The sequence below is a fragment of the Anomalospiza imberbis genome, chromosome 5 (genome assembly GCF_031753505.1).
Source record: "Anomalospiza imberbis isolate Cuckoo-Finch-1a 21T00152 chromosome 5, ASM3175350v1, whole genome shotgun sequence".
Classification (NCBI taxonomy): domain Eukaryota; kingdom Metazoa; phylum Chordata; class Aves; order Passeriformes; family Viduidae; genus Anomalospiza; species Anomalospiza imberbis.
In genome coordinates, this window is record NC_089685.1 from 45,409,502 (window position 1) to 45,480,971 (window position 71,470).

General features: G+C 38.5%; 3 protein-coding genes across 5 annotated transcripts; 2 read left to right on the top strand and 1 right to left on the bottom strand.

Moving 5' to 3' along the window:
- Nucleotides 1-1,939: 1,939 nt before the first annotated feature.
- On the top strand, nucleotides 1,940-10,707 carry FAM118A (family with sequence similarity 118 member A). Of its 2 annotated transcripts, XM_068190446.1 has the most exons (7): nucleotides 1,940-2,116; nucleotides 3,307-3,559; nucleotides 4,561-4,782; nucleotides 5,383-5,511; nucleotides 6,283-6,568; nucleotides 9,074-9,106; nucleotides 10,485-10,707. In XM_068190446.1, the coding sequence occupies exons 1-7, from the start codon at nucleotides 2,070-2,072 to the stop codon at nucleotides 10,580-10,582; spliced, it is 1,068 nt and encodes a 355-aa protein (XP_068046547.1). In that variant the 5' UTR covers nucleotides 1,940-2,069; the 3' UTR covers nucleotides 10,583-10,707. The 2 variants fall into 2 exon arrangements, with proteins under 2 accessions (XP_068046547.1, XP_068046546.1); XM_068190445.1 differs by lacking the exon at nucleotides 1,940-2,116 and having other exon boundaries at nucleotides 3,146-3,559.
- Nucleotides 10,708-12,101: 1,394 nt separating this feature from the next.
- SMC1B (structural maintenance of chromosomes 1B) lies at nucleotides 12,102-42,816 on the bottom strand. 2 transcript variants are annotated; one of them, XM_068190447.1, is made up of 25 exons: nucleotides 42,656-42,816; nucleotides 40,654-40,846; nucleotides 40,013-40,121; nucleotides 39,076-39,279; nucleotides 38,444-38,682; nucleotides 37,706-37,964; nucleotides 36,615-36,755; nucleotides 34,766-34,848; nucleotides 34,057-34,264; nucleotides 31,638-31,823; nucleotides 29,866-30,045; nucleotides 28,738-28,884; nucleotides 28,016-28,153; nucleotides 27,406-27,522; nucleotides 24,807-24,913; nucleotides 23,898-24,039; nucleotides 22,975-23,120; nucleotides 21,719-21,872; nucleotides 20,229-20,327; nucleotides 19,180-19,336; nucleotides 18,262-18,416; nucleotides 16,752-16,903; nucleotides 16,279-16,348; nucleotides 13,568-13,678; nucleotides 12,102-13,327 (listed from the first exon to the last, which is right to left on the bottom strand). In XM_068190447.1, the coding sequence occupies exons 1-25, from the start codon at nucleotides 42,762-42,764 to the stop codon at nucleotides 13,217-13,219; spliced, it is 3,717 nt and encodes a 1,238-aa protein (XP_068046548.1). In that variant the 5' UTR covers nucleotides 42,765-42,816; the 3' UTR covers nucleotides 12,102-13,216. The 2 variants fall into 2 exon arrangements, with proteins under 2 accessions (XP_068046548.1, XP_068046549.1); XM_068190448.1 differs by lacking the exon at nucleotides 29,866-30,045.
- A 191-nt stretch (nucleotides 42,817-43,007) lies between these two features.
- On the top strand, nucleotides 43,008-56,694 carry RIBC2 (RIB43A domain with coiled-coils 2). The gene is made up of 7 exons (XM_068190449.1): nucleotides 43,008-43,232; nucleotides 46,583-46,664; nucleotides 48,068-48,412; nucleotides 48,993-49,111; nucleotides 53,703-53,930; nucleotides 55,280-55,446; nucleotides 56,550-56,694. Exons 1-7 carry the CDS (start codon nucleotides 43,116-43,118, stop codon nucleotides 56,629-56,631), a joined length of 1,140 nt encoding a protein of 379 aa, XP_068046550.1. The 5' UTR covers nucleotides 43,008-43,115; the 3' UTR covers nucleotides 56,632-56,694.
- The last annotated feature ends 14,776 nt before the right edge of the window (nucleotides 56,695-71,470 follow it).

The following is a 71,470-nucleotide window of genomic DNA, read 5'->3' on the forward strand; positions in this document are numbered from 1 at the left end:
CGGGACGGGGCATTGCTTTTCCCGCGGCTGCCTGTGGGTTGAACGTTTTAGGCTGTTTTCAGATATGAAAGTGGCTGGAAACACTCGCTTCGTCGAGTCAGCCCGGTGACCTGGAGTTTCAGTCGGCGAATAGAGCTCCTATTTCACCGATAAAACCGGAGTGTGTTGAGCAGGAAAGATGTGAGATTAGAAGTTTTTCTGATGTCCCCTCGTTGTGTTGGGAGTAAGGACCCAGCTCCCATCCCGGCTGCCAGGCATCCCTGGATCACGGTGGGCTCCCACTTCCAGCCTGGCCTGGGGAACTCTTGTTGGAAAGCAGCTGTGCACACCTGCGGTCAGCCCCCGAGGATGCTCCGGAGCTGCTCGCAGCGCCCGGTCCACGGGGAGACCCGACCTCCATCCCCCATCGCAGCCCCCTCTCTGTGAGGAGCAGGCATCCCGCTGCCCTGCAGGGCTGCGCCTTCCAGGAGCAACTTTAGGAACTAAAAGGAAGCAGCGAGGTCTGAAATGCTGGTATTGACAGCAGGTCAAACATCTCAGCCGTGGTGAGATGTTTTTATTAAATGTGGGGAGTTGTAATTCATAATGCTTTCTTGAATGGGGCTATAAAATAAGAACTATCTTTTCACAGGGGTAAATTGCTCTTCCTTCCTGTGTTTTTACATTGTGCACTCATAATGTTCCCATGTGTGAAGGGGACACGTTGTAGGGTTGATTATGGTGATGCTGGGGTGGTGGCCTTGATGATCCAGGTTTCTGCCAGCCTTGATGGTCTTGTGTGATTTTGAAGTGCTTTGCCCTAGACAGATTATTGTCCTGATTTTTGGATATGCTAATGGTAACAGTGGGGCACCTGCATAGGATACTGTTGGTCACGGAAGTGAGAAAATAAATATTACAACAAGAAAAGATTTTTCCACCTTAAAAGACACCCTGGCTGCATTTCCTGAAGTCATCTGTGGTTTTGTGTTTTTTTTTTTTTTTATTTTTTGTTTGGGTTGGTTTGGTTTGGTTGGTTGGCTGGTTTTTTTTTTAGGGGGGATTGTTTTGGCTTTTTTTTTTTTTTTTTTTTGGATTGGGGTTGGAGTTGGTTGGTTGGGGTTTTTTTGTGGGTTTTAATTTTTTTGGGGGGTCGGGCTTGGGGTGGTTTACTTTTCTTTTTTTGTTTGTTGGTTTTTTTGTTGGTTTGGTTTGGGTTTTATTGTTAGTCAAATCATCTCCAAACTTGGAGCTTCTTGCTTCCAAATTACCTTCCAGCACATGAATGTGAGAGCTGGCAACTACCTTAGGAGCTCTAGGCTCTGGCACAATGTTTATTTGAGGGATTAGGGACTGCAGTTTGCCATCACCATCACCAAAAACTGTGTCTCAAAGCCAAACAAAAATTACAGCCTCATAAAAAAATAAACCCATGTAATGAAATTTGGGGGTTTCTAAGTAATGATCCCATAGCCAGTTCTCCTGCCAAGACAGAGTCTTTCTTGTACTTCAGACATAAGACATAATAGATGATACAGAAATAAGTTATTTTCTTCTCAGCAAGTATTTTAAATAAAATCTCTCATACCCTGCAGTCTGGTCATGTAGCCAGGTGGCTCTCAGAGGGCTTTTTGTGAGCAGGTGTGATGTGGAAGTCTGGTTTTCCACAAACTGGATTGAATAAACTGATTATTATGAAAAAAAATAAAATCAAGAAACTCATTAATTGACTTGAAATGACTTGTAGTTTTAGTGAGTGCGATAAATTTTATCCTGAATTTAGGCACAAGTGGTTTTTAGCTGCATGAACAGCTGCATCTCTATTATCTCTGTCCTATGGCATTTGGAAGCTTAACTGGAGTGTGCTGGGTTTGCACACTTGTCCTTTGGCAGGTTTGTTTCCATCAGTGCCTTTCTTCACTGGGATGAATGACACATGGATGAGTGACACATGGAGCCTTGGTATTAAAACAGTTGGTAGGAATAGAAGGAAAAAATCAACAGTAATACATCTGATTTTGGTTTTGGCTTTTTCCTAGGATAGAAGCATTAAGAATTATTTTGCCTTTTGTTTTATTCAGGGCTCAGAGATGGATTCACCAGAAGGGGCCACCATTAGAAGTGAGCAGAAATTCAGGTAACTTGTATTAGAGTTGATACAAAGCTGTCTCTTAATGAAAATCTGAAACCACAGTGGACATAAACTACTGAATATTGAATACAAGAGCAACATCATGCCAGAAAACTTGAAATTGTCCCAGAAGCTAGTTTCTTCACTGACCCAGTACTTCGTGCTTACTCACGTTGTTTATGAGGAGGAAACAATTTGGGCTAAATGTAGCAGGGAGGCATGGGGCCATCAAACATATTTTATTTGTAGGCACTAGCTGGCAGCCATACCTACATGTTTATTGCTTTGCCTGAGGCCATTTCAAGTTGAACATTATAGTTTGACCTACATAGTTTGATATGATTGTGAAATAAGATGTGTTAATCATCTTTATTACCATGTTACCAGGAACTGAAAATCTGTAAAAGTAGTTTGGAAAGTCAGAGGAGTTGAGTTTCTGTACTACTCAAATCTTTGTTTGTATAGAGTGATTTTGCTATATGGTTTTTGCATTTTCACTTATTCGCTGAGTAATCATAAAAGACAGATTTTCCTCACATTCCTCTGTGCTGGTTTATGCAGAGACTATGGATGTAACACCAACAGAGGGATCTGTGGGTAGAAATGTCAAAACAGTGAGTTGGATGAACCCTTGATCTGAACCAGCATGACTGCTATGTTCACATATCCTACAGTGATCATAAGTGAGAATAAAATATTCCACTTTTTCCCAGAAAAAGACAAAAGTTTGTTTTCTTGGAATAATGGGACTTGTCCCTTTGAAATAGTTCTACTTCCTTTCTATCACATATGTATTCAGTCATTGGACAATCTTTTGCCTACTTTTTCTAAAATTTCATTGGAAATGGTGTTTGGCTTGCCCAGTGGCCTGGAAATTGGCAATTGTTGATTTGGATCTCAGAGATAGTAGTGATTTGAAGTTGGCTTTTTTTGGCTGGCATTAACCATGCACATTTATTTGTCTGAAATGGCAAAAAGGTGTGAAGGCTATTGTTGGTTTAGGGGAAGCCATGAGCTTCTGTGGCTTCTATCTCATCCTGTTGTGTAGGAATGGAGAACTGTGTTCCTGCTGGTTTGTTGGTGTTTTGCAGAAACTTTAATGGCTCAGGTGAGCTTCTGGAGTCAGACTCTGAGCTCTTCAGGCAAGCCAGGAAATGTGCTGTGAACAATGAACGATTTTGTTTTCTGTGTTTAAGAAAATTCTTAAAAAGTCTCGTAAGAAAGCAGCCTCGAAACCTTCTCCTGGTAATTGGGACAGGGGTGAGTGCTGCAGTAGCCCCAGGAATCCCAGCACTCTGCTCCTGGAGAAGTTGCATTGAGGCTGTCCTTGGAGCAGCTGAGCAGCTGGAGGTGCTGCACCCAGGGGATGTCACTGAATTCCGTAAGAAAATGATCAAAGAGAGAGACCTGCTTGTGGTTGCGCATGATCTCATCAGGAAGATGTCACTAGTGAGTATGTTTATAACCTCTGTTAATTTCTAAGCCTACTATGTACTTTTGTTGTGTTATAAGGGAGCATTACTTCCAAAATTGATTTTTTAATGGTGAAAATGGAAATTTTGTGAGTAATCATACAAGCGCATTGTACATTTTGGGGAGACTAAAAAATCCCCAAGTTTTAGTATAAGTTAGCATTCATCAGATTTAAAGCAAACAAGAGTCCTGACTATTAAATATTTGCCATAATGTTTTTGAGATTGAAAGAGGATCTATCGCTATAACTGGAGAGAGCCTGTAAGTACAGGTAGGCCTTGAGCCTGCTTAGGCCTTGGGGCCACCCATTGTGAATCACCAGTGCAGATCATGCTTCCCTACAACAGCCCATGCATGCCCAGTCTCAGTCTTCCATCTGAGTTTCCAGAGGTTTTCAAACGGTGTTAAGACCTTTGCCAAGTCTTCCTTCTAGTTTAAATAATCTGGGTGACAGACATAGTGCTAAGTGTAGGCTGGGGTGAGCCTCCCAATAGCTCCAGTGTGACAATAAGTCTGCACGTGTTCATAGCAGATTTAATCATTAATAAAGTTTTCTCAACCAGGAATGAAAACACAGAAGCTGCTCCCCACCTCCCCCCACCAATCCCTCTTAATACTATATCCCAGGGATATCCAGGATATACTGAATAGCTGAATACTGATAAAATACTGGTGTGTGTGAATCCAGGGTAAGCTAATATAAGTGTTGTTCTATTGTACTTGTATTACAAGCTCTCTTGAGAAATCCTTGTTTGTTGTCCAAACAGACAATTGTTTGGAGCTACACTAAGTAGAGGCAAGAACATTGGAACAAACTGAGATTTGTTTTGGGTGGTTTTGGTTGGTTTTGGTACTGTTCAAGGCCTCTTTTACAGGAATGCTTTGGCATTAAGGAGCCAGATGGTGTGGATGCCTGTGGGAGGCAGTTGTAACGGAGCACATGGGCCTGATGGAGTGTTCCTCTCCTCTTTCCTCAGCGTACCGGGGACACGAAGCCCAACTTCTTCCAGGATTGCTTAATGGAGGTGTTTGATAGTTTAGAACAACACATTCAGAACCCTGTGGTCCTGCAATCCATCCTGAGGCTCATGGAGAGAGGCACAGCAGTTCTGACTACAAACTATGATAATCTGCTTGAAATATTTGGTCAGCAACAGGGTAAACCTATGGAATCTTTAGACCTTAAAGATAAGGATAAGGTACGATGAGAGCAGTAAAATTATTAGACTTAATTTATGACAACTTGGCACATAAGCTGCACTGAAAGATGTTTTCCTGTTTAAATTAACAACTAAAAGTTGTTAATTGTTAAAGCATGTCTATAAGTTGCAGCAGATGCCCAGACATTTCTTTTACTTATCTCTTTCTTCTGAATAATCTGGTAACAGTTACCAAGGAGAATTTCAGTGATGTGTTTGTCAACCAGTTCCCTGCCATTTACTGAAAAAACCCGCAAATTATTTAACTTATGTAAAGTCATTGTTAAAATTCCAAATAGAATTTCACCTTGCTGGTAGTTAATTTGCTGTTCATACCTTTTCTGCCAGTGCTGCTGGAACTTGCTTCTTTGTTGACTGGCTGTTTAACCCAAAAAGCCAGAGACAGTTGCAGTATCAGCCATCACCTCTTTGTTACGATTTAAAGTGAGCTGTGTAATTAGTAATTGCCATCTCTTGCTGTAGGAAAGGGCAAAAGGAGTTCTTTCTGCTTTGTAAGTCAGTTTCAGCTGTATAGTTTTGCAGATTCATGGTGCGTGTGGTATATTATAACAAAAGGATGTATCTTGCATGATGCTTTAGGTTCTTCAGTGGGCAAGGGGCCATATAAAATACGGAGTTCTTCATATTCACGGCTTATATACGGATCCCTGTGGAATGGTGCTTGATCCCTCGGGATATAAAGATGTTACTCAAGATCCTGAAGTCATGGTTTGTGTGATCTTTTAAAATTTTGACTATGTTTTGCCAAACAGTTTTCTTGTAATCACTGCAGACAAGATATCTAAGGCTCTGTGGGATCATATAAATTAAATACTTGGGGACCAGAGGAACTATTCAGAATTATTCAGGAAGATGGCTCTGTTGCAAGGGCATTCTGTGACCTTGGGTACAGTGACTGTGTAAATCACAACCAAACCCCTCAGCTGGATGTCACAGTTTGTATTTATCTCTGGAAAGAACAGGAACCTCAAAACACTGGACACCAGGACAAGGACTCATCATCACATGATTGCTAGGTTTTCTTAGGTGTTTAAACTGGTACCAGGATCCTGGATTAATGTTGTCTTAGCTGTCATAGAAGTCAAACATTTGGTCAGGAATATTCATTTTCCATATTTAGAGGTTGACCTAACAGGAACGCAATATTCTCTCTCTCTAATTCTTTCAGTTTAAATTCCCTTGCTGGCAACACTTACATGCCTGTTTAAATTCCATGGAGTGGCTTGGGTTGGAAAGGGCCTTAAAGATCATCTTATTCCAACTCCCAGATTTGTGTGATAATTTTTCCCTTTTTTTTGTGTTGGAACAATGTGTTTGAAATGTCAGTTTGGCCTGGTCCTAAAACATTTGCTTTTTTCAGGTCATTAGTGAGGTTCTGCTCTGCTGGTCCTTTTCTGGCTGATGTATTTTAAAAGTTCTGACCTTGGCTTTTGTCTGCTGAGGTAAATGTGGCTCTTCTTTCTTTCTGTTCCTTCACAGGAGGTTCTTCAGAACTTGTACCAAACCAAGTCTTTTTTGTTTTTGGGTTGTGGAGAGACTCTGCGTGACCAGATATTCCAAGCTCTTTTTCTTTACACAGTAAAGAACAAAGTGGATCTAGAACATTACATGTTGGTGCTTAAAGAAAATGAAGACCACTTTTTTAAGCTCCAGGCAGATATGCTGCTGCATGGAATAAAAGTGGTGTCCTATGGGGACTGCTTCCAACAATTCCCAGAGTATGTCCAGGATCTGACTGCTCAAATCTGCAAACAGAGAAGCCCAGGTAATGTGGCCTCTTCAACACCACAATCTGGAGCATGTACTGGGCACTTTGCCCTGCCTGAACGCTGCAGTTGATCCAAGGCACTGACCTCGTGTGCAGCTTTGTTGCTTGTGAGGGACATGCAGAGTTGGAGCAAGTGGCCAAACTGTAACTAGATGTTTTTTTGAAATCTGTGGATTTTGGAGGGCTGTGGATTCTTGCAAATTTAATCTTGAATTCTGGATTTGTCTCTTTGTTAGTATTTGGTAAAGATGTTTATTTAACATATATTTATGATGTGAACTACATCAGCTTATTGAGTATCATTGTCAGAAATCTGACTTGTCAGGAAAAGAGACTAAGAAAATTGAAGGGATTAGCTGGTGGGATAAGCTGGTTGAGCCACAATATCTGACTGAGCATAGAAAGGGAAATTAAATCAGTGCATCCAATAAGTGTTTGGTTTAGTACACTTAGGGTTGTGAAGAGAATGAAGAGAAAACAACTGTATGTCTAAGGAAAGAGATTTCTTTTATGTTTTCCAAACAAGGACAGTTCTGTTTTGGTTTATCCAGAGAACAGAGGAAAATAACTAAATGACCTTGGGAAGAATTGCTATTTGACAGCTCTTCTATTTATCATTTCAGTGAAACTGTTTTGTCTAAAATTAGTCCCAGGCGGTCCATAGGAGGAACCTTTCCCTGAAAAGTGCATGTCCAAATTAATATCCTGGTTTTTTTGACTTGATGAATATTCCAATTAGGCTGCATTATGTTTTTCTTTCCATGAAGGCTAGGAAAAAATACTTATCACACCACTGAGATTTCAGGAAGTTTGTCTGCAGCCTGATTTGCATCAGACTTGCAAGAAGAGGGACCTTACTCAGATTTGAAAACTTTGTAATCCCATTTACAAGTCAAGATCCCAAACAAAACCATTTTCAGGTGTGCAGAACTGCTCTGTACATCACCAAACTGTCAGGATTTAGTTTTTTGTGCCTATTTACAAACTCTCTTCTAAAATGTAGCAGGGGGAGTTTGTTAAAAGGGTTATCTTAAAGAAATGAGAAATGCAAAACCATGGTAAGCCTGATGCAGACTGGGGACTACAGGCCCCTGGACACTCACTGGAAAAGGAAAACAGCAAACCACAAGCAGTCCAGGGATCCTGGAATGCCTTGAGGACCACTTCCTAGGAGAGGTGAAAGAGAGCCCAACAGAGGAGAGGCTCAGCTGGACCTGAGGTCAGGGTTGGTAGTAGCCTGGGCTAGAGTAATCATGTCCTGGTGGAATTCTCAATCTGCTAAACCATGAATGAAGTTGCTTAGCCATATGATTTGAAAAACTGTGTCAACTGGGGAAGTTCCCACTGACTGGAAAAGAGGAAACATAACCCCTACTTTTAAAAAAGGGAAAAAAGGAAGACTTGGGAGATGTGGGTAAAAAATGGGCTGGATGATCACACTCAGGGCTGTGGTCAGTGGTTTTATGTGTGGATAGAAACTGATGGAAGCTGTGTCTTCCAGGAGTCTGTGTTAGGACCAAGACCATGTAATAGCTTTGATGGGGATGTAGACAGTGAGCTTGAATGTGTCCTCAACAGATGACAGCAAACTGTGGTTGTAGGGAAGGAGTCACATCCAGAGAGACCTGGATAGGCTGGGGAAGTAGGGCTGTGCAATCACCAAGTTCAGCAAGGCCAAGGTTCTGCAGCTGGGTCAGGGCAACCGGAAACAGAAATCCAGCCAGGGGATGAGCAGATGGAGAGCCCTGGGAGAAGGACTTGGGGGTGCTGGTGGTGAGAGCTGGACTCCCCCAGCCATGTGCGCTGGGACCCAGAACCCCCCTGTGCTGGGCTGAGCCCCCAGCATGGGCAGCAGGGGAGGGGGGATTCTGCTTCTCTGCCCTGCTCAGGTGAGACACCACCTGCAGAGCTGCCTTGAGCCTGCGGGTCCCCAACATCAGAAGGACATGGAGCTGCTGGAAGTGGGTCCAGAGGTGGGCAACAAAGATTATCAGGGACTGGAGTAACTTTTCTTTGGATACAGGCGGTGAGAACTGGGGGTTCTGGAGAAGAGAAGACTATTGGGAGATCTTATGGCAGCTTTCCAGTGCCTAAAGGGGCTCCCAGAGAGCTGGAGAGGGACTTTTGGACAAGGTCACATAGGGATCAGGCAAGGGTGAATGGCTTCAGACTGAAAGGGCATAGATTTAATTAGATTTGAAGAGGACATGGTTTTGTGATCAGAACGGTGGGACCCTGGCATAAGTTGCCCAGAGAAGTTGTGGCTGCCCCATCCCTGGAAGTGTTCAAGGCCAGGCTGGATGGGTCTTAGAGTAGCCTGGGATAGTGGAAGGTGTCCCAGCTTCTGGCAGGAGGGTGGAACTGGATGAGCTTTAACATCCCTTCCAACTGAGACCATTCTGGGATTCTAAATACAACCTTGCTGGTTTGGGATGGTGCATAAAAGTATAAAAAGTTCCTGGATGCTCATGTGTGTTGCTGATGTGTCTTACACTTCTCTAGATGCTGATCGGGTGGACAGCACAACGCTGTTGGGTAAGTAACATTTTTATTTTCACAGAAAGTTCCATAATCCTACCAATACAAGAAAGATATCCCTCATATTTCCAAAGTAATTAAGTAATTACTGTGCAGAGCTCTGATTTAGCTCTGAAAGTTTGCTGAATGCTCTTTTTTACTCTGTGGTTTTCTTTCTGCCTAGCAGCAGGTAACTGATGGCCTTTTCAGGTCTATCAAATGACAAATTATAGTATTACCTCAGAGTACTCTGGTGAATGCTAGTAACTTTTCATATACATTTTCTGGAGCTTTTATATGCTAACATCAATGAGGTTTTCGGCTTAAGATTTCCAAATACAGGTTTCTGTTCCAAAAGCCTTCTTTAAGGGGGTCAGGAAGAGTGAATCTTAAGGGTGTGGTACTGAAGGTGATTTTACAGCTGAGCTGTTCAGGTTGCTTTGTGATATTTCTGTGAATAACCCAAGCATTCAAAGTGAATAACCCATACATTCCAATTGATGAAAAAGATATAGTGAAACAACTTAAAAAGATTACACTGCTGAGAGATTTGTGCTGCTGCAGCCAACATCAAACTTGTATAGAAGTACCATTCAGTAGTGCATGTAAAGGCCTTTGGCAGTGCAGGAGGTGAAAACCCTGCTCTTATCCAATCAAATAGCACACAAGCTCCAAGACACTTGTGTGCAGGTGTAAAGCTGGAGATTAGTTTTGTAATTCCAATGGGATTTTAAACTTACCTTTCTCTCAACTAAGTTCATAAATCCCAATTTCAATAAAGTACAATTAGGCAGAACAGAAACCAAAACCTTGAGTACAATTTATTCCAGTCCCTCTTAACAGTCCTCCTTTACTAATTTGTTTACTTGTAGTTCAGAATACAGACCAAGTAAAAAACCCAAGAGGATTATTGTGTGTAATACCCCACAACCTTCTGCTTTTGAAGGAATTTCTATTCCGTTCACATTACTCTCCAGTTACACTGTTTATGTACTTCCAGCTGCAGCTTACACCAAGGATTTTTGTTGCAGACTTCAGGAATGGTTCAAGTTGGGACCACTGGGGTAGTCTATTTCAACCCTCTAGCTCAAGCTGGGGCCTCTGAATAAGGGATCCAGACTCATGTGTGAACTTCACCCATGTTAAATTAGTTTTGGCAAAAGGCAGCTGAATCCTGAGCTGAGTCCCTGTTGTGTCAGTACTAAAGATCAGTTTTGGGGGAGAGCTTGAGCCCAGATGTTTAGCAGGGTTAATGTTACATGTAATTCAGAATCCAAATATGAGAACCTCGGGGGACCAGGATTGTGTTTATCTTGCTAGCTGGTGCTTAGAATAAAAAGTACACCAAGCACATTGATGTAGCAATAATAATGTGTTTTCTTTCCCCTCACCCCAGGAACATCATGTGTGGACTGTGCTAAAAGGAAGTTAGGAGAAAGTGGCACTGATTCTGCCAAGAGGATCAAGCAGTCAGATATACCCACTCTTGAATGAAAAAAACCCAAACACCCAAGGCCCACCCCAGAAGCTTTTTAACAGCAGGTATTTTACATCTGCTGCATGGAAAGTTTTGAGCTGGTATTGTCATGATTTTGAGTGGAATAAAATTGTACATACTAGCCTTCTGTTTTCTAAAGCCATAAATGTGTAGTGTGTAAAGCTTGAGAGTCCAAGGAGTCACTCCCCTGGCACTGCCAGACCACTCAGGCAGGATCTGCAGGGTCACACAGAAGCAGATGCAACTTCTCTTTGCATCTGTGTGAAGCCACTTGGACCAAACTCTTCCCCAGGTGAAGCTGCCCGACATTTGAATCTGTCAAAAGTGCCTTTGAAATACAGGGGTTTCAGGTCTTCCATCAGCTGAACTGCAGGTGAGTTTCTGGATTCTTTAGGGGTCTTTCAGGCTTCAGTCTCTGATCCCCAAGACCTGAAGAACAGTGCTGTTCCACATGTATGGAACCCACAGCATGATGACCCACCTGCTTTCCACTTTAGGCATGAGGATTTGTTTTTCCTTTTGTCCAGTAAGGCACAAGATCACCTGGGAAGGAAAGGCTGGAACAGTGTTGTATCTGCAGGGCTGGCACTCCCTGACCTCTCTGCAGTGGGTTCCTGTGGAAATGTTTTAAATATTGCTTCATCACAGACTGTGCTGTCTGCTGCCTTGGACAGCAGGTAATTCCTAGTGTGTAAGTTTGCCTTTGGTTAAACTGCTCTAAGGGTGAAGGTGAGGCCCAGCAGTACTTGGTATTTTCCCTACCTGCATCATGTTGGCATCAAGACAGAATTCTCACTGCAGCTGCCAGCATTGGAAAGCACATGTAGTTTTCCAGTCAGCTGGCTGTCACCTCAGTGGCTGCAGGAAGGCAAGTCCAGGGCTGTTCTTTGTGCTGATGGTGTACCATCACAGGTGTACCTGACAGGGCTGAAGGACTGCTCCTGTCATGTGTCCCTGTGGCTGTTGTCTTAGGATTTCTGTTATGCCTTCTGAGAGCAGGTCAGGTTGTATTGGGGTTTTACAGGAGGGCAAGGGGTGGGTCTGGAGACCTTTCTCTCTGAACTGTGGTTTGGCAGCTCTTTACTCTCTTGTTACACAACCACCTTCTGCAGATGTTGTAAAGTGCTGCTTTGGAAAGTTACTAGTCAGGCTCTTGTGGATCCTGATGATCAGCTCAGTTGTTTCAAGACGAGCAAAACCCATCACTTGCATGGAGGTATTTATGACCCTCATTACTACCACTATTTAAACCCTAAAGTCATGCAACTCCTTATTACATGCTTCAAGTTGGGTCCACAATAGGAAATCCCATCCCTCCCCTTGGTAGGGATCAGTTTACACCCAGCACTGGTGATTCTTCCCTTGTAGATACTGCTGAAATGTAGCTTGTCCAGCAGCCTCCTGTCTTGAGGGCCATCTATTGTATCCTCAAAAGCAGAAGATGGAGGGGTTGTTTTATCTCCTAATATGTGTGTTTCCAGATTCTGAAATAAGGCACTGATGCTGACTCATGTCTCAGAGTAAATTATTTTATTCAATGAAGTGTAGCAATAACACAAGTATTTGATGAACATCTATATTCCTGTGAAACACGTTACACTCCTGCTCAGACAATCTTCCTCCCTGAGGCAGGATCCTCACAGGCCCAGCACAAGCCCAGGGCTCACAGCAAAGGTAGGTATATGTAAGCAACCAACAGGACAAAAGGAACCTGCTCTGTGAACGTATGATAAAATTATTAACAGCCACAAACCAAGGGAAGCTCTTCAGGACACACAGAGGTGGAACATAAGCCAGATAAAGTGATTCCATCTTTCAGTTTTCTTTACCCAACTTCATCAACTTTAGATGAAAAATTCATTAACTTCCATCTGCTTAGATGAAAAATGGCTAGCAAAGTAACTTCAGTGTACTGGGACAGCTACATAATAACATTACATTTTAATATATTTCTATATGTATAGATATATATTTCATTTGCCTCTATGGCATGGTTCATTCTTTCCACTTCTGTACGAGGTGAAATAGCTCAGAGGTGAAATATTTCAAGGTTATGTAACAGCTCTAGAGCTGCATCCCATGTTTTTGTACAGTTAACTAATACTTGTGTAAGGTTGCATTGGAGAACTGAAGTATTTCTGATTGTCACAGGAGTGATAATGAACAAGATAAGGAACACATGCCAGTACCTTACTGTTTTAGAAAAGAGGAAATAATCCTGTTCTGAAGGCAAATAGATGCAGCTACAACACAAAAGGTCCTGACTGGAGCAGTGAGCACCTGAACAGCATGCTGGCACTATGGACTTTTCCTAAGAAAAACAAGAGGCTTGTTCTTTGGGATACTCTACTTACAGAAATGAACCTGCAGCACTTCTTACAGCCAGAATATTTGGAATTAAAGCTTTGGGTACCAGTGTGCACACCTCAGAAATAGCCTTGGACTCTCACTCCTTAACAAAACTGCATCAAGGAGTAGCAGTTGATTCCCTTAATATTTTGCAAAACTGCTTCACATGAAAAGTGAACATTACCCTGTCAACCTCTAACAGCCACATTCAAACTCAGGCTTGTAACAGTCAGCTGTGAACCCAGTTCCTGTTGTCACCTGGCGCTAATACCATCCATGCACTATTCGAAGAGAGAACCATGGCTGGGCTTCTCTGCTGTGTCCTGCTCTTCCCCCTCTGGGTACTCGGTAAGATCCAGGGTCAGGACTTGGCTGAACATAATCTCATTGTGCTGAGAAGAGGGAGGATCAGACCATGTAACACACTTCTGGTATGTGAAATAAGCATTTCATAATTATGAGATGAAATCATGAGCTCGAGTTCCCCAGAGGATGTTCCCCAAAGCTGGTACCTGCACAGCAGGACACACCCAGCCACCAACTGTGTGCCTGGTTCACTGGAGCAACACTTCAGGTGTGACCCAGCACTTCAACAACCCCATATGCATTATTTACCCACAATTAGTTGTTACCTCAGGACAAACTCCAATCAGTGCATCTGCCTTGCAATAAAACTCTTCCTTCAGGGAAATAACTATCATTTGGACCTGTTCATGTGCCTGTTCTCTAATGAAACTTGAGACCTTTGGAAAGAAACCAAGTATTTCAGTTAGTTCTGGCAACCTGAAACAATGCAATTGTTAGGGAATGGTGAAGGAAGAACTGAACTGTGCTAGCTGCAGAATTCCATCATGATTGCTAAAATGAGAAATAAACCAGTTTTAAAAACCAGATATTTTGCATGGTTTTAAGACAACCCCTCGGGTGTGTTGCTTTCTGAAAGCATTTAAGAAAATAATGGTTCATTCTAGTGAATAAAGCTATAAAAAGACACCAGTGCCCATGAATAACAATTTTATTTTATACAACTAGAAAGGAAGGTGGAAATCCCTAAATAACTTTTTTTAAACGTGTGAAAAGTTTGCTACTGGCTGTATAATCATCTTAAATTAGTTCACTGCAGACAGCAGCAAGTTTCTCAATGATAAGGCAACTTAAAGGTACAAAATTTAAGTTATTAACTGGTGAGATTGCAATTTCCCCTAATATAAATTAAATGCTGCATAAAGGAAAACCAGTATCTTTTTAATGAGCCCTCTGCCTGCACACTTCTATCTACATGACATGGAAATTTTTTTACTGGAAGAACTGTTAGTAAGTTACAGGAAGAACTCTTGTTAGTAAGTTACAAACTTCACAGTAATTTCAGAGTATAGTTCCCATTACTGAGAGATCTGCTTTAATACATCATCAATATGAAAGAATGGAAAGAAACCGATTAATTTCTTAGGACAAAAAATAGATACCAGTGAGTACCAGCAACAACTTTCACAGATCAGTTTTGCTCACTTGCAGTATTTAATTTTAGCTGTGTTTGGATTGAGTAATCCAGGTGCATAGAGGCAAAATCACCTCTTTGTTTCCAGTGTTTTGACAAGAATGGTGCCCAGCACATCCTTCGGCATAAAGCCAGGCAGAATGAGCCTCCTCAGAAAGGCAAAGTGCAGCAAAGTGCCTAGTGCACTCTATTAATCATTATCAGCTCTGTTAATGCATCATAGGTAGCCTATATGGAAAGCTGGCAACATCCCAGAAGTCCTCGCCTTCATGCAATGTGTACAGGACTGGGGCAAGTCTAACTGCAACTGAAACTTATTTGGATCAATAAAGTCATCCAGGTAACAACCGGGTAAGGGTCTGTGGCCAGCTCCAGACAGAGCCAGGAAACACACCAGCCAGCCACCCCAGACAGCTGCAGAGATGGACAGTGCTCATCCTGACACACCACAGCTTCCACAAAAAGCAGAAATGTGAAGTTCAGAAGTAAATGGTGTAACAGCAAAAGAACGCCTGGAGTCAGCCTGCACTTCTCCAAGTCACCAGCCTTGAGACATCTGAGCCCAGAAAGAGTAACACACAGAAAACACAATACTTGTATTCAGCCAGAATACATCTTAGAGTGGTCCCAATGAGACTTATAAGCAGAGCAGTATCTGATAGAAACTCAGCTCACAGAGGTGCTGTGTGATGTATAATCTTATTTTTAATCATGTCACTGAGAGCCAAACCCTAAAACTTCCTTAGGGATCTTCATTATAGCCCCACTACATCCCATCTGATGTTGCTGAAACACACTGCAGCAAGCTAAAACAACTTCAGGACCTGGGTAACTCTTGTGGACTTGTAGCCGAAGGATTATTTAGGGAATTAAATAGGTTCAGAAACCTCTCACAGTGAGTCAGTAATCTCCAAGAAGGAATTGAATTCTATCTGGCAGGCACAAGTGGTAGAGCTTTTCAGCTGTCTATTCCAGAGGTACCCTCCAAGCAAACTCTGGAGTACTTGGCACATCACACTTAATGCCATCAGGAGAAAAGCCAAAATATTTGGTGTTTAAACAACTGCTTTTGTTTGTTAGGCTCTACCAAGACTGACGTTAGCAGTAATGTTAGTAGAAATACTGTTCTGAAAAAGAATGCTTCCACAGAAGAAAATCTAGGCATATGTGGTGAGCTTTAGGATTCCTCCCTAGAAAAGGGAGGAATCCTCCCTTACTGTTCTGAGCCTCCCCCTCCCAGGGGCTGCCATCCACAGCTGCAATCTCTGCTATTTATGCTCCAGCCTCAGTTCTTGTTACATTGAACAGTTACTGGCAAAAAGGGAAAGAGAAATTAAGAGGGCAGGAAGGTGTTTTAATCAAGAAAAGTCATGTGACTAAAATGATTGGAGCAGCAGCTTAATTGGTGCCAATGCAAAAATAGTTACTAAGCTAATTACATTTAACACTCCAGTGGCAGAATGACTTGGTTTCCACATACAGACACACTCCTTGCTACTTCTTGGAGCCAAGGGAACTCCAAGGCCTTACCAATTCCAAGCAGGACAATTCCCAGGTGCCCTCCAGGTCACACTGTGCCACAAGGAGTTACACAACACACCTGCACACCTTCACACTCCTCACCACCTCCTCTCACCTTCACAATTTAGAGACCAATCAAACACACTTGGATTAAGGAATTTAAATTTTTCCTGTATCTCAGACTCATTACTTCAGCCCTAAATCCAATCTAATTTAAAACTGATTCAGTCAGGCTAAACAGTCTCTGTATTCCAACACCCTGCAATGGAAGTAGCCACCCTTTTACAAAAGGTACCAGATATTGTGGGTAAAAGAGCAACTTACTTTATCAATGTTTGTGTTGTCCAGTGCAGCATCTATCTCATCCAAAATAAAAAACGGAGCTGGACGAAAGCTGTAGAAGACAAGACAGTATTTTGCAGTGAGATACCAAAATGTTAATCAACATTCTAATTACTTACTTAATCCATAAATAAAGTTGATAGTATTTTGCAATATTATTCTTATTTTATTGTAATTAAATAATTGCATATCATTTAATATTCAATATTAAATAATAGACAAGAAATTAACAGTTAATATTTTTAATTAACATGAAATTCTAGATTAAATATATAAAGTCAAGACAGATAAAGAATAAAGACTTCAGCAATGCTTGAACACTCCATTAGCAGAATTAACATGTGTATAAGCATAAGATTGTCTCTTTCTATCACCTACTTAGCCACATACTTGGAGAGTACCCTAACACTTTTTTTTTTTTTCTCCCCTGGATAGTCCCAGAACAGTTCTTTTACCTGTGTACAGCAAACACAAGAGCCAGGGCTGCCACTGTTTTTTCCCCTCCTGACAAACTGTCCATTGGCATAAAGCGCTTGCCCGGAGCCACGCAGTGAAAGCCAATGCCTTCCAGATAGGGCTCCTCAGGATTTTCCGGACTAAGGAAGGCCTAGAAACAAATACATTTAATTGTTAATACTGAGATTTGTCAAATTATTTATATGGGTATTTTTTAGGTTTAAATACTGCCTGAACTAGTGAGGAAACCAGTGAGTTTGCTTCCCTTTTAGGGAAGATGTTCATCCATTCTGCGAGCAGCAGTATCCAGTTCCTGGAGAATATGGTTTTGTTAACAAACTGGGAACCAAGAGGCTCAGTAACAAAACCAGTATGGAAATGGTGCCACATATTTGTTATTTCCAGACTTTCAACTACTAAACAAACTTGATTTTATCACTTTTATGTAACTCCTTTGATTTTTTTAAATTATTAAAATGTTAGACTTCAAAAGCAGATTTCTTTTTTTTGGCCTAGACAACAATGTATTTGCAAAATTGCCTTTTCTTGGTGAACCTAGCTTTAAGCTGGACAAAGACTGCTTTGTACTTAAGTCTTTTTCTGTACTTTGTATCTTGGTTCCCAGGGACAAAATTTAAAAGCATTATTTTAAAGGAACCACCATTTTCCCTGACCACTAAAGGTATGATGGGTAAGATCCTTGCTAGATGGTTTCTTTTTCTCATCAATAGAAGAGACAAAATATTACTGACTCTTCCCCTCTGCACAAGTGGAGACAGGTAAGAGAAACTTCCTTACTTAACCCTCATTTCAAATGTCTCCTCTCAGATCACAGGTATCATGGAAGAAAATCAAACCAGCTCACAACATGCTGAAGAAAAACAAAATCTTAAGACAGACAAGAGTTCAATCCTTTAAACTTTTATGGAAGTCTATGGAATTTGACATAACCAAAGCATTTGGGAGCTCCCTCTCGACTTTCGGTATTAACACAGGAACAGTAACAATGATAATTGTGAGAGAATTTTTCTACATATTTCTTAAAAGTTATAAACATATTATGTCTGTTTATGTTTTCTAAATATTTAAGTGGGGAAGAAGGTGCTTCATGACCTTGTACAAAACACTAGCACTGATTTATGATTTTCAGTTGTCTGTACTAATGATTATTATTACTGTAACTTGATGTGTAAACCAATGTTATTTTTAACTGAAGTACTCAATTACATTTCACACTTGTGTTCTGATAATTTACAAGTCTGCTAAAAGCAAAGAGTTAAACTAAGCCAAGCTGAAAAGTCCCCAGTTTTGCTCACAGATTACCTCTCTCCGTCTAATGTCAAGCATACTTAGGCTTATTGCCTATTCCTTCTTGACCCTAAACTTCTGTAGTCTTTATTTCCGTGATTTTCTTCTTGAGGTCTGAGACTGTCTTTGGAAACCACAATTGTTACTTTATTCCAGGTAACAAAGCATCCTTTAAGGCACACCCCCTGCGCAAACACACACCTGAGCACTGCTGTTCCTGCAAAGCTTCTTGTAGATCCTGTCAATGGCTATGGAGGCATGCTCAAAGCACTGGCTAAATAGGTCATATCTTCTTTTTTTCACCTCTTCAAATTCCTGCTTGCATGTTCTGGCCTCCTTTCTGCTGGTCTCAAAAGCTATGGAAAAAAAATAAAATCACAGGAATTACTCCTTAAGAAGTCTTTGAGCAAATACACGTAACAAATATATACTGGCTACTATGAACAGCATCAAAGAAAATACTTATTGCAGAAAAAGGAACATACCAATATAGTGTGAGTTTCCTTCCAGATTTCCAATGCAAGACCCACAAACCAGCAAAGTTGTGATGTATTCAATCTGCTCTGTGCCACATTTGTCTGGAGCAAGGAACAATATTCTTCTCCTAATTCCTTCTGGGAACCAGGCAGGCCTAAGCAGCACCAGTACTGACCTGGTACAACTCTAGAACCCCTTACATTTCTTACACTGTTAATATCTTCAAAACTCTCTGGAGATACTAATCATTTGGCAGAAATGCTCATGTGTGAGTTTTGGACAACATAAACAGTTCCTTCTGTTGGCCTTCCTTTTCTTACATTTATGTAAGAAAAATTTAAGCAATTTTAACATTAAAATTAGTACTTATCAGAAAGCAAGTAAAATCACTTTATGATGTCATGTGGGGAACAAATATCTTCCCAATCATTCAAACTGTATTTCAACAAACTACTCCACACTCAAATGTATGTTAATGAATTATTTACATATAATTAAAAAGATAACTGAGGATAAACAGTTGAGCACAAAAAAATACCTTAATATCTGAAATGGGCAAAGCCAGCAAGACCAACCCCAAGAAGAGGAATTTCAATTAGGGGGGAATCATAAAAGAGACCGACATGAAAGACTCAGTGTTACCGTCTATCGATTCTTGGAACTTGTCCCGAGCTATCAGTAACTTCTCTCCTGCTCTCAGGTTTGGAGCAGCTGTCTTCATTAATGTGACCTCTTTAGATTTGATTTCCTGCTGCATTTGCTTCACATGACCCTCTATATCTTTATCAGATTCTAGTTCCTAAAGAATAAAAACCAACAGAGCAATCGAATTTGCTATTAGGCCAAGACATTTCAATATATACAGCAAGCACTCATGGTTCCTGAAACAATTACCCCACTCATTAACAGCTTTAACTTGAAACACAACTAAAAATGCCACACAGGTCTTATTTCTTGCAATGAGTCTACCAGGCCTTCCCCAAGATTTTAAAAAACAGGAAGCCAATTATTTTCCCTCGATTCCCTTTTTAAAATAGAACACAGGAGCAGGATTAGTGCTTCACTCCTTGATTTTTAAAAAGGAGCTTCTCAGTGAATTCTTTGAGATAAGTTCTACTGATGTTCTTCTGATAAGTTCTTCTTCATCCTTTGTTCTGTGCTTAGCCCCTGACATTTAACTATTTTCCTCAAGATTAAAAAGGAAAAAAAAATTACAAAACCTGCTGAGAAAATGTGACCTAATGGGCTGTTAGACAGGGAAGGACGGGAAGCCTCAGCCTCTGCAAATACCACAAATAGCAGGCAAACAATCTCCCTCAGCCACTCTTGGGTTCTGTATTTTGAGCCTTAACATACAAAGTTGCAACTTCAAGGCGGAATATAAAGAAGGAAAATGGAAAAAAAAAAATCAAGGCTGTATTAAGTCTCTCAATTCCATTTTTGTGGTTCAGATAAGCTATAAGTTAAAGCCTGTTATATGGGAAACTGACCTATCTAGAAATCCCACACATCAATGCTACATCATGAGTACAAAACCAGAGCATACATACACATGCACTTCAGCTTGGCAGTGGTTAAAGACACTTGGTAGTGTGAAGGGTGAAGAACAAAATAAACAAAAAATAAAATACCTTTTACAAAAATAAAAATCAGACACTCCATCTCTAATAATTTCAGACAGAAAAGATTACCATTAAGTCAATGTCTAGGGTGCTGTAGTCTATCTGAATTCCTTCTTCCCTTTCATAGATGCCTGATAGAGTCTGGGTGCCTTCTATTTCAGTTCCTAGCTGCAAGATGAAGTACATTCCAGTTCAGAAATACAACAGTTAACTTTGAAACCGTAAAACTAATTCATTAAAAGGTTTTAAAAATTAAGAGACAGTGGTAACATGGTACGAGGTATATGTAATCCATGGGTCTTCCCCTGGCCCAAATGGAATGAACATTTAAGATCTCATGAGCCTAATTAACACACACCTGTGAAATAAAGATGAAAACATCTACTAAACTCAGCTTGAAGCTATGTTAAAAGCAGCAGCAACCTGTTTATTACATATTTACAACACTGTACATACTGTAAATCTCCTGATTGGAAAGATGTACACTCGCTAATACCTCAATCCCTTCCAAGGGAAGGCTGAAGTGTGTAAGCTGAGGCATTTCTTCCACTCAAACTCAAAAGAATGAAGGAGCTTCAGTTCTGTATGGCACAAGCAGAGAATCTTGTACTCCCTGTTGCCTGAATTTCAAACAGCCATTTTCCCTCAAATGAAACATGTGCTATCTCTCATTATTAGACCCCTTTCCCACGAAGATTTTTTCTCTGAACAAAATCTTGCTGGTCTTTGCTGTGAGGCTAATTAAGAATCCACATTGTTATGCCTTCTGCTCCCCTCCTTGGTTTCCTCTCCTCCTTATTCAGAAACAGTGAGACCTGAGTTCCTACATCCTCGGATCATTGGCAGCTCTTGCTCTTCCCCTTCACAAACTGCCCACCCCACTGCCAGCATTTTGTCCACTGTCCAGTTCACACCTATCCTCCAGCAAAAATACTTTTCTAAGGAATGGGTTCAACAAGACTCCTTCCAAATTCACAAATTTGTTTTACAAGTTCTTCAAAACCCACAGATCATTTCTTTTGTAATAGAGCAGAAAGTTTATTTCTCCTCACAAAAGGCATGTTGGAAAAAGAGGGAAGATGGAGACAAGTAATAAGGGCAGTCATCAGACAGAAGCAATGTTTCTATTTTAGCCTATCCCTGATTTCTGTGAATATCTACATCTACTGAACACAAAAGGATGATTTAATATACAGCATTTGTATTATGGGTGATAGACCAAATATGATCTCAACCCTTGCACATGCCATATTTATTTACATTTCTAAACTGACCCGTGTATCCTCTTATTTATCTTCATACCAATTTTCTTGTACAAGATTTTACATATTTCATGAGACTATGTTTCAAGCACAAGCAAAAATACCTGCAAACAGTATTTCTGTCTACAAAAATAAAAATAAATCCTTCTTTTGAATGAAAGAGACCTGATCACATAAAGAGAGTGTATTGGTTTGATCATCACTATGTAAGAGAAACAGTCCTGTAAGGAAACAAAAATTAAATTTATGAATAAGTGCTCCTCCATGATATCTGTCTTCTGTAAACACTTTAAGTACCTCTACTTCACTGATGTCATCCAGTGATCCAGACAGTAACTCGATTTTCAAGTCCTGCACCTTGCATTCAAGCAGGAGATTATGTCTCCTTAATCTCATCTCTTCCAGTGAGGTTTCTAGAGCTGTAGCTTCCCTCTGCAACTTTGTGGCTTCTCTACATACATAAAAGGCACAAAACAACTCAAGAGTGGAAACATCACTGTTAATAACATGCATAAAAAACAGCATGATAAATACAGCATAGAAAACAGATTCCAAGCACCAAGAGGGCTGTTTCCTCTTCAATAGCCCCCATCAAACATAAAGGAAAATGGTACTTCTGCCATCTCCTCCATTTCCTGAATTACTCCAGAGGGAGCCTCAGTCTCAGTACACTGCCAAATTCACTTAAAAGCACATTCAAATACCCATCTTTCCTAATTACAGACTACCTCTGTTCTGTTCAGCTCTAGTGAACATGTATGGACATTTGATCCTTTAACATGTAACCAAGTATCTTTTATCATTACTCTCCCTGAAACAGCTTGATTCTTTGCAACCAATTCCTCTGGTAGCATCAAGTTACCATCAGAAGAAACACTTAAAATTATACACAACATAAATTATTAGGCATACAGTCATGAGTTTATAGAAAATTCCCCAAATTTACAGAGCCATACCATGCCAATGTGATGGGGTTTTTAAACATACCAATGACTTCCATTTAAGGGACATCAATAATAAGAAAGCACAACAGAAATGAAGTATAAACTGTCCACAAAGGAGTTGATTTAATATAAAAATAGGAGAAAAAATGACCTAAAGTTTGTATTAGTTTAAGTTATCCAACATATGAAAAGTCTGGAAAAATAACAATGAAATTGGAAAATAAAAACGTTCCCATTAATCAGACCACTGTACGACTCAAAATAAACTGCAAAACTATGAGGGAACGTCACCTGCCACCAACAAAACTCTAAGCTACTACATATTCACAACAAGAGATGAGAGATCTGTGGTCAGAAGTCACAGTGAGACCTAAGACTAGGTAGATAGTAAAATAATTCTGTATGGTTTATGGGATGGCCCTCTTGAAATATTCTCCTTCACACACTGAATTAGAAACACTGTTAAACTAAGGCACACTGTAGATGAAAATCACTATGCCTCTAATACATCTTTCACAAGAAAACAAAACAAGATAAATCCAAACATGTAATCAGTAAATCTTTTCTAAATATTATCCCTTTATTCATCTTCCCAGGAGTAGGAGTTACCTATTAAGAGTTAACATCATCTTTCTGCACTCTTCAACTTCATTTTGGCTTTTTGTAAGCTCAGATTTATGAGCACTTAGTCTATCCTTAAGGTGTTGCTGCTCCTCCAGAAGTTCATTAACTTTTTTTAGAAGCTTTTCTTCATCCTGCATAGAAATATTTAGATTTTAAACTTCCCAAGGATCTAGATCCGGAATCTCTACTACACAGAAAAAAGGAGTTAAATTCTCAACCTGTTACATTCAAATGTGTTACAGTGATGATCTGAAAGGCACTGGGCAGGGGGGCGTTTCCCCCCAGCTTGTAACAGTATTATACATTTCACTTTTTGTTTTTTGTTCAAAGCATATATCTTCTCCTTCCCTTTTCTGTGAACAAGCACAAGCATGTTTCTTTAACAAGCACCATCAGCACAGTACAGGGTAAAGAACACTGTGAAGGAGGAACCCATCCATATTACTTCAACTAAAAATCTATATTGGTTTCATAGCATTATTTCAAATGTATTAGTGGCTGCAGAGTAGCTTAAAGATGTAAAGCACCAGAGTTGCTTGATCTTATTTGTAAAATCTTTTCTGAATCTGAGCCACATACTGCTGGTTTTCTATAGTTGTATGCTGCCTTTTCATATCAATAGAACACATTAACTGAACAAAGTATAAAATAATACTGTACAGACAGTAATCCAAAACTTAACTTTTAGTAAGCTTATTTTTAATAATAAATAAGCATCCAAAAATGGAAGTTTATTCCAAGGTTAAAATGCAATATGCATCTGCATTTTTCTAAACAATTACAAAGTCAACCCTGAATTAACCCCTTGAAAAATTAATCCACAGCATCAACTACATTTATTCAAAACTGGAACTGAAAGGAAAGAATGTATTGAATTACAAAGACAGAGGAACTGTTTTTATTATTACCTTCTGTAGGTTGATAATCTCAGCTTCATCTTTATGAATTGTCTCCCTCAACTTGCTGACTGAATTTGTTAATTTTTGTACATGATCACAATTATACTCCAGCTGAATGTTCAGTCGTGTCCTCTGATTTTCAAACTCCAGTCTAGTCAAGGTACAGGATTTAAAACCATTTCTTACAAAGCAGGCTATTAACTGTGATTGGACTCTATTTAGATACTACTATTGTATCTTCTACGTGAACACAAAAATCTGCATTACATTGATTCTACTACACCACATCCTGTGAATATATGGGAAATCACAAAAATATAGTGATACTGATTAAACAAATACAATATAGAAAATAACCATATCATTATGGAAAGTGACACTTGATCTTCAACCATCAGTTCATTTTAACATTCTACTTCTAAGATAGAAATCTGTGGTGCAATGACACGTGTCTATGAGAGAAACACTAGCTGAGGTTGACTGTGAAAAACTCAAGAATCTGTCTTCCTTACAAGAGTATGATCCTACACCAAACACCTGCATCTTACACCCAGTTTTCCTTAAGATTTTTTCACACGCGAGTGACTGTTCATACTATTCTCAGTCTGGGACAGTGCCATTTCACGATGTGGTATTAAAAAACTATCTTTTATTTTTTTACAATAGTGCTACCAAAACAATAAATGTTACCTTTCAAATTTGTTGCAAGCTGTCGCCGACTCTAACAAACCCAAACCATAGCAGTGATCTAACTAATCCTTGTCTAACTGATCTACAGCAGTGGCCTAACTAACAGCAACAAGGAGAACCTTCTACATTCTCCTGTGACTTTGTGTTATTTCCTGTGAGGGAGTTTCTCCAGTACCAGTGTGCCCAATCTAATACCAAACTGGTTTACATTTCAGTGACATAAACCACCTTCTCTTATCAATTTCCTCTTGTTGTCTCACATGCTCTTGTTCATACACACGAATATTTTCTATACCAATTTCTTCACAGAATTCCCAGAAAACAACATCTTCAACCTTTGAAAACAGAAATGGAACAAAAAATGATTATACTATTTTGCAACTCACAGATGTAAAATATTCAATCACTTCATGCTACAGACTAGATTTTTAAGGTACTTCAAGAAAATAGCTAACAACTATTGAGGAGTAATTTGTACTTGAAAATTTCAAATAACAGTTTCACGCCAAATGCCAGACATAAGGCATATGTGCCTGTGATCTACCCAGTGTAAGTCCAATCTAAGCTCTTCTTGACAGCACCTGGTTATTCCAAAGACAGAAGTCATCACAGTGTAATCAGCTTCCCTGGTTTTGCCTGTTCCCAGACAGCTGAGGAAGAGAGAGCTAGACAGCACACTAATCAGATACACTAGACTTCTTGGAGTTGTTGTTCAGCTCTTTATTTGAATCCTTTCAAGAGATCCATAAATATAAATTATTATGCTCTGTTTATAGAAAAGTCATAGCAAAAACTCTGCCATGGAATAGCTCATTTCCTAATTATACAGTGTACATACACTAACAAAAGCATTAGTCAAAACCAATTCTAAATATTTTAAAAAATTTAGGCAGGCAAATACTAGGTACAGTGTGTATGGCTGGACTGAAGAAGAAATAGCAACAGTCCATTCCTATAACTTCCTATTTAAAAGGAAAACCAATGGACTGAACAAAATTTTAATAGAACTTTACAGGTCAAAGCCTGGTATTATTTATATTGTTTTAGTATTCAGGATTTTTTAGCCAGGTATCAAATACTACATCAAACCAAGTTATACTATCCAAGTTACACTACTCTTTGTAAACTGATGATTGGTTCCAAATGATAGCCTCTACATTTTTGTTTTTTCAGAAGAACCAAAAGAAAAGTTCTTGTATCTGGAATTCTTACATGGTTAACCATCAATGACTTCCTCAGTGTTTGCAGATGACAGGCATCTGCACTCCCTCATGCCTGTACCCCAAGCAAGACAGAGAACAGGCAGCAATTTTGGCTTGTTCTTACATGTAGAATTCCAGTCATGGATTAATCCCAGACTGACTGATGAGAATGGGTCAGAAGCCAGGAACTAAATTATAGATGTACAATGCAGCCTGAGTTACTGCAGCCAGTGATGAGGAATGTCTCCTTCTCCAACAATATACATTTACACCAGCACCTAAGTCCTGGGCTGTGTATTTTCCAGATAAAATTGCAGTACCATTTTTCCACAGCTTATACCAGATTTCTTTATTTGACAAGAGTAGGAACAAAGGCAGCTTCAAAACACAGGTAGGGATGAGATGCCTATTTCCCCAAGAGGTCAATTACTGCCTATTCTAGCAGAGCACAGCAGGAAACCCCTCTTGGCATCACATTAGGCTTTACTAACATTCCCTTCACTGAATGCCTTTAGTCTCTTCATGACAACCCTGCTCTACAATCTGTCCACTGTCTGTATGAACTGTTCTGAAACTGGAAGATTAATAAAATTAGTAAACAGGGAAACCGAGGGATGAGAGGGCCAAAGTGTCTACACAAAAAAAACAGCTGAGAAACCTAAGCGGTGGATCACATATCATAGAGAACTTTTCCTGTTGCTGATTGGAAGCAGACAGGAGCAGATTCTAAAGACAAAAGCTGTTTAGTACCGTAACGGATAATCAATTTGGTCAGACAGGGATAGAACAGGAGCTCCATATTCTCCATCACCAACACCTCAAAAGAGAGGGTGAGCACAGAACACTTAAGTTATATCACAGGCTAGCTTCATCTTCCATGAACTGGACTTGAATATAGGTATACAGTGGTCTTTAAAAAACCAACTAAATAGCAAAACAACCCCCAAAAACCTGCAAAAACCCCGAAAGAATCTTCTTCCCACCCAGAAAAAAAAAAAAAAAACCACAACCAAACAACAAAATCACAAAAAGAAAACCTCTACAGAAACAAACAAACCCCCCAAAACAGTGATATAGGAACTTGCTGATAATCATCACACACCCCTCAGCCACTCTTCCAGGGTAATCAGAGCTCAGAGAAAAATCAAGAACACATACTGGCTACTTCCCAAGAGAAAGGAACCTTCAGACTATGCTATTTTTCATCTACTTTCCAAGCAGACAGGCCATCCCCCAGACATGTCACCTGCAGAGTTCAGAACAAAGCCCTCTTGCAGTGCTGAGTACTGTTTTCAGTTCTAGAAAGCTATATACATTACGCAAAGCTTCATCTACTTGAGACATAGATGGATTTGGTTGGTTGGATTTGTGTTCAACACTTGACAGTAACAGAATTTTAAGGAAACTGATTTGCAAAGCCATGACTAATATACACTAACATTGTCTGTTCACAGCTACCTTGGTAAGAAAGGTAGAGGATGTGGAGAGATTACTGGAATAACGTACAAGCCTTGTTGACAAAGCAGTTTATGAAGTAAAAAGTTGTCCAGTTCTAAACATCACTAAAACTTAAGCTTCTGTACCCTAATAACATAAGCTCTCAAAGCTCTGACAGAAGGCATTACCTTGTTAATTTTTTTCTGAAACTCTTCTATTTTTAGTTTTCTTTGTACTACTCCTTCATTCAGCATATCATGCTGAGCCTCAATATTTACCAGTTCACTTTCCAGTTTTGATTTTTCCTAGATAGAAAGGAAAAATATGGTAATCTTTCTCAATAGGATAATCAACTTCCTAAATTAAGAAATTAAGGGACAGCTCTGTTCCAGGTTAACTGTTTTTTTTCTAATTAAAAACATTAAATATTTTCTTCTCAAATGGCACTTAACCACTATTACTGCCAATTTGCATTTAACAATTATAGTTTTAACAAGTGGAAAAGAAAACTAAGTACCACAAAGTGCACTTCGACTTACAGACTTCTGAAGGTTACTAGATGATAAACCAAGCTTACCAGAAACCCAAGTTTTAAACCACAATAGAAAAAGCCTCATGTAAAGTACTCTGCAATCTTTGTTTTTTATATGTTATCAATTCCTCAATTGTAACTGCTGCATGTAAAACTTTAATTGAATTTAAAAAACTATGTAAGGAAGTAGCATTACTTGACCAGTATTTGCAGTTTAAAACAATACAATTATTAAATATGACAATTATAAAGACTTAATATTATACCATGAAGAGATTAGCAAGATGTTTCTTTTTAATAAGATCTAATTCACTCTGTGAATACTTAAGTCGTGTCTGAGTTCCTTGCCACTGAGCACGCAATTGCTTCAAGTCAGCCTCCTTCCGTCTGATCCTCATTAAGTCCTGGGAGAGTGTTTTTGGAGAAAAAGCTTTTTAAATAAGAGATGAACTATTTGAAAAATAATTGGTTTTTTTAGATGTTAAAGCTAGCCTCACTGACGTAGGCCTCATTCAAGGTACAGGCTGATAGCACAGGTCATATTCAATATTAATATCGTAATGGATTCAGTTCTCCCAAGAAAGTATCCACTTGCAGATTATATTACAACTCCCCCTCTTAAAAAAAGCCAATACTAAAGGTATGACAAATAATTTTACACTGGCAGGTTTTGGTTCATGCCAACATTCCATGTTTACACAACCACATTGTCATTTTCATTACAAGCCTTCAGGTACTCTTAACATTTTCCTGGAGGGAGCCTGGACCAACAGTATTGTCCTGTATTTCTGCCTGTGAGCTGAGAACCACATCTAAGAACTGAGATGCAGAGTTCATTATTAACTAGAAGAGGATGAACAGCTATTATGTCCTGTCTGCAGCTTCTAGAAGCTTTGCAAATTATACTTGTAGAAAATCACCTTCCCAGAGCTCAATTAAGTTAGACACAGCATGACTTCTGCAATTAAGTGATTTTTAAGAGACCTACCTTTAACTCATTAATCAAGCTATCTCTTCTTTCTTTCATTTTACTAATTTCTTTCTCATCCCAACATCTAGCTTTAAATCTTAAATCACTTGATCCTCCAGAAATCACTCCAGATTTCAAAAATAAAGTTCCATCAAGAGACACTGTCTGGAAAAAATAAGTTATATCCTAACAAATATGAAAAAAATCCAGCCAAAATATCCCATGCACTAGTGCCCAAGATATGGTAGTTAAACAAGTAACAACCTCATTTGAGTTGGACTCAAGTTTTTCTTTTCTCTTCCAAACCTGCTAACTTGAAGCATTTGAAGCAAAGAGAAAGTCTGTTCCTTCTTAGGAGTAATCACATTTTGGTATTATTACAGCTGATCAGAAAATAAAATGAAATTGCATCATTTCCTTGCATATAGCCACTTGTGTATACACTTGCACTTAAAAGGCATAGAACAGACACCTTTTAAACTTGGTAGAACAGACCAAGCAACATGGTAACAGAGTAAAGGCAAACAGCTTGTTTGTGAAGTGTAAGTTTTTGTAAAGAACATGGGTATTTCTGTTACTTTATTTCAAGTAAAAATGACTTCACACTCACCTTCAACTTAAAGCTCTCAATCAAATTTTAGAAGGTTTATTACATGAATAAAATACTGCCAGCAGCAATAGAGACAGGAATAAGAAGAAAGAACTGCAGGAAGTGACAGAGAAGCTTACAGTCCTTAAGATAATCCATATCTACAACCAAGATATTCTGGCAGATATTTTAAAGAATTTTGAAAGCATTTCTTCAAAGAAAATCTTGCAAGATAAAGTCTGTGTTTTTAAATCAGACAGTTTTAGAAGCATGATTATTCATCCCTCCTACTCCTCATAACAAGGACCATAACAAGACCTGTATTTGGACACTAACTATCCTTTCATTTGCCTTTTCCCAGGAAAACCCTTCAACTTACTATGAGGGGAAAAAACAGCCAAGGGAAGTAGATAATGATTGTTTCTGTGGGATTAGACAGCAGAGTACCCACTCTGTGTTTATCTGCAATACTCCAGCATGTTTACAGAAGAATTATTTAATGGCATCAAACACATAACTGCAATGAAAAATGTCTGCAACAAACTTTGGCTTCTTACTTTCAACCTTACTGGTCCATCAAATGCAATGTGTTTTGCTTCCTTAACTGTTTCACAGATCAAAGCATTCCCACTCACAAACTGAATCACCCTTTTCAGTGGAGCGAATTGTGTTTGTACAACATCCACCATCATTTTAGCCTCTTTTATCTCCCTTAGCTTCTCGTTAATTGGTTTAACCTGTAAAGCAAACAAGCAGTGTTTAGAATCCATGTTAAAGCAAAGCATGTCCAAATCTGAGCAGTCTGGGGACAGGACATACAGATCAATGCAACAGGGAGCTCAACCACTGCAAGACCAGAAACAGACCTGAGGTTTATGTTCTATGTACACCACTGTCCTTCAATCTGCATAACCTATTGCATTACTATTTATGATGGCATTAAGATACAATTGTATAACCTGTGCAATCAAATCAAAGGACACCAATGCATGGAGAATAAGCAAGAGAGTTCAAGATGTGCATGCAGTTGCAGGGCTACCACCTTGCTCAGAGAAGCTGTGGCTGCCCCATCCTTGCAAGTTTTCAAGGCCAGGGGGTAGGAACAACCTGGTCTAGTGGAAGGTGTCCTTGCCCATGGCAAGGGTGGAACTGGATGAGCTTTAAGATCCATTCTAAACCAAGCCAGTCTGTGATTATATGATTTTTGGGGTAAAGGAGACATGGTCAGATAGTTCCTATAGCTGGAGCAGTGCTATAGAGGAATACAGGCTCTATAGGAAGGACAGATGGGGTGAGGATGAGGAGGTGATAAAGCATATAGAATAGATTGAGGTACTGAATTCTTTTCACTTCAGTCTTTACTTGCAAGACTAGCCTCTGGGAATACAGGCAGGAGCCCAAGGGGGAACCTAGAACAAGGAAGACGTATTCTTGCAAGAAGAGGATCAGGTCAGGCAACCTTAAGCAAACTGCATGCATGTAAATGTGCGGGCCCTGGTGTGATGCAACCAGCAGAGCTGAATGATGCCATTACAAGGCCACGTTCAACGTACCTTTGAATAATCGTGGCAACTGAAAGAGTTTCCTAAGGATTAGGGAAAAACAAACGTCACTCCTGTGCCCAAAGAGGGGCAAGGAGGAAGACCCAAGGTACTACAGGACAGTCAGCCTCATGTTGATAGTAGAAAAGGTGATAGAGCAACTTATCCTAGAAACTAGTTCCGGGTGCACCAACACAAAATCTTGAAGAAGTAGTCAGCATGGATTCACCAAGTCAGTCATGCATGATCAACAGCAGCCTGACACAATTAAAACTACTGGCCTGATAGACCAGGGGGGAACAGTCAGTAGTATCTACCTAGACTACTGAGAAGCTTTTAACACTGCCTCTCCTAAGATCATCATGGAGAGGGTCTGGATGAACAGCGAGGTGAATGAAAACTGTCTGAACAGACAACCCCAGGGTGGTGTCTGGTAGTACAAACTCCAGTTAGAGGCCAGTAGATAGCCATGCCAATACTGGGACTGATCCTGTTTAATGTCTTCATTAATTATCTGGATGATAGGGAAGAATGTACCCTCAGCATTTGCTGATCACAAACAACAAAGGAATGGCTTCCTTTGGGAAGAAAGGAATGGCTGATATGCCAGATGGTCATGCTGCCATCCAGAGGGACCTCAGCAGGCTGGCAAAGCAGGCCAACACAAAATTCACTTCCCACGTCCTGTGCCTTGACACTTCAGCTCATTCTAGATAAACTTAAATGAGCCACTATCAAGACTTACAAGTGTATTAGCTTGCTGATGACAGAAGGAAAAACATACTTACATCAAGGTAATCCAAAGCAAGAAAAGTTTCAGGTTCAGCTCGTTCTTGTTTTAGGAACCGAATGCAATCTCTTGCTATTTTTTCAGTGGCAACAACAATAGCAGTCATGTGTTTGCTGAATACCTTGGTAACAGCAAGCTGGTATTTTTTATGAATAGGATGACACAGGTCAAGCAATCTTCCAAACTGAAGAATAAAATACAGAAAAATATTGGTATTTTGGATATCAAAAATGTTTTTGCATTCAAGATATATTTTCCTCTTACCGCTTCACTTTTACGTATCTACCAGCTCTACCAGCTGCACTCTCTCACAACAGCTGTACATCAGAAAAACCAGAAATCTTAGCAGTCATCAACCCAATTTATAAAGTATGGATTCAGAATCTAAAAGGATTTCATTTTTTCTCTAAGCTTACAGGTACATATCAATGTTTTACTGAGAATCTCTTTCATACACTTCTAGAAGCATAACAGAATGACAAAGTTAGCTAAGCATGCTTTTTGGACAGTAAAAATGTATCTAACACTAATTAAGTGGCACCTACTAAGTGTTAGTGGTATCTAACACTAAGTAAGTAACCTGCGAAATGGCAGCAAGAGGTACCATTCCAGTTCCAACCCAAAAATGAAGAAACATGAAAAAAAAACTACTTTATTTGTACTGCATAGCCTAAATAATCAAGCCTCTTTTGCCATGTGTTGAAGTAACACCTGTAGAGAGAAAATTGTATTCGTTGTTGCTCCCTAAAGACTTCTATTTCTTTTCTGTAATTATAGGCAGAGTTGAGCTTTTTCTGAATGACCAAACCTACCAATGCACATTCTGGACATAATTACCTCTTTGAATTCATGCAAAAACAATTTTCCTGCTTCTTGACATGTAGCAATCCATCTCTTCCTGCATATCTATGGTTTTATTCTTATAATTTTTAGTACCTGCAGTGTTCACCCACCATTATAAGCATGTTTTAACAGAACAAAATCTGTAAGATGGATGTAGGAACAGAACATTTAGAAGCTCTCTGCCATTTTTGCCCATGAAATCCAGAAGACCAATACAAAGATTTCCTTCAGTTCTGCCAGTAGACAAAATGTGTCTTGACCCTTTTTTCCTAAACCTGTGATTTAGGTTGTGTTCACTCATCTGTAATTAGTACACCTGAGCATTAAGCAGCAGTTCAGAAACAACTATGTTGCCTCAGTATGCTGGTGTCAGGAAAACTACTGTGGGAACAAGGGTGACTGAAGCAGGCAGCACTAAGCCTTCCTGTAACAGGATAGTTTATGTAACAAATTTGACTTCTCATTTCTGTTAGAAGCCATCCCATCTCTATGTACTCTTAAATTTGCAGTTCCTACAGGAAATTCACAGAATATTCCTCAAAGCCCACTTTCCCTTAGCTAATAAGGCATCACCATCTGATCCAGTTCTTTTCAAACAGGGATATAAAACAACGAGTAAGCAAAAAGAGATAAGCCAATCAAGCCTTGTATTTCTTTGCACCACCTTGCTAACTTGGATGAAAAAAATTCTGAAGAGTAGCTGTAAAGCAAATTTCTTACTCTTTGGAGAAAACAATAGGATCAGATGCTTGCCATATTCTGAGGAGGTTCTTGCAGAAGACAAAGAAACTAAACAATTGAAAACATTTTTACTTTTTATGTTCTAAAGGGAACACTGGAAAGTCGAGTAAACATTAAAAAACACTAAAAAAAAAAGATTGCCAGCTTGTATATCTCAAATAACTATGTATATCAACAGGGCCTGATTACACCGAGTCATATTCTGAAGCCAACTATTTAATTGATTATATTTATTAAAAATTCTCTATTTGAAATGGCTTTCAGTGTTGGAATATATCTTTTAAATGCCACTAAAAAGACATAAAGATGCTTAATAAGGTAGTTAATGTCTGCTAACAATTCAGAATCAATAGACAAAACCCTTAATGGCATTACTGAAGTGTAATTTAAGGAATATATGTAAAATAACCTAACTTATAAGCAAAGACAGACCATTTGATAATATAAAAATTGTCTTTCAGAAGCAGCATTTGTTCTGGAATAAATGGTCTCATGGCTAATCTTCCCATTCATTTGTTCAAAACAAAGTCAAAAAGTACGACAGAAGAAAACAAAACTGAATAAGGAAAAAATGAATTAATTTAACACCACTAAATCACAATAATCAAAATTACTATTTGACACAAGCAGTAATTCCTTTACTTTTGGAACCCATGAAAAATAATGACAGTCTAAGCTAGAATTCTTCCAGTAATACTATACACTCAAGCAAGAATGAAATTTAAAAAGTTATTCCAGACTGTACAATTTACTCCAGCTGCTTACTCAGTCTGTTGCAGAACTTTTAAGTCTTAACTCTAAAATAAAGCATTTAAATGAGGCCATTCCATTACCACAGAATCTGGATATAGCCTTTTTAGACTTTCCAGGATCTCTGCTCTCATCTGCTCACGCCTTCCTTCATGGTAATCAATTTTGGCATTCTGCAGTTCACCAACTATTTTGTTCAAGTCTTTGTTCACTTCAGCCATTCGCATTGTTGCATTCTCAATTTCTTCAGCCAGCATTTCCTCCTGCTGTTTTTTTTCTGTTAGTGATCCACTTTGAACAGAAGCAAAAATAAAAAACAACTCACAATTTCATTTATACACACTTTCAGTATAAATTAACGTCATTCTGCAGTCACCTAACTTCCCAAGCAGTAAATATCAGGCAGAAGACAAGACCTAGGAGGCAAGAACGGAGCTGTGCTAATACATAATGTAAATATTAATGCTTTCTTGAGCAGCACAACTACAAATTTCTCCTGTTTTCTTGCTCAGAATTTGTCCAGTAATAGCTCCATACCCACAGTAACATAACTTGTGAGCAACTAGAATTATAGAACCAATTTAAACAAAATACAGATTAGTCATCATATTTCCTACTTTATTTTGATAGCTAAAGTGACTGAAATATTAAATAAAATTAGTAGGAATTAGTAAGAATTCTAGTTATTATTAAAATTTCAAAGAAAATAATTAGAAAGAAGTAGAAACCTGCTATGTTTCAAAAATGATTAATACCCAAGAAATCCAGTTAGCTTTTAATTTTTATACATACATGCATATTTTAGCATATTCTTCCAACTTCTCTATGCGTTTTTCATGCTCTTCCACCTGTTCCACAGTCTGTTTAATGATTTCCTATGCAGTCAAAATAGAATGTGTTAAAAATAAATGAGAGCAAAATGACAGCTTTAAGATATACAGCTCGACATTCAGAACAAGTACTGAGGTAGATATTTTCTTCTTTATTGCTATTTCATGGTGAAGTAACAGCATCCCTTTTGCAACAGTAGGTGCCAAGCCACATCTGAACAAATAACATAGGGAAATTATTTTACCAAGGCCATTATAGGATTTCCCATGTTCAGCTACAATTTAGGGAAAGCCTCTTCAGCACAGAGAATCATGACTCCAACAAAAAAATAAAACTTTAAACAAAGCACCAGGAAATTTTAAGTCTTGAAGCAGAAGAGGTGCTACTCTTGGCCCTCCATCAATAGCTTTTTCCAAAGAAGTTGACATTGACAAAAAACATTGTAGTAAAAAAACTCTACCAATGGTAAAACAAGAATTTTCAATTACTCGAATTTATTAAAAACACATTAACTGAAGCAACTGGAGAGGATAAAAACATACTGCTACCTACACAGTTTATTAAGCCTTAATTTAACCCCTGAACTCCTTATGATCTTTCAACTAGTTCTAGGGATGGAGAGTTAAATCTCTTCTTGTACCCACTACAATATTTGCATATACATATTTCATGCACTCTTAAGTAATCCTTATTTCTTTCTCAACAACACAATGGGACTTGCTCAGTTTAAGAAGCACAGGCAATGGAATTCATTTCTAGATACTAGCTACATTTTCCTGATAACTACTAATTGAAAAAGAAATAGTATTTTATGAAGAAAAAATGGATGTACAAATATTAGCTCAGCTATTATGGTAAGGATAACTTTACATCTTCATAAATATGGAGTAAAATACAGCCTTTTCCATAGAAACAAGCTTATATGTTCAAGAATGAGGTGTATGGAACTTTATCACTTGTAAAGCCTCACATGATGCATTTTTAAGCTTTCTGAACAGCAGTCTCCCTCAATCTTGACTCTGTAACTAAATGCCAAAGAAATGCATGTTGCCTTTCTAACTTCTTAGTAGGTGACAAAAACACAAGTTAGCAGAGTTCGAAAAAAAATACAGCCAGAAAACCCAAAACACCTAACAGGACAAGATTTCCAGCAAAAAAGAAATGCTATATAGCATTCTGCCCTTTTTACTTCTATCAGAAGCAAACAGGCATGGTAACCAAGCCAAAGTGAAAAATGCACATATTTTATTCTTACATGTTTGGATCTGCAATGATAAAAGATTTCAATCAAAACAACTGCAACTATAGTCACACAAAAAAAACGCTGCCTCTGAAGTGCAAGAGAAGAGTGGACACTGGGATTTTTCCAACTACAACGTATTCTTACATACAACTGACCTTAAAACCATTTCAGCAAAGAGGTTGCTGTGATCAAAATACAACTCTGCAGGGTTTGAGTGTCATACACATATACAACTGCAGTGGGACACCTCAGAAAGACTACACTTACAAAACCAGAGACTGATGACAGTTAAGCCAATGTTCTGAGTACTTGTAAAATATCAGAGCCAAAGCTTTCAAACCCAAATCCTCAGTGTGAGCCCAGGCAAACAAATTCTGAACAAATTTAGAGGCCATTTTGCTAAATCTGCTGCAACACAGAAACTGAGTTAACCTTCCAAAGTACCTCTCTTCTGCTGAGGATTTGATTACATCAAAGCACTGAACATGCTTATACACAGTTATACCAGAGGGAATGGCAGAGAGACATTTTTCTCCTAAAAACCTAATTCTAGTTTGATACAGATACCTCCATTTCATTTTTCTTCCTGCGATTAAGTTTCAGCCTTTCTTGATCTCCTTTATCCTCCCAACGAAATTTTTCTAGCTGCTGGGCTAGTATAGCTACTTTCTTTCTCGCCATTTCCTTTAGCTCTTTGTACCGCTCTAACTGGACAAAAAAGAAATAAAAAAATAAATTCACTCCTTGGAAAGCAAGAAGACTCATGTTGTTACAGCCTTAAGTAACTTTATCCACCTAAATTTTATTAAAACTACCCCATTTTCCACAAGACTCTTCTAGCTCCTGATTGCATTACAACAACCTGTGTTTTTTAGAGTAAAGTCCAATCCAAAGCTTACACCTAACAGTTCTCACCTACAGTCTTTTTTTATCTTTTTTTTTTTACTCTTATTGTTCAGGAAAGCTCATAGTGCTTCCCATTCAGTCTGAAGATTAACACTATGTTTTTGCATAGTCCAAGATTAGTGCAGTATTTTCAGCATTCTCATGTTATTAAAAAATTCATATAGTAAGTGAAATATAAATATTTTAAACAAATTAGCTAAGTGACGACTAACTGACCAAATACCTCTAAAGTGCAGTGCAGGAAGATTCACAAACTAAGGTAACAACCCTGCAGGTTCTACATTAATTGATCAGAAACTATTTTAAAGGCGAGACAGTGGAAAAAACCTATCACATAGTCTTATAAACATTTGTGGCCGTATGGTTGCAAAGACAGCTTCTTTCCAAGTGAATTTACTATCAAGGGATGTAGCCCTTTCCTTCTCAAAGGAGCTACCCCAGTTACAGACCCAGACCCAGACCCAGACAAGATGGTATGTATACTACCAGGTCTTCACTGGTTTTCCCTAATTGATACCTCAGATGAAAAGCCAGTTCTCAAAAATCACTGAGACCCTGACAAACATTTTCTGTCCTACCCTCCCACAGTGTACCATATGTCTAAATAAAACTTAGAATTTTGGTTTTGCTTAAGTTCAAGGGCAAAGAGATCACTAAAAATCACAGGTCATTGGTGAAATAACACTTTCCATGTGATCAGGAGTATTTTTGGACTTCTCTAGTAAACAGTACTTTTGGGCCCCCTCGTTTACCTGACTTTCTCCCAGCTCAATATCTGTTGCTCTCTGCATTCTCTCTGCTTCAGTTTTCTCCTCAAACGCTCTCCACGCCTTCTCAATATCATTCAATTCCATCTCTAGTGCTTTTATGTTCTGTTTTTCCTTATCACAGGCTTTCTCCTTGTCTCTTAGAGATTTTTTAGACATTCCTACTTTCTTGATTTGATAGGATGTATTTTCCTTTGCTTTTATATAGAGGGGTCTCTGCTCAATCAGTGATGCCTCCAGAGTCCTAAAAGACAAAACCAGAAACAAGCCCAAAACAACCAACCCCAACCATCCACCACAAGACACAGCCAAAACTGCAATGCCACAGGAAAGGGGGAGAGAGGGAAGAGACTCCCTCTCCCTCACTGACTGCATATGCAAACAATCAGTTTTAAACTGTAAGGTTGGGGCTTACACTGTGGGTATGCCCACAGAGGATTTTTAAAATATTTTTAATCCAGTGAAAATAGTAATTTAAGAAGTAAAACATAACATCCTAAAATTTAATCGCAAACAAGTATTTATATAATGAAATATATAACTAGGGATGGTATAGGAGGTAAAAGCCATTTCTGGATTTCACTTCAGTGAACTGCTAGGAACTGACTTCCACAGCACTGGACTATCAACCAAATTTTTACTAGGAAATGCACACCTACCAAGCAACTCCCAGTGCAGATAATGCTTTATTCAACTATCACAGATTCTGATTGAAAAACCTACTTCATTTCTTTTTCCATATGCTGTTTGTCCCTGTTTAGTATCCCGAACATTTTTTTCTTGACTTTAAATGAATCTTCTGCTGCAGAAAGAGCCTCTTTCTTCATATAAGCCTCCATATTCTTTTCATCCAAATTGTTTTTCAGAAAGCTAATTTGTTTTTCATTGTGATAAAGCTGAAAAAGCTGCAGCTGTATCCTTTCTTCCTCCAGTTCCTTGATTAACATCTGGTAATGCTCTGCCTACCAACATTAAAATTTAATTTATAGTTTATAAAAACTATTTTCTATCATAAGCAGTCTAATTTCAAGGCCAAAGTGATTAAGATGGCATACAAGTAGCTCTAATTCCAGTAATGGTCACTAATCATAAAAGTCAAAAACTGAAGTCAGTACTTTAATTAATTATACTGGCAAGCCTATATTTCCTTTTATTTAGATTACTTGTATCCCTCTACCTTTTCAAATGATACTAAATTAATATACAGTATGCCATACTGCAAAAAACTAGTAGACTAAAACCAAAAAAAAAGTTTGTGGGTTGGTTTTGTTGGTCTTTTTTAAACTCCACTGAAGTTCACAAGAGATGCAAAATCTGGCAACTTAGCATGAAAAAACTGAATAACTGTAAATTACCTCCTCTTTTTCTATCTTTGCTTGTTTGCGTTCTGCTGCCACACTTTTTTTCTTGTTATAATTAAACTGTGCATCCTGTTCTGCTTGCTGCATTTTCTTTTTCTTTTGTTCATAGTCTTCAGCATATTCCCATGAATTACTAATTTGTTCAAAAAGTTGAGTTCTGTCCTTCGGCTTCTTCATTGCAATTGATTCTACTGTTCCCTAAACCAAAGTTGAAAATAAATAAATGATGTAGCACCATAGATTATTCTGATGCCTTATGAATTTAGGAGAATATAGTACATATTGACCTTTGTATTTATTTATGGTCAACACAGCTGGTGGAAATGCATCTAGATTCAAACCCAAGGAAAAATTTCATGCCAAAATGAGGATCACCTAGTCACTCAGATTTCTACATATGTTTCTGTAAAAGGGAAAAGTCTTTTCTTCCTTAGGAATTTTTGTCAGCAACTGTAAGTAAAATGATTTTGTGAAATGTATTATTCATCAAAAGCTTAAGGCCTGTGTCATTAAATTCCTGGAAACTAATAGCTGAATAGGATTTTCAATCCCTCAACCTTAAAAAAAATCCTTTACATTTTCATGTGTCTTTACTAACAGGAGTATTTTAAGATGAAATTACTTTTTCCTAGCACTCCTGCAATTAAATACAATAAGCATTTATAAAGACCCATACTTTTCTATATATTGTGAATAACAGAAGCACTCTAGTTCCACCAGATTAGCTTCTTTCTTACTAGTGTATGCATTTATATACAAACCCCATTAGGTGCATTTTGTAGTCTTGTAGTTCTTGGTAAGATCAGGAAAAAGCATGTTGCCTTTGTAGTTGGCAAAGGGTGCTCTCATTTCTAGACAATACTTAACTGCATATTCTATGAAATAACCTAAGAACCTTTTGTTTTCTTTTGAAGGCACCTTGAATGCTCACCTGAAAAATAAGGCAATTCCTGGCCTTGACAAGAATGCCTATTTTTTCAAGCTCAGATATGTATGCAGATCGGCTGACAGACTTGTCATTGAAAAGAAACTCAGAACAACTACCTAAAGGAGGAAAGGAAAAAAATTTACTGCTGAAAATGGCTACAACAAAAAAAAAATCCACTGGAAAAGAGTTAAACTAGTGGAATAATTTACCTGAGTAATTTTCTCAAAGAAGACAATAGATTTCAATTACTCCTTTATTCCTTTCAGTAATTTATTTTTTCTGTTTAAAAACTCTAGTTTCCAATTTTAGTACTTTCTGAAGGAACTGACATGGTTATGGTGCTCACGCCTGCAGCAAGGTGTCAGACCCCATTTCTTAGAGCCTACATCACTTACAGATCCCAAGGAACTATCTAGAGACGGATACTGAGCAAAGAACATAAAATAACTTGTTTAATTTTTTACTTAATTAACCCAAGTATATATCTTTTATTTATGTCACTACTAAAATGCTATCTGAAGGACTATACTAATCTGCCCATTCATGAACTAATATTGGGCATCCGAAATTCTGAGATGGGTATTTTTGGTCTCCATTTCTTTATACATCTGACAACAGACACTACATGCAGCAGAATCTACTACCTACCACAGATAACTCTTGAAAATGTTTTTTCTTCCCCATCTTCCTCACAATACACTATCTTCACACTAGCTGTAGAAGAAACAGGTTTTCCAAGATGTGCTCCATGAATAAGTTCTCGAACACTTTTGACTCGCAAATTTGCTGTTTTTTCACACATCACAAAGCTAACAGCATCCATTATGTTAGATTTTCCTTAAAAATTAAAAAACAAAATTAAGACATTTTTGACCTGACATAAATGAAAGCATTTTATTAAGAATTAAAAAATCTGGAGAATTGCCAAATTCTTTAAAACTTCTATTTCTAATTATGTATTTTTTATTCTTTTAGGAAGAAATTCTTCTCTCTGAGGGTGGTGGGATAGTGGCACAGATTGCTTAAAGAAGCTGTGGATGCCCCACTCCTGGAAGTGTTCAAGGCCAAGTTGGATAGGGCTTAGAACAACCTGGCCTAGTGGAAGGTATCCCTGCCCATGACAGGGGGGTTGGAACTAGATGAGATATGAGGCCCCTTCCCACTGAAAGGAAAATCATTCTATGATTTTTTGAGTTTATCAAGGAAAAGCTGTTGCACATAATAAACACATTTTTAAGATGTAACACACTGGCAGCAGAAAATAAGCCTGTCTGTAACAAAAATTATGACAAAACTGGTTTTTTTTTCAGCCTTATTGGAGAAATCTTTTGGTTTTTACACAGGCTTCTCTAGAGGAGAGTGTGCCACATCACCCTCCTTCATTGGCAGTGCGTTTTCTGGAGTAAAGTGAGGGAGGTTTATTGCATGAGCACTCCATCCCCAACTTTTCCTCTGCAACTCCAGTCTCCTGAAGAATACTAGTGCTGTCCCAGATCCATTCACTACAGCAACAAAGCTATCTGGTCATAGTCCTGTGACAAAAACCATCCTAATGGAATCCTCTTTTTGTTTTCTCCCTTTAGTCTTGAGCATTTCTGCTGACAACTTAATTATTTTCAGTCTTCAGCCTTGCTACTTTGATGATATTTTGACTTACTCTCCAAAGTATCAGAAAAGCAAGACCACTAGGAGGAAAACGGAGCAAAAAAATACTCAATTCGGGGATTACATAATATTTACATCTTTATTTTTTTCCCTGGATTCAACTATAAAATGTATTCAGATTTAACTGAAAGAGCACCTGGAAAGAGTATCATAGTGCTGAGACTTTACAATACAGAACAGTGGGAACAGGATGATAAGGAACATGATAACAATGCTAAATATATTCAACTTACATTCATAGGTCTTACTTCAATCATGTAAGTGAGGAAACTACAGGGTCTAAAAATCTGAATTATACACTAAATCATTAACAGACTAGGGAAACAAAAGTGAAATGTTAAACCCATCCTTGTTGCTCTGTTAAGGCAGCCCTCACCTCCTATCCCTTTGATAAACAGACATAGAATCCCTTTTGCTGAATGGAGCTTTCTGAAGCTGAGATCAAATTTTAAGAAGTTCCAGCACCTCAGGATCACGACATGGCACTGTACCTACGAAGTGTCCGCCCCACTTCACAACAGCTGCCATTTTGCAGAGCCGCTCTCACCTTCCTGGAGGAAGCACAGCAAAACCCACAGACTCCCATCAAGAATAAGGTTTCTGCTGGTACAGCCCGGAGTATTAAAATAAAACCAACTTTAAGTGATCTTTGTAAGCGGAGATGGCCAAGACAAGGCATGCCCTTTGCAAACTAGGCTTTCTGCTTAAGCTGGAAAGCACCAAGTCAACACAAAATTAAAATCCCATGAACCCCCTATCACCCCCATAGCCTGCTCCTGCCCTTCCATGCTGGAAAAACCTACACTTCCAGCTAAGAATTACAGAGCAGGTGCTTCCTAGGCTTCATTTAACTGCCACACCTTCAGGGGCACACGAGGAGATTTTCAGCAGGCCCGTGAGGCTAAATTCCACCAAACTGAGCCCTCAATGTTGACAGCTCACGGAGTAGCTGCCCCCTACTCACATACCCACCCACAATACCTGATCCATTGGGCCCGATGATGCAGTTGAACCTCATGAAGGGCCCGATAACCTGCTGCCCCCTCCACGACTTGAAGTCCTTCACCACCAGCAGCTTCAGGTAACCCATCCCCACGGGGAGCTGGGGTCAGAAGCCCCTGAGCTCCACACCTCAAGCCCCTCAAACAGTCGTCGGGAATACTTCACCAGTTGGCCCACCAGCAAAAAAACACCCACACCTCACACCCCTCTCGCACGATTTTATTGCCTCAAAGGGTCTGCTGGCCGCGCCCCGCCCCCGCAGCCTGCGCGCCGCGTGCAGCGCCCCGCCCCGCCCTCGCAGCCTGCGCGCCTCGGGCAGCGGCCCCGCCGCTCCGGTTCCCATCGCGACGGGCCGCCTTGTGTCCCGCCTGGCCAGCGCCGCTGCTCCCGGCAGCCGCTCTCAGTCCAGCCCCGCCGTCCCGCGGTTCTCTCCGGCGCCATGAGCGGGCTGGGGCCGCAGCGGGAACTGGAGGAGGCCACCGCCCTGGAGCGCCGGCGGTGGCGGGAGCTGCTGCGGCGGGATCGCATCTTCGACCCACGGATCCGCACCATAGGGGTGAGGCGGGCAGGACGGGAGGAAAGGTGCCGTGTTCCCCCGTCGTTCCCAGGAGTTTTGAAGAGAACGGAGTAACGTGGGGATCGCGAGGGCGACTCCCAGTGCGAGGCAGGGAGGGAAGGGGCGGCTGAGCCGGTCTGAGCGGTCCAGGAGCCGTACCCCAGTGCCCTCTCCACAGGTGTGTATTTGAGGGGGAGCAAGCAGGAAGAGCGGGCCCAGATGCAACTTTCAGAGTCGCGTTTAAAGTTACTGGTGAAAGAAATCATAGAATATTTAGGGTTGGAAGGGACCTCTGAAGATCATCCACTCCAACCCCCTAGCCACGGCAAGGTCACCCAGAGCGAGTGACACAGGAACGTGTCCAGGTGGGTTTGGAATATTTTCAGGGGGAAAGACTCCATGACCTCCCTGGGCAGCTGTTCAGTGCTCTGCCACCCTCGATGGAAAGAGGTTCTTCCTCCGGTTGAGGCAAAACTTCTTGTGTTTTACGTTATGGCCATTGCTTCTTGTGTGTACCTGTGCCCCACTGCTCTGGATTCAAGGGCCCCCTAACAGCACAGAGAGATCAAGCCCTGTGTTGTATCTCTGTGTAGTACTACTTTGATGGAAGGCAAGAGCTTCCAGAGAGTTCATGAAATGTGGCTGAAACAAGTAATTGGTTTTTAACTCTCTGCACTGTGATACTGCCCTTTTCTGCTTGGACCTTACTAGAATTGATGCTGTGGGAGATGTACTGCTACAAGTGTCCTGCAATTAGTCCGCATTTTGCATCAGACAAAATAGGACAGATCCATCCTTGTTTTTATATATGTAATTAATTGTTGTGTCTGATTTTTCTTGGTGTGGATGTGTGTGAACATGCTTCAGGCTCGTGGATTTTCTCCAGAGTTTACTATGCAGTTTGCATCCTGAACGTCAGGAAATAATGTGCTTTATACCTATTTGACTTTGGATGCAATAGCATTTGAATCTCCCCGTGATATGTCCAAAGGCCCACATTAAGATTTTGTGGGCATGCATGGAGGGAAGAGTGCTGTGAGGTGAGTTCATTGAACTGGTAAAATTGCAACAGATGTCAATTGGATCCTCTTTTTCTTAGGTAAATATGTCTCAAGTCAGTGGAAAAATATCTTCACCTTATCTCTGACAGGGCCATGAATTTATTATTTTCACTCTTATGCAAGAGTCCTTGTATCTGCAGAGCAATTAGCAGTTCCCACTTACTGAACATGACAGGTGTGTCCACCTGGTACAGCATCCCGACACACACCAAAAATTTACTTAAGTACCCAACAATATACTTAAGTGGAAGGAGCTAATAACATTTTTTAGCAGTTGTGGTATGGGTTAAGATACTTGAAATTTCTTCATCAGAAACACATACTTTCTCTATAAATGGCTTTTCAAGAGCCTTAAAAATGAACTGCAAACCATAAATTCTCAGTTAATGAAATAGCTGACAACTAACATATCCTGGTGTGTTTTATTGAGCTGTACTGGAGCACACCATCTGAAGGCTTTACCCAAATACTTTTGTAGAATTGACTTGTTTTGTAGAACTGACTCAGGCAGGTTTTGATAGATCTGTTTACATTACACAAATATCTAAAATGAAGTAGAATTCATCTGGAGAATTTTGATTAACAGCTTATTTTGATTTAACGTCATTCAATGTACCTGAACAATGATGCTGACAGAAGGGACTGTTCTTATGGTTTGAAGTTAGACCAGGTCTGAACCATAAAGAGCCAGGAAATCCATACAGAGATATACTGTATCAGAATTTCTGTGTGGTTTTAAGATTCTTTGTTTCAGTTCTGACCAGTGTGAGTGGCAGTAGCTGAGAAAATTTAAAAATCAAGACAATATTTGACTCAGAAACCAGAAATCCTAAAGCAGGGTTTGAATATTTTAAAAACATGGAGGTAGTTAATATACTGGAAAGCAGAATCGGAACCCAAATTTTATATTTTTCCTTGATTATTACTGGTTTATTATTACTTCGACTTTTGCATCTGTTTTGTCATCTTAGTAATGGAAATGTAAGATGATGCCCTCTTCACTTACAGATTGAAGAATCTATCCTCAGTAAATCACTGATTTTTCTAAAGAATTGAGATGAGTAATCCAAGTGAAAAATTACTTTCAATTTACATGTAAAATTTATACATAAATAGAACTAGTTTGGAAATTAGCTGCCTCAAACTGTTCATAGATTTCTTATTTAAACTCTTAAAAGTGAAACCTGTAGTTTTATGTGACTGGGAATGTCCGTTTTAGTGATGTTTTTGTGTCGAGTGAAAGTTTTTTGATGAGGTCAGAGCCAATAGTGTAACATAAGTCAATACACTGACCTACCTCTATTATTGCCAGAATACTAAGAACTTGTATTGAATTTCTTTTAACAGTATTTCCTGTAGTTATATTGTCAGCTTGGCTTTCCCAATGAGATCTGAAAGAGTTGATATTTAGTGTCCACAACACCTTTGTTTTTGGTGGAGAGAGTTCTTGATGGTTTCACCCTTGCTTACAAATTTACCTCTTTGCTTGATGGCTATTGTCAGTTGTCCTTTACAGCACTAACCAGATTCTTGAAGATTTTTCATTGTATTTTTGACGAAATTTTTAAGGCTGTTAAGTGACTTGTCAGTAAAAAAAAAAAGAAAATAAGTAAAATCCTTGTTTCTGCCTATTAATTTGCCGCCATCTGCCAACAAATGTGGGGGCACATTCTTTTGCCCAAAATTGAGGTGTCTGCTCCCATTTGATGATGTGGCCTATATTGTCCTTTGCTCAGGTCCCACTCAGCATGGATGTGGATGTTCTGTATCATATCTGTCAGCTCATCGCAGATTGTCTGTCCTGTAGTGCATTTTGGCAACCATATGAATCTCTCTGATAAGACAGGACACATTTCCATTCCTTTCTTATAGTGAACACTTTATATTTTTTTCAAATATGAACTATTACACAACAACTTCCTGTCATCTTTACTGTTAAAATACTTACCCCCTTTATAAATGAAAACAGAACAATAAAATAAAATTGCAGCTGTAATGGGTATTCTATGTAATGCAGCTGAAAATATTTATAGATCTAGGTATCATGTAACTGTGGTGTTTTCATCTGATCAAGTGCAAGAACATACCTATCATTATTAAAACAAAGGAAACAAACAGGAATGTTTCTGTTTCTGGATTTTGTTTTACCTATATTAGTAATGTATATATATTCTGTTGTTAGTGGGGTTATATCTATCTTGTACAACTGTGAGTGTAGCTTGACAGTACCTGTTTTAATTGTTCAAACACAGTATCTCCTAAAGAACTGCTTTTTAAAAATTTTAATAGATTGATAAAGATGCATTGGATATGCAGGTCAAGGAGAGGAAAATTCAAGAAGCAGCTGAAAAAGCAGAACATGAAAGATTTGGTATGTTCTTAGATACTGTGATATTTCCGTGAATAGTTAAATGTTTTCATTCATTTCTTGCTTTCTTTTATCTCTTCTATATGTATATTCTCTAAATTCAGTCATCCAATTTATGAGTCCTATTTATGTTTGTACATCTACATTGGCACAGTATGTATTCTTTTTGTTACCTTAAGATTTATATTGACATGATTAAACTGGGATACATTGCCAAATAGGCCAGAATTTTCAGTGTTTTCTTTTAAAAGGTATTGACGAATAGCATCATTTAAAAACCTGAATATACAGCAGGATTTAAAAATAAATAATTACTTACTACTGTCCTTTTCAGTATATTAGTGGCTAATCTGTTTTAGTTGCTTTTTTGTACAGTGGGCTCATCTTCTGTCTAGCCATTCTTCCATAGAATATATAGATTCTGTGGAATCCTCTCTAGATTGTTGCTGCTGGAAGCATGAGTCATGTACAGTAAGGCAATAAGAGGAGTTATTGCTGAGTCAGAAGTTGCAACCACACAAATATTTCATGCTGTGCCCTGACCTGAAACCATTTGTGGTCTTCTGTGCTTGGCACGCTTTCCTGTGCTATCAGATGAAAGGGTCCCACAGCCTGAGCTGTCTGTGTGCCTCAAGAGGAGCTAAAATGGAGCTGCCACTTCCATGCTTCTATTACAGCTGCTTGTGATTTTTCTGGCTAGAAAATACACCTGTCAGGGTCTGATTCTTGGGAAACTACCAGCAGCAATGTGGAATCTGGCAAAAGAGGAAATTATCTTTTCTAGCAAATTATTTTAAATAACTAAAATGGCTAGTTGGGTGGGAGTTCTGTTGTTTGTTTTTCTTAAAAATGCTGGAATTTATTTAATTCCAATTAAATGGGCAGGAGCTCTTAAGCTGCTCAAAACTTAATGCCAGGCAATGATTTTAGTGCTATGGTTAGAAAAATTATTGGAACTATGGAAGAGCTACTTATATTCATTTCAGTTGCAGCCCAGTATTGGTTTGCTTTCGGACAAGCAGCAATGTATTTTAGCTGTAGCTGTAATCTAAGAGCAAATGGGAACAACTGGTTTACTGTACATTGCTTGTGTAGCAGGTTTTCACCAAACAAAACCTCATAGTTCTAGTACTTATTATTGTTTTTATTTCACATGCACATATCTCATTGTAACATTAATAAAATAATTTATACCTAAAAAGCTGAAAATATTTCATAAGTAAATATTACTAACGTTAGAGAGTTTGCTGGGCTGGTACAGATCAAATACTCTCCTAAGGCATAATATTTTGAAGACTTATATTCTGTTTATTCACCTTGAAAATTTTATTTTCACCTTATGTGTGTACTCCAATGACTCATGAACCTCTAGGAGTTGTGGTTTCATTGTGTTCATTTTTGTCTAGTTCATGACATGAAGAAAAATGACAAGCTCATGTGTCTACTAGAAGAACGACAGAAAAATGAAATCAAAGACATGAATAAGGCTCTCACTGAATTTCAGAAGAATTTTCAGAGGCCGGAAACAAGACGTGAATTTGACCTGAATGATCCACAAGCCCTAAAGAAAGACAGACCTGCTCGAGTTTCAGACGATGATCCTCGGTGTAGTATATCTGGCATGCAGAAGTTTATGGGTGAAGACTTAAACTATGATCAGAGGATGAAGTTTCAAAAGGAGCAATTGAGGGAGTGGTCTCTTCAGCAACAGAAAGACTGGAAAAATGCATTAGCTGACCAAAAATTGGCAGGTAACAAAAAAGATAATGTAGTTTTAATCTTCTTTTACTGAAGTTGTGGTGTATCTGATGAAAATATGGTATACCCTATTTTATATTTAACTTGGAAATATTAGACCAGTTAGAAATACTAGACCAAGTTTTACTTTATAAGCTCTAATGTATTCACTGTTTCTCTTAGGAAATCTCTGTTTCATAACATGTGATTGTAATATCACCCAGGTTTCATTTCTGGTTTATGCCTCCAGCTGGTATGCTTACTTCATCAGGCCAAACTATCCAATCTGTACTGTCCTAGAGCAGAAAAAAAAATACCGATTTTTCTTTCTCAGCTTGTCATGACACATTATTTTTTGCTGTTCTTAACATAGTTCTTTCATTTTAACACTAACTGTTTAGACAAGATAGGTTACGTATTAAACTGATTCATAAGTCACCTGAAATCCCAAGATGGACAGCTTTGATGGTAGGATTTGGAAATAGTTATTCAGCCTACTGTATCTGTAGCTCCCCCCTGCTTCTTCCCCTGGTTAATTCATATGGCACATCATGTCCATGAATATTGACTATGTTTTATTTTAATCAAATTTAGATGATCTTTTTGACAAGTTTAGGATTGAACTTGACCGAAAGATTATGGAAGAACAAAGAAAAGAAGAGGAAAGCAGGTGTGCTGTTTGTACAGCTATAAAAAATTTCAATAGAATCCAGGTAAATTAATACTAAGTTGGTTTGTTATTTTTTATAAAATGTGGAGACAGAGAAGGAAAATAAGAATGAATAGTGATGTTTTCACAGGGGTTTCTTATCAGCTCACTTCCAAGACTCTTTCAGCTTGGAACAAAATAAATTTTATGCACTTTGCCAAGTGAACAAAGGATCCAATGATTTAGATGTTTTCTATCTAGTTATCTTCTGCCAAAACTGTCCCTCCTGGTTCTCAGCTTGCTGACTGGTGGGCAGAAATAGATCCCCAGTAATTCAGAGGCTTTGAGCTGGTAAACTGTGGGCAAAAGCCTCCCATACTTCTTTCTTGGTTTATATCAGACCTCCCATACTCTTATTGTGTCTGTCATCTGTCTGCCTTTTTTTTTTTTTTTTTTTTTTTTTTTTACTCATGTGGAAGCATTGCTAACAGTTGCTTTTTGTCCTTATTGTTTACATTAATTCCCCACAACCACAGGTTTTGGCTCTTTGGCTGCTTCATGGGTATTTGTGTACAATGTCTCTTGGTTGTTTACTGGCCTTGCTTTGGAACCTGTCTTAGTACCATTTCCTGCCATGCTGTAGTTCTTCATCTTACCACAGAGGGTTTTTTTCTCTTCAGCTTCCACATACAACTCAAAGGGCTGCATGGATGCTATTAGCTTGGTTAAACTATATATGTTATGACTTAGCTTTAAATGTATTTATCACATCAAAATAAACCACATTAGAATTACCTACATTAAGTACGGTACTTTTTGGTTTAGCTGTATAAGCATGCAAGTCTTTAATGTTGCTTGAGCCTTTTGGGGGGCATTTGTCATATAATTTTGTTTATAGACAGCCCAAGTTAATTGAAAATCGAAATCTAAAAGTACAGGAGCAAGCTGTCCCCATGCACTGAAAGCCAAACCAGTGGTGAACACCAGCCTGGCTGAACAGACAGCTTTGGCTGGAACTCAGTGAGAAAAAAAGGGTTTATTACCTTTGGAATAAGTGACAGGCAGCTCAGAAAGACTGCAGTAATGTTATGAGGTCATGCAGGGAGAAAATTAGAAGGGGCCAAAGCCCAGCTAGAACTTAATCTGGCTACCGCTGTCAAAGACAATAAAAAATGTTTCTAAAAATACATCAGCAGCAAAGAAAGGCAAGGATAATCTCTGTCCTTTGTTTGGGGGGGAAACATAGTGACAGATCATAAGGAAAATACTGAGGTACTTAATATCTTCTCTGCTTCAATCTTCAGCCCCCTGAGCTGGAAGCCAGGGACAGGGACCAGAATGAAGCTCCCATATTCCAGGAGGGAATGGTCAGAGAACTTCTATGCAACTTAGACCCACAAAAGTCCATGGGGCCAGATAGGATCCACCCAAGGGTACTGAGGGGGCTGGTGGCAGTGCTCATGGAGCCACTTCTCATCATTTCCCAGCAGTGCTGGCTCACCAGGGAGGTCCCAGGTAAAGGGAAGTTGGCCAGTGTGACACTCCTGTAGGAAAGGCTGGAAGGAGGATCCAGGGAACTATGGGCCTGTCAGCCTGACCTCGGTGCCGGGAAAGGTCATGGAGCAGATCCTCTCGAGTGCCATCATGCACCACATGCAGGACAACCAGGGCATCAGCCAGGGTTTATGGGTGCTGCTTGACCCACCTGATCTCCTAGGCAGAGCGACCCCCTCAGTGGATGTATCTGCCTGGATTTTAGGAAAGCCTTTGACAATGTTTCTCACAGCATTTTCCTCAGGGACAGGGACATGCACTGTTCACTGGGTAAAAGACTGGCTGGACATCTGGGCCCAGAGAGTGGTGGGGCCACTCTACATCCAGCTGGGGCCAGGCACCAATGGTGTTCCCAAGGCTCAGAGCTGGGGTCAGTTTTTTAACATCTTCAACAGTGAACTGGACAAGGGGATTGAGTCATGTTATAGATGACACCAAGTCTTCTGGAAGGTAGGAAGTCTCTGACGAGGGATCTGAACAGGCTGGAATAATGGGCCCAGCCAGTAGTCTGAGTTTCAACAAGGCCAAGTTCTGGATTTTGCACTTGGGTCGCAACTACCCCTTACAGGTCCAAGCAGGGGACAGTGGCTGGGAAGTGCCTGGCAGGAAAGGCCCTGGGATGCTGGTGACAGTGGCTGAGTATGTACCCACGTAGGCAAGAGGCCAGTAGCACCTGGCATGGATCAGAAATAGTGAAGCCAGCAGGACTTTGACTGGACAAGATAAATCTGATTTGTTTTCGGACTTCAAAATTTTTCTTGTCGTTAATCATGGCATAGTAGTGTGACATGCATGGCTATGCATAGGGCTGGGAGCTTCCTCCAGTACAATTCAGCAGCTTGGAAATTTTATGCTCTCCCACTTAAAGAGAAGTCTGAGTTAAAATGTTGAAGTGCCTTATTTTGATCTTTTGCTAGATCACAGTGGAGTGACATTAAGAAAGTGATCTAAAGAAAAATTGCACATTTTAAGTTTCAAGGCCAGCAATTATGTGAGATCCATTCAAAATTGTTTTCTGTTAAATGTGATTTACTCTGGAGTTTTTTCCAAACTACAAATAATTGCTTGATTCATAGTATTAATAAGAGAAAAGTACATACCCAGATATTCTGGTTCAGTGTTCCAAAACTATTGGATGATTGAATATCTTTGGGCATTTGGGTCTTAAAGTTGTCATGTCATATAGTGCTTTTCAGGTACTTACTGACTCTTCTTGAGAAAAAAAAATCAGGGAAATACATTTTGAATTAAAAAAAATTTCTTTAACCTTCTGGTAAAAGTCATACTCACTAACATCTGAGATGGGAAAGTGGTCTTTAATTTGTACTGTATTATTTAATGTTATGATGATGATGATGATTCCTAAATTTGAAGTTTATGTTTGTCACATGAAACTTGATTTGCTTGAGGTTTTTCATTTGTGTAAAAGTAGGCTTTTTTTTTTCTATAGTTGATATTCCCGTTAGGTCTAGATGTTTCTAAATCCGAGGTTTTTGCCATCATGTAAGCTGAATTGTAGCTTAGCTAATGTACAATTTAAAAAATTAATTTGTCTTTTATTACTTTCTTTGCACATCAAATAGTTCTATTATTTTAATAGAAACCAAAAGGCTGTTTTCAGCCAAGGAATTTTTTAATCTAGGTATGGTACTTAGTTGTTGTTTCTTCTGCCCCATCACTGACATGTGGTTTTGCATGTTTGCTTGGACAAAATGAAGTCACTCTCTGGCAGTCTCCTGGCCTGATGTTTGGGACAACTACTGTTATCCAGACTTGAAGTCTGTAACTACAAATGTAGAGATAATTCCAGTTTAGCAGTCTCCTCTGGTGGCACAGATCACTCTGCTTGCTCAGTTACTAGTCATTTCCTTAATATATGCAGAGGAACAAGTTCTCACACGTGTCTGTAGTCATGTCATTCTCAGTTGTTTATATGTTCTAGTTACTCTGCCTGCACATGTTCAACTTTACCTTATATGGCACAGAAGATTTCACCTGCTCTGACATTCTTCATTGAAAACTCTTCAGTTTTCATTTATCCTCATCTGTTTTGCCAATGTGTATGTACCAACCAGTGAACTGCTGATCAGCAAGGAGAGTATGAGCTGTTCTGCATAAGTGAATATTCTCAAGGCAGTGATTATTTTTTAACTGCTCACCTTGGTCAAAGTGAGACAGAATTACCCACTGATCTGTTGCAGTCAAGATAGACGGGTAAAGAGAGACTGGTCTGGCAGCCTGTGCTCTGTGTGTCCTAGCAAGCAGAAGGTTTCCTCTCTTCTATCCACTGGATGCTGGAACCAGGCATTGTTCCAGATAGTTTAGTTTATGCATTACAGAAGAATGAGACAGTATTAGAAATGAAAGATGCATACCATTATCATTCTACTACAAATTAGTTTACTTATTCTGATTCTTCTTTGAAAGGTAATTATGTTCAGTAAGATCACTGTATTTTATTTCTGGAGTATTGTGAGGGGAAAATTTCCTCTGAATAGGAGACTGTGCCTTGTAATGAACATTAGGAACAGTGATTTCCATAGAAAATGCATACTGTGATCTCCAGTATTTCAGATACATTCATGTTATATGATTGAGGTTTGCATTTTGTATCAGCAAAAAGAATCAAGGCTACATCTTCAGACTTTAATTGGACATCCCCTGTCTGTCTGTTTTGAGGGCTTACCCATGCTCTTCACCTAAATTCAGTATGTAATATATAAATCAAGGCTAGTGATTTGAGATCATAAATTTTTATTGTAAATTTCTTCCGAAATATGTCTATCTGTCAAATATGTACTGGTTATTTACTTGGGGATAAATGTGGAATTATTTTTTTATTTAATTCTGTGTTTTCTTATAAAACAAAGTTATTTTTCCCCAGTTTACTTGCTATATGTGATATGACAACATTAAAGAACTGTTTGATATTAGGCTTTTGATCTTGGCCAATAAGACAGTGATCACTTTTTGTAAGTGATGCTTTTGACAATTGTATGCAGGTTGGAAAGACATCTGTTATGATGTGTTAACGTTTTTTCATCCCTTAGTTCATATTTTTCTTGGAAAAAACATCACTTCTGTCTTTCCACTGAATTTAGGCTGCTGAACTTGATCATAAAAAGGAATTGGAAAAGGCTCAAAAAATAAAAGATGACATGGATGAAATTACCTGTCTCCTTCAAGGAGACTTCCTTTCTGAAAACCCTGACCAAGCAATCGGTCCCTGGGGTAAACATAATATGCTCGTGAATCGATGGAAAGGAATGAATCAGGAGCAGCTGATGGCAATTCGTGAATTTCAAAAGGAACAAGCTCTGGAGAAACAGGTATTTAAGCTTGCATGCATTTTCATACATTTTTTATTCTCTTTGTTGTAATAATACTATAGACAATGTTTGTAGAATAAAAATACCATTGTTTGCCATGGACATGCCAATGTGAGACTGTATTTTCCATTGATCTGCATTTTACCCAAACTTTAATCAGTCTAGCTGAACATAGTACCTCTGAAGCACCTGGGAGATGACATGGAGTAGGCTGGAGCCCTGGAGTTGGACTGGGGGGAAGGTTGCTGAGGAGCCCAGGGCCAAGGGGCTCTTAGGGCATGGTCCATGATGGTCCAGCTGAACAGCAAAGTCCTGCCCAGCCTGAAACCCAGGCTTCTTGGTGCAATTCAGGATCTGAGAGTGCACAAGCTGCCTGCAAGGAGTGGGCTGCTCCATAGGAATAGATCTGGGAGCTGAAGGTGAAAGCAGGGTAGGCCAAAGCAGTATTCTCATGCTCAAGGGTGCCCAAGCAAGGCAAATAGAGCAGGTCCAGTGACCTTGCTAATGTATATTTCAGAGGCCTAAAAGTTCATGAATGTAAGAATGTGATGGAGTTTCATTTCTACCATTCCACACATGAGCCATGCTATGAAATAGAATTTCAATGGTAATAGTTGCTGCTCCAGAGGTGTATAGAAGAAGGCAGTTAAAATGAAGGGTCCTATGAAGTCAAGAGTGTCCAGGCTTAGATATTGTGAAGTAGGAAGTGATTTGCCTCCCTTGTGCAGAGGCTGCATTTATGACAGCTAAGGAATAGTGTTTGATTTTATCTTTTAGTCCTTACAATACCGTAGGCTTTACTATATCTTACCTAGTACTGTTATTAAAGCTGAAGGTAGAATTGTCATTTTCCTGTCTCTCCTATTACTCTGAAATTAACCCATTCAAGTCATTAGGCTGGCTGAAAATTGAAGAAAAGTAAATTTTTTGCAGGCCTGATTTTTTACTTCTGTTCAGTGGGGTGTCAGGCAAGAAGTGAGGCAGAGGAAAAAAGTTTCTACTCATGTGGTCTTCATGGCTCCCCTATTATATTGAGTTAGCCATATTATAAGCCATACTGATGTCTATGCACCTCTTGCTTCAAGAATTTTCACCTCTTGCTAACAATAATTCAAAAAAAGTCTGTTGCTGCTCTGGGTTTTTACAGAGAGAAAAGGATAGCTCTTTCATTGGCCGTATCTTCCTTCTGCCTGGTTTAGAAATCCTTGCTCCCTTCTCCCCATTTCAAATGCTACCTCTAGTGCTCAATAAAAGCAAGCAAGTTTGTTTGGATGAACTCACCCATGAGACTTTATATACACAGTTCCATCTTTGAAAGAGAAAATGAAGCATTTTTATCACTCCTGTAGAGGGTAAGAGAGCAGGAACGCCGAAGAGATGCTGAATGGGACAGGCAACGTCTACAGGCTGCAAGAGCCCAGTTGCTTTGGGAGCGGCACCAGCAGCGGCAGAATCAGGTACAGCGCCGAGATTTAGATGTCGTGAATGCAGAGCTCTCTCAGGAGCAAAAAGCGAAGTAAGTACCAAACCAGCGTTGTTCAAATAAAAAAAGCTCTTTATCATTATTAACCCAATAGCTTGGCTTTCAAAGAGCTCTTTTTCCTTGTTCTGTTTGTAACTTTTTTAATGCACTTGTTACAAGTTCATGCTTTTTAAAAAATTGACAATTCGCCTGAAGTGTGTTTTCCAGTATTATTTCATCTATCTTAAGAGAGTAGGTTTTGAGTGTTACTGACTGACATGAATGAATGAGGATCTGGAATTCTTAAAAGCATTTCACTGACAACAGATTGTTTATATAGATGGCAAAATAGTGAATAAATATAATTAGCTATGCAGAAAATTATCAGGTGAAAAACCATTACATGATTCTCTAATTTATCTTAGTTTTCTGAAACAAAAAAGGATGAACTGCTGGTAAGCATACCAGTTTCTGATAGCTCAGGGTTAAGCTAGCAACACAAACAGCATTTCCATTATGTATAACAAAACTAGATGATTCTTTAAGTAACGACTGGATGTGTCTTGATGGGCAGTTCTTGTGTCTGCTCTTATGGGAAAGGAGAAAGATAATACATGCAGGAAAAGAAGAACAAACATAATGATTTGGTATTTTATTTTTCCAGTTCTTTTTTTTTTTTTTTTTTGACATGAATACAGAAGCACAGAGTTGGAAGGGATTTAGAAGGATTATCAAGTCCAGCTCTTAGATGAATGGCCCATATGGGAATTGAACCCTTGACCTTTGCATTATTAGCATCATGCTCTGACCAACTGAGCCAGTCTCAGGTTCATGTATACCTTTTGCAAATGAATTTCCAATACATGATGCCTTCTTATTATGAAAATAAAAATTTGGAATTGTGTTAATTCAGATTTTTTTTACTCTTGAGCTTTCTGGAGGGATATTTCAGGAAGAAAAAACTTTAGTTTGCTATATTGAGATGTGGCATATATTTTGCAGAAAAAGTTCTAGTTACATTAAATTCCATATCTAATAATTTATGAACATTTGTGGGTGTTAATGCATTACATCTTTTTTAGATTTTTCAGGCTACTTCTGAATAATAGCAAGAAAACATTTACTAATGGCTTTTAAAATTTTTTATTTATTTCTAGGAACATTTATCTTAAAGAGCAAGAGTATTCAAATATTCCAATGGATGAGTTTTATGCACAGTTTAATACAACCACCCGGTGATGATCTGGATAAATCAACCTGAATTATATAGAAGTATGTAGACACATTAAAATTTTCAGCTGAGTTTCCTGCCCTGTTCAAACACTGCATTCAAACTAAAGGACAGTCTGCTAGTCCATATCTGTTCTAAGAAAAGGAAAACACTGTAATAATTTTTAAACATGATTGTTGTTCTGAAAGGATTAGTAGATTCAGTAGTAGGTTGTTTGACTCTTGTGTCTCAGGCTTAGCTGTAATATTTACATTATTCATGCCTGTAGGAATCAATTTCTGGAAAGAAATCTGAGTTTTAACTACAGTGATGCTCTATGCAACTTGGCCAGAGGGGAATGCTGCCTCCCATAGACCACAAGAGATGCACTTCTCTGGGAGGGAAGAAAGATGACCTAGGCAGAAAATTTTGTGTTGGTTTGTTTGTGGTTTGGTTTAGGGTTTTTTGTTTTGGATTTTCTTAAAGCAAAAAAAAAAACAAACAAACAAACAAACAAAAAAAAAAACAGCCAGAAAGGCAAGAAAAAATGAAGAAATGTTGTTTACGTTGGTCAGAAACATTGTGAATAGTGGGAATAAGGAGAAAGGAGTTTAATAGTCATCGAGGTGATTAGTGCACTGTGGCATGGCACTGAAACAGAATGTGTGTTAGTGTGGAAAAGCAGGAGGGAAAAGTATTCCTACATACACCCTGACACTTTGGAAATAATAGAGGAGGTTTCAGGTAATGTGCTACTGAAGGAGAGTGGGGACAATTCACAAGTGTGACAGAAGAGGGGTGAAAAAGCAGGTGTGCACCAAACAAAGTCAAGGAGAAAAATCTCAGCTTATGCAGGGTAATTAATGGAAGCTGTGTACTTCCTGTCTTCATGGTGACAGTATTGACTTAGCAATTAAAGAGCCAGTCACTGACATTTGAAAATGGGCGACCACAACACAGGGGAAGAAAATATGGAGAAGCAATGTAGGATACTAACTGCATAAGGGAAATGGATCAGGGAGCTACCAAGGAGATTAAATCCAGAAGAGAAAGAGCTGAAATGGAAAGGGCTGCAAAAAGGGTTAGAAGACTAACCTCGGAGTCAGCAGATCTGAAAGAGGAGAAAAAATTAGTCAGATGAGAGATTCAGATAAGAATCCAAGACCTCTAATACTGTGAACCTTAAATAAAAATAGAGCCCATAGATCTTGAACTGTAATTTGCCAGCATATGGGACACAAATCTGAGGTAAAAACATCCTGATGCTGTTGGCTTGGAATCCACTGATTGTTCTTTGTCTCAGCAATAATGGTAATGTTTGGTAATGAACTTTGTGGTGAAACAGGTTGAAGATTCCTCCACCAAGCAAAGGAGGAAAGATGCTTAGAAAAACCTGAGGGCTGAGATAAACTCAAAGGAGTTACTCTTATCTCTGTGAAGATAATGAAGAATGCATGGTTCTTGAGATATTAGTAGGAAGAATTTAAAGATGCTTGAAGGAAGCATTTCTTGAAAGGGGACTTTTTAAACAGGTCTGTTTGCTCAGCTGAAGTAGTGCCCTGTGGGATCACACTGATAAAATCTTGCTGCCTGATTCAAAACACTGATTAAAGAGGAGTTTGGAAAAGGGCCATCATGTTAATGCCTTTAGATAGAGAGGTGAAAGAAAATCAAGGAGAACACTCAAATGGTTAAAGAAATGCCATTCAGCATGATTATCTTGAGCAAAAAGATATTGTCCCAATTTTAGTACTTCGATACAATTGGAATTAATTGTAGTATAGATAGAAGCTAAGTAGAAAAGCAGTGTGGCTGAAATACAGGAACTGAGGAAAGTTGGAAAATGGAGTTGAGAGTGGATCACACTTGCACTGTTAATAATGAGCTGGTCTACAAAGAAGTAAGAAGGAATGGTATTCAAGAGATTTCAGTGGGATAGCATTTGGAGATCCATTTGTCAGACTGAGATTCACATATGGCTGGATCTCTTTGGAGTATTACCCAATAGTGTATTAATTTGACAACCTCAGGAGTGCAGGTATGTGTCTTAGAATAGACAGGCCATCAAATGGGATGGGTGGATTAATATGCCATCTCTAGTAGTTCTCATATCACTAAAGTTGGTTTGATCAATGTTGAGTATCTCAGACTCTGACTTTATCTTTTTTACCTAGAATTTTAGTTACCAGACAGAAAAAATGAATAAAGCATGTGCTCAGAAGTTCATGAAGTTGTCTTCATTTGTCCAACTTGTGTGACTAGATGCTTGCAGACTTCACAGCAGGTCTACAGTTTAACTAAATTATGTTGGACATTATTAGATGATGTTTGCATTTCCTTCAGGAAGGACTATGTGTTTAAAGCCATTTTGCATTACCTATTAATTTGCTTGGAAACATTTTACATAAAGTCAGAGAAGGATAGGTTTCTCAGTTGTACTCCAAAAAAGCCTTTAGATGGAAATTCAAGTAAGACTGACAGTTCAATAATTGGGTAGGATCAGGCATCACTGAATTTCCTAGAAAAATTTCAGCATCATCAAGTGTATTTGCAAAACCAGCCACGTCCCATTCCATCTGATGCTTCAGAATATAAAAACATTATTTGGGGGGTTAAAAAAGAAGCACAATCAAGTTGTAGATAGCATGCTTAATGTAAAGGGGAAAAGGTCTGATTCACTGTTATTAATATTTTATACTAACTTTTATCTTGCACTAAAGCCATGTTTTCAATAGGTATCACCTGAGCAGGTTATAATAAATAATTGAAGTGCAGGAACTCCTCAAGCCTGTATGGCTTTGTAACAAACAAGCTGTGAGGGGCATCTTCATCTTTTGAAATATCATTCTCTGTGCTGGTTTTGCATTAGAGCCACCTATAGAAGTAATTTTCTAATAGAAGTGGCTCACAGTTTCCTCTGTGTCTGATAAAAAAACCAATCAGTAATTATCTTTGAGAACTGACATTCTGTTAAACCACTGAGAATTGGCAATCTGTTAAACCACACCTCTATAAGTACACATGTTAAAGATGAAATAACCCTCGGGAAGCTCTCTTTTCCTTCTGTTCAGAGAACAGGTAACAAGGCTGGCCCTGCACTAGCTGGCCCTGCTGCGGGGCCATGCCTCTTCCTGGGCAGCCCACCAGGCCCCAGCCTGGCCCGGCCGAGCAACCAGCAGCTGCTGGGCAAGAGGAGGTGAGGCCATTGGCTCCCCATTGGCTGAGTCCCAGCCTGGCTGCTGAGATTCTGGCCCTTCCCCAAGTGTGGCCACCAAAAAACTCTGGAAGTGGCCCTGCAGCCGGCGCAGAAAACAGCCGCGTGGCCGATCCTAACGCAGCCCCACCGCAGCTGCTGAAGAAACCTCCATTGTAAAACAGCTCTGGCCACAAGCTACCAAGCCCAGCAGGGACCATGTGACCTTCTGCAGGTCCCAGGTGAGATATTAACTTTTTCAGTGCACTGATAAGACTTACAGACCTTCAGTCCTCCCTCGGGTGCAAGAAAAGGACAGAGAACACGAAGAGGAACAACATGAAGACACCAAAGTCAGTGAAGAAAGAGTCAAGTCCCAGATGAGAGGGATAAGGAGACGCCTTGATCTTGGGGCTGAAATCCTCTTGTAAAGCTATGGAGAAGAATGTAATTGATACAGCAGACTCTTTTTCCCTGTAACTCATCGAAAGTAATGGGGAGATTAAGTGTTCTGATTGTAGATATGAGCTAAGGCCTCAATGCTAAAGTGAGCATGTTGAAGTAGTGTGATCCCATGAGAAGTTTGAACATAGAGAAGAGTGATAAAGACCCTTTGCCCCCAGGGAGAGAAGAAGCAGATTTCTGTTCTCAGAGGTGAAGATGATCTCAGAGATAGATAAAGAATAGCTTTGCTCTTGAACAGCTCATCTTTAAAATAGTACCTCATATGTTGACCCATAAATGCAGCTGTAGGAAAGCTGTGAAAAATGGGAGGGACTTCATGATTGCCGAATTCCTGGGTGGCTGCTATTAGTGGAAATTAAAAGTCACAAGAGCACTATTTTCTTTGGAGAAGTCTCCATAAGTTGACAAGACAGACTCCTCTCCCCAAGTGAACTGAAGAAAGACTATTCTAGAGGTGATAAACTGACTGAATTGTTTCTGTACATTGTTAGTGAGAATGAAAAGGTTGTAGGGGGAGGAAAAGTGTTCTGAAGGTTTTATTCTGATTCTTTTTTTTTCTTTTAGTCCTGTTAATAAAGTATTCTTTATACTCTTTAAAAGTTTGGATCCTGCTTTGTCTTCCTCCTAATCCTATCTCACAGCAAGAAATTAGTAAGTATATTCTAGTGGGTGCACTGGTGTTTAGCCAGTGCTAGACTCACCACATTAATTGGTGCATTGGCTGGGAAATCTCAAATTGGTGAACCAAAACCACTACACTCTCCAAACTTCTACTGCTGAGCTTTGAAATAAATAGAGTAGATCAATTTAAAAGTGCGTTAGCTGATTGTAGGTGCTATTTGAAAATCTTGGTTTCCATTACTGAGGTAACCTATTTTTTGTGATATTTGTAGATGCTTATTTTAAATACAACAGTGAAAAAGACAGTGTCTTCTGTGTGATATGATCCACTAACTGGAATGAGTATAAATCACAGCTGCTGGGAGTAGAGGGATAGCAACCATCTCTTCCTAAAAAAACTTACATCTATTTTCCATTTCTTCAGAAAGACTTTTTAAAAACTGTGAGTATGGCATAAGAACTTTCTAACATTTATCAGTTCTTATAAGGTCCTTAGAAATAAGCACAATTAATTAGATTAAATGGTCTTAATGGAACTTCACTGAAGTAATTTGCATAAGATGCATGTGCTAGGACCTGATTTCAGAGAAGAAAATGATGATCAGTGCCTATTATATTTAAATTGGTGTTTTATATTCACACAGTTTTCCGCACTTCTTTGGATCAATAGTTTGGGAAAAGAGTAGGTATTTAAAGTTTAAAAAAAAATTACAGTGGTTGACCTGAGTCCAGTATTCTACTTTCCCTTAGGACTATATTTATAATATTTCTCTGTCTTAACTCTGGAACAAAGGTCTGACCCCGGGAAATTCTTAGTTATTGTACAAGACAAGTAGCATTTTTTGATATGCTTGTAGAAATTGGATTGGGATTTTTTTTTTTTTTTTGTTCATTGACACATGAAGTAGCTAATTATATATATAAATGAGATGTAGTTTTTTGTGTCTCTCATTGATAGTGATGTAATGCAAAGTGCATAGTTAAGTCTTGGAAATGGTAATGGTAATTGGTGTGAGCAAATGAATATGAAATTCTGGGTATGGCTCTCCTTCCATTCCTTTCCCTAAAGAGGGACTAAGAAATTTATCAGAATAAATATCCAGCTAAGCCATCATCTTCTCTGGGATGGGGGAATACTCCCTTCCAGCAAACTGTCTTAAGGACTTCCAGAGCTATAATAGGTGGTTGCTATTGCAATCATTAACCGTGATAAAATCCCTTTGCTTTTTGAACCCAGGTAAGTAAATGTACCAGGCAAGATGTTTTTCTGCAGACTCACCTTCTGTTTGTTTGCTTTTGAACCTGACATCTTTGAGCTTCACTTGCTTCTTGTTAATCTTTTTATGAAAATGTTTTAAGAATGTGAATAGCTGTTCCTCATATTTTTTAAAGTTTTTTTAGACTGCTGTGACATCACCATTTAATTTTCCCTTTTTGTAGGCTGAAGAATCCTAAGTTTGTCCAGTTTTTCCTCAGTAGAAGTTACCACACAGGTCTCTCAGTCCTTTTTACTGAATTCTCTACTTTAAAAAATTTAACTTTATAACCTTTTTGAGATGAGAAGATAAGAATTGTGTAATAATGATATTTTCTGGTTAATTCCTAGTTTCCATAATGCAAATATATGTGTATTTCTGTATAATTCTAGCATTGGGGCTTTTGGCCATTGTTTATCACTGAGAGGCATTTTCATAGAACTATAGTATCTCAGAATATCTCAAAGATATTTTTTTTCCTGCAGTTGTATCTACTAGTTCATGTCCCCCAAAATATATACTTAAAATTGGTATGTGTCACTTTTTGTGTCACTTTTTCCTGTATCAAGCTTCACCTAACATTTTATCTCCCCACCATCTTTTTGCTGCACAGGTAGGTTAATAGGATCAGGAAAGTATATGATCACATTTACTTCCTTCTTTAGGATGTTGAATAGCATTTTACTCAGGGCTCCTGGGACTTAGCAATTTCCCTCCAAAGGGAAGTTTCAAAGGGAATTTTCATTCTGTGCAACATGTTACTGTCTATTTTGTTACACTGTCCTGAACTGTCTGTAATCAACGCAACAGCTTGAAACACTACCAGTATGTTCCACACAATACAGTGTTCTGGTTTGGAAACATCCCTCCTCTCCACTACTGTATTTTTGTGTGTTTTTTGTGAATACACAAAAAATCTCTTCAACTGTTGGCAATGACCTTATTTTTTCTACTGGTTTAAGAAATTTTGTCTCCTTCAGGATTCTTTTTAAGATCACCTGCTTATGAGGTATTCAGAAAGGAATATAAATTTTATACCTTTACTTTAGAGAGCCTTAAACTTTATTGTTGGTGTATGTTATTAAGGTTTACATCCAACTTGCCACAGTTTGATTTCCTCTCTGCTTCTGGCATGGACCTTTGGAGGAGTTGACAGCTTCCTTGAAAAGGTTTACTCTGCTACCTAATGATACTTGGGGAAGATTTTTCCTCTAAGGTTTGGATAATGTTTAATTTTGTTTACTTTCATTTTTTAGTAGTTTTCTACTTAGCTTGGAATTTTCACATTTTCTGGCCAATTAATTTTAAAATCACTCTGTTAAAAATATTTTCCCAGGTTTTACTTTGGGTTTATAAGTGAGAGAGACAAATGAAAGAAAGGAAAAACCGATTCCCTCTTACCTTCATGCCAGTAGGCAGGTTATTTTCTTCTGGAAAAGTATGAATTCTTCAGTTTTATCATTTGATTAAAAATTTAAAGAAAAATAAGTCTGCTGTTTACTTTGCTATTTTACAAGAAGAGATTACTGCGTTTCTAAGTTGTGATAATCTAATGCCATCTCTTTCTCTCACTTCTAAAGCTCAGAAAGGCCTAGTAAGAGTCTTGCAGATGTTAGTGAGCTTTCAATCAGAAGTGAGCAGGCACAAGTTCAGCTCTTTTCTGTTAAAACCCCAGAAATCACTGCAATTAACTTCACAACAGCCAATGAAAGACACCTTTGAAGTAAAATGTAATACCACTACTACAGTTATGTTGTTTGCATGGTACAAGAAACATGTTTTAAGTGCATTTTCAACTTAACCAAACACTGAGAAACAAAGAAAAATTTCAATTAAAAATAAACAAACCAATGGAACTTCATAAATGAAAAAGGAATGATCAGACCTTATAAAATAGTTTCTTGATGTTATTCTGGCTCGGGTTTGACCTTTCTTTCATCTGTTCACTTTACTTTTTTTCATCTGTTCACTTCAGTCAAATAAGTATCTGAATTGGAATAATCAGAATTAAGCCTATTTTATTACTGAATATTATATTTGGTTGGGCAGATGACATTCCATTTGTAGTCATTAACTTCTTTGCAAATAAAAATATCTGCTGAAAGAGTTAAAATGCATATATGTAAAGTTGTTATGACTAATGGTTTTGAAGGATTTCACCAAGTAAATTACTGCTGTTATGTTGGCAAGTTGCATAAGCAAGTAATGGAGAGTGAGGTTGAAAATAGCCATTACAAATACTGAAGTCTGATTACAGAATGAGAAAAAGTGCAAATTTCATTTCTCTATTCTGTTTCATATCTCTGTGAGGATCCTGATATTTCTCTTTTTGAGTCAATTTTTTTAGAACATTTTCTCAGAACCAGTTTTTCATTCCTCATTTTAAACCAAAGATACTGTTTTGAATCAAATACAATTCAGAGAATAATAACCTCGAAATTTTGCAATGCAGGCAGATATGTTACATAATCCTGAATGTAATTGGTTAAAATGCATTAGACCAATGACACTGTTCTGAAATCAGGATGAGTGGAGAAATTAGTGAAAAGGTAGATGAAAAAATGGTACAACTGCTCAACAGTTTCATAGTATGGTATATGAGAAAACTCAGGTAAAAGGACATATAATAATTGAGGTTTGCTGAGTAGCAAAATGGCTAAAATAGTCAGTTTCAAGCAAACCTTCTAACTGGAAAATACTGTTAGTCTTTTCACATGCAGAAGGATCCATGGTCATTCCCTGGGTTCATGCTTCTGCTGGAATAACAGCCAGTGTAAAACAATGACGATTTTGAGTTGTGAATTACTGGGAGATGCAGTTCTGCTTTCATCTGTAGTTACCTAAGTCCAGCTGAGAGATCCAAGTACCAAGCCTAGACTCAGGATAACTGACATTGCAGTGAATCGATGTTTTTAGCCTCCTACAATATATGTGAGCATATGATGTGTAAGTATAGATGTGTGCACATATACAGAAATGAAAGTGCAATTTTCAAAACCATCTGTTCAGCTCCTGCTGGCTTAAAAAAAAAAGAAATATAAAATAGTAGTTTTTTTGAAGGATGGCCATGGCCAGATTTCATTCCAAAAGAGATCAGAAGCTTATTTCTACAAAGGAAATCTTTTTCCCTGCAAGCTTAAAGGACTCAAGAATGAGAGGTTCTCCTAAGGCTAGCCAAGTGTTATCCAGCTAGTGTTATCCAGCTGTGAAATAGCTTTTTGCTTTGATGAACTGGATTAAAGAATGGTCTACAGGCTCTTCGCTTTTCTATTTTTGAGACCTTAGTAGGATGTGTAACAATTCTTCCTGAAGTGAGAACATGAGTCATGTATGGCATAAAGAAGTGAGCTCTGGTGGCATGTGTACCTTTGTATGCTTAAAGTTACACGACCTGTGTAAACACAACCCCAACATTTCATCCCTTACCTCTCCTTGTTGGTTTTTAGTTTGGTAAGCTATTATTAGCATCCCATAGGGAATAGAGCTATAGTTTTTCTTTAAGGTGATGGGATAGAATTTCACTGATACAAAGGTTAGTGGCAAGTTTTGTCTTAGCCAAGGGAAAATAGATCTCATGCTGGTTTACTGAATCATCTGTGTTTTCAGATATCTAATCAAGAAACAGAATGGAAAAACAAAAAAAGTAGAAAAATAAATAAGTAAAATATGAATGAAAAGTCAGAAACACCAAAGCATGGCTGTATAAAAATCTGAGTAACTTATGAAAGCAATATTTCATGCTTCCAATTTTTGCACTTTTGAGCCTCTTTACAGATAATTTATGAACAAAATAGAGCAGAGGTCACTGAGGTTCTGGTCAGGATTATGGACACTGTTGTCTGCAGCCATGATTTGAAAGTTCAGGTGTGTACAGCTATGTGACCACTCTGCCAGAACATGGGAAGCAGCATGTACTGAGCTCAGGAAAATTGAAGGTAACAGTTTCAATAAAGCCTCTTCCACTCTGAAGTAAGTTTGCCCTTCTTACTCTGTAGTTTACAATGCATGTTTTTGCATTAGTATTCTGCAAGGAGGTCATAGTTTGCCACACACCTGTTAGAATCTTTTCCTTGCACATTTCTAATTTAGTTGTTTATAGTTTGACAAGAAATTGCATATTCTGCACAGGCTTCCTTAATGCAGAAGGACACTTGGGAGACTTAGTCCTCTTACAGTCTGGATACCTTTTTGAAACATGGAACATAAAAGTTTGAGTTTCTTCCTGCATGATTATGATCAAGGTATAGGTTGCATAGAGCTGGAAGAATGTCAGACTATCTAATCTCAGATGGCTATGTATTTCCAGTTACATTCCATGTTGAAAACAGTGAAGCACAAAAAGGGAATTTTACAGGAAAAGGGAGGCTCTCTGCAATGTTTTCCTGGCTTGGGATTTTCTTTCCTCCCTTCCTTCTAAAACTCAAATTGTTAATTGCATGCATCAAAGAAGAAAATGATTTTACATCCTCACTGAAGATGAAAACCCTTGCTGTATTAAATCTGGAATAAAGCATCAGTTTTCAATTTGACCTGTATATAAGTGAGCCATAGAAATGTGACATAATTCAAGTTTATGAGGAAATGCATCAGCGTGGAGCAGAAAAAAGCCTTCTGTTAGACACAAGTCAGGCTGAAAAGATTTTAAAGAAAGAGTACATATTTTTCCTTTATGGAAATATGATTTGTGCTAAAGAAAGTACATTTAGTACATTTTTCTTTTCTGTCAGATAAAACCCATGTGCCCTGAAGCTACCAATTACAGCTCAACATACCAAAGGCTCAGGGAAAAAGAAAGGCCTCAGCATCGTCCTTCATGGCCTTCCTAAGTGCTAGAAAACTGTTTTATTTTCATTTTTCAGTACAAAAGAGCAACTTACTAGAAAAAGTTAATGAACAAAAAATGAGTATAACATGTTTAGCTAGCACAGCCAATTAATTCTATTTATTCTAGTATTATTTGTTAATAAGCTGAACTCTTATAAAGATACCTGTATAACAATCATTGTCCCAGGGCCCACAGGTCTGCATTACTATGAATTTAAATGTTTATTCAGTTCTGCTGTGTGTATTAATTCATGTTTAAGTTTTCTGGAAAAATTTGTAGTTTATAACTAGCTGATGTAGGATTGGATTATTGATGTTCTCGTGAAGGTAAATGTCAAGAGAAAGTACTTGAGTAATACCAGCTTCTCTACTAAAGAAAATCTCTTTGTACAGTAGGTCTCTAGCGCATGAAACTTACTGTATTCTGATGTTATGATGCATTTATAGAAAAGCCTTAATTCATAAATGACTTAGTGGTATTTTAAGTTCTCCTCGATGATGCCATTTTGCAGTAAAATTCTCAGTCTCCCTCCTGTGTCATCTGACCACAAACTGTGCTTTGTTCAGACCGTCAGCTGTGCTGCCTGGCAAGGCACATGGAACAGAAGCCACATGGAACAGGAGTATCGAACTGCTGCATCCTTTCCCTGAACAGGTCGATCACCTTTGTTCTTTCTACCTTCTCCAAGCTCAGCTTGTGAAAATAATAGAAAATTCTATTTGAAAACTTTACCTTCTTTTGTTTGGTTTGAAACTGGTAAGGGATTCAATGCCTGAATGGAAAGCTGGAATGCAAGACAGAAAATATGGGTTCTGTCACTGTGCAAGTCCTATAATCATAGGAAAAAAAGCAAGTCACAGGAATCTATAGACAACACACAAATATCAAACCTTCCCTAGTCCAGGTCTCTGAAAATGAAAATACAAGACATGTTACAAAGTGCTTTTTTATAATAGCAGCACATATAACACTTCACTGATAAAGCCAGTAAGCAGTATGATAATAGCTTAAACCTAGTGGAAGAAAATGGCTGCTAAAAAATAATAATGACACCTATTAAAGAGAAATTGTAGCCACTGAAGAAAAAGAGCCAAGATAAGTACAGACTGATGAGGGAAAGTTTATAACCAATTTGTCACAGCCCCAAACCCCAAACTGATTAAGAAATGACATAACATGGTAGCATGATCCAATACCTTATGCTTGGCTGTGAGTGTCCTCTGCCAAAAAATTCTGAAGTATGAAAGGGAGCATTTTGAAGATGAGAAAGAAAAAAATGTTTGAATCTCAGAAAGAATTGGTTTGTGCAATCGTTCAGAACGCTAGGGACCATGACTGCATATCCTTGGTCTGCCCCATGTCATGTCTGACCAGGACAATTATGAGTTTTCTCCAGTTTAATTTCTAGTGTGCAAAATGAGAATAATTCAATAGTAAATAGTATAAACAAATATATGAATTAGATCTATTTTCTATGCTCACTTCGAATTTGAAACAACTATTTCACAGCACTGCAGTCAAATGATAAAGTTAAATAATGACATTAAATTATAAAGACAGATAAAGCAGAAGAACTGACTAGAACAAAAAGCAATAAATATGCCAAAGATTTTATGTCACTAGACAGAGATATAGAAATGCATAAGACAAACTGATAGGTAAAATAGATGTCAAGTTCTACTGGGCACCTGGTAGGCCTGAATATCTCAACAAAAACCCACATACATCAAGCCATTACAGGTCTCATTATTTTTACTTACTAATTTTGTTATTCTCATGGGCATCCTCAGCTTTTAAGTGACTTTTGTTTAACTGGCTTCTGTGCAGCATGATAACACCAACTGCTCTTAAAATATAGCCGACCTCAAGAGTAGAGAAGTTGCATTTGTGCAGAGTTGCAATCCAAATTAGGTCTGGTTTAGGTTAGCTCAGGTGTCTCCAGCCACTTGAGCTTTGCACAAATACTACAACTGAGAATACAGTGTATGTGCCGTCTTATTGAGTCTCTAATAAGGGAAGAGAAGATAATGAAAATGGAAGGCAAAATGCTTACCATTGTAGAAGGAAATGTTTGAAAGCAACACATAAAGTAAGGAAATAGAATCTTTGAGAAGGTTTAATAAAATTGAACAACTTCCTTATATGCTTAGTGAGAATCTATTGAACCACTTTGGGCATGTTGTGAAAATTATGATGTAAACAGTCCTGTTCAGGGCTTAAACAAATTATTAAGGATGACTGTGAGATAAATCACTAAAGCAGGATAGGAAGAGGCATGATTTAATTCAAGGCAAGTTCATACTCAAAGATGTGCTCCACTGGCTCAGAAGTTCATATTTCAGTGGTATAAATTCAGCTATGGGCAGGTTCTTTGGAAGGTATCTATTATGCCTTTCTCTTACTTCCCTCTAATGCATAAGTTACTGTCAAAGGCAGGATATTATGATAGATGGACAACTGGTCTGATCCAATAGGTTGTTCATTTTCTTTTATTTTCCTGTGAAGAGCAAATTTTCAACATTTTGTTTTCCTTTTTCTGTAGTGCATTGAAGAAAAAGGAATTATGAGCCCTATCTTCTGCATGGTCTGTTTGACCTCTCTTAAAACAGAAGACTTGTTCCAACTGGGAAATGTCAATTACTAGACATGTATAGCCTAGGAACAGACACTTTAAAAATGTTATATAGTACCCAGGGTTTTTAAGTAGCCAGGGAAATAATTTCATTCTTCAGCAATGATGTCACTGAGCTTGTAGTCCAAATGGTGTTCTCATTCTTGGCAAGGAACATTAAACAAAAAATGTATGGTTTTCAAGTGCTACTCAGAGTCAGTAAAAAGCATTTACGCAAAAAAAAAGATATTGCTGTGTCTAGAAACTGTTGTTTATCTTTAGAATGGAGCCATGTTAATAGTTTTAATATGCTAAAATGTGAGGTCCTAGATGCATAGAATAATCAGATGCTGTTCATCTGCCTAACAGCCCTGTCATCCTGTGAGCTGAATTAGGACTGCGCTGAAGCCTCAGGCCCAGAGTAATCTGTGCACAAACTAAATATCTTCAAAGGTTTTTTCATTCTTACTGTCTATGGAAAGTGTAGTTGTCTTTATCAGTATTAGCTGTATTTTTTTGGAATGTCTAGAGAAAAATATATGTATAATACATATAATTGTCATCATGCTGCATGCTGCATCAATATACAAATTCACTGATGTCTTTTTTTTTCTGGAATCTTGAAGGACATTTACATTGAAGAGACATTGTGAGTTTTGGTTCAGAGTGGTTTATGTCCACATCCAAAAGTATTAAAGTCAGCAGTAGGATCTCAGTACTTTTGGTGTCATTTGTTTTCTTATCAAGTGCTTATGATTTAATCAAAGGATATGATGGTATTGATTGTGAACATGTAGCATTCATATTCATGTCACAGGAAATAAACAGAGACTGAAACTTTTAGTTGAGAGTATTATCACTAATAGTAGGTAAGAACACACAAATAGATATGAAGTAAAATAAACAATCTATTCTTGTGACTATTTACTTGACTGCCAATGTGAATTTTCAGTTCTAGCTTTTCTGGGTTTACCCTAAACATTTATATTTCATTATAGGACAGTGTATGGTGCCATTTTTGCATGGAGTTGTGCTTTTGTACTTGGAAGTCGTTCCCAGGAGAATGATAGAGCACTCTAACAGATTGCCCAGAGCAATTGAGTCTTGATTCTCAGAGATACTCAAAATTCATCTGGATACAGTCCTGGGTGACTAGCTCTAAGTGGCTCTGTTTGGCTGAGGGAGTCTCCGCATGATTTCCAGACGTTGCTTCCAAACATAGCCATTCTATGATTTTGTGATTTAATTTCTTGCCTCCAAAAAATGAAGGGAATATATTTTTTCTTCATTTAAAATATTGCTCTGTATCTAGGTGTCTTTTATCTGAATATCACTGTGACATTCAGAGGAACAGAGAAGGAACATCTGTATGTCAGCTATGTACCAGACAGTTCTAAAGCACAACCTCCGGGCCATTTGGATAACTGTAATTTAGCAAGGCAAGTGAGACTTTATAAGCCATTTTTGAAGTAATATACAAGTAAAATAGATTGTTAGTTTCCATAGGTTGGTTTCTCCTTGCTTTCATTTGTTCTTCCATGTTATTAAATTAGTCTCAAAAGGTCTTGGACAGAGAAATAAGAAAGGAAAAACATAAAATAATAAAAAGGAGGAGAAGGAAAAAATAAAGTAAAATGAAGTAAAATTAAATTTGTTAATTTAATACTGTAATAAAAGTAATGCTGTCCACTGACAGCAAATAACTCTCATGGAGTAAAATTCTTCTATGTAAAACCAGGAAGTTTTAATCCCTTCTGGGATTATTTACTCAGTAGTGTTAGTCTGTACAGAATTAATCAATCTACCTTCATAATGAGTCAACCCATATACAAATACGTATATACAAAGTGTAGGTTTTCCAAATAAATTCTCAGAAATTACACGTTCTTGGTAGTTT

Coding starts and splice junctions, on each gene's coding strand:
- RIBC2 (XM_068190449.1), top strand. CDS start 43,116: ATGAGCGGGCTGGGGCCGCAGCGGGAACTGGAGGAGGCCACCGCCCTG. Junction 43,233..46,582: donor CACGGATCCGCACCATAGGG/GTGAGGCGGGCA, acceptor AAATTTTAATAG/ATTGATAAAGATGCATTGGA. Junction 46,665..48,067: donor AGCAGAACATGAAAGATTTG/GTATGTTCTTAG, acceptor ATTTTTGTCTAG/TTCATGACATGAAGAAAAAT.
- FAM118A (XM_068190445.1), top strand. CDS start 3,161: ATGGAGAACTGTGTTCCTGCTGGTTTGTTGGTGTTTTGCAGAAACTTT. Junction 5,512..6,282: donor CTCAAGATCCTGAAGTCATG/GTTTGTGTGATC, acceptor GTTCCTTCACAG/GAGGTTCTTCAGAACTTGTA. Junction 9,107..10,484: donor GGACAGCACAACGCTGTTGG/GTAAGTAACATT, acceptor CCCTCACCCCAG/GAACATCATGTGTGGACTGT.
- SMC1B (XM_068190447.1), bottom strand. CDS start 42,764: ATGGGTTACCTGAAGCTGCTGGTGGTGAAGGACTTCAAGTCGTGGAGG. Junction 37,965..38,443: donor CATATGGAAAAAGAAATGAA/GTAGGTTTTTCA, acceptor TTTGTCTTTTAG/GACTCTGGAGGCATCACTGA. Junction 30,046..31,637: donor TTGCTTTGGATTACCTTGAT/GTAAGTATGTTT, acceptor TTTGCTTTACAG/GTTAAACCAATTAACGAGAA.